The sequence below is a fragment of the Erythranthe guttata genome, chromosome 8 (assembly GCF_056151865.1).
Source record: "Erythranthe guttata isolate IM_541 chromosome 8, IM_541, whole genome shotgun sequence".
Classification (NCBI taxonomy): domain Eukaryota; kingdom Viridiplantae; phylum Streptophyta; class Magnoliopsida; order Lamiales; family Phrymaceae; genus Erythranthe; species Erythranthe guttata.
Window position 1 is genome coordinate 2,462,826 of NC_142540.1, and position 68,604 is coordinate 2,531,429.

Genomic DNA, 68,604 nt, shown 5'->3' on the forward strand with positions numbered 1-68,604 from the left:
TTCGATTCAACCGAGTTAAACATCGAACCAGCGAACTCTTAAAAGAACCCAGTTTTCGGCCAAAACAGTTCGAACCAACGATGGAGTTGGTTATTTGTGGGTGAAGTGGATAAAAATGAAAATAATTGAAAGAAAATTTAAAAAAGAAATTAAAAAAAAAATATTATTAGAATTTTAAATTAATAAAATAAAATAAAAACTCCTGACAATATTTGAATTGATATAATATATATATTTTATGTTATTTTTATTATATTTGCCCGGCTAAGGAAATAGCGAGAGAAAGTAGTAGGGTTTTAGGATCTCTGCTCTGCATTAATGGTTTCCTCTTTACTCCGTCGGTTTCCATGGAAACGGAACCTCGGATCTTCAAATTGGACCTCTCAGTTCACTCGGATCCGTTTCATTTCTGATAAAGTTGATGCCGCATCTTCCAATTGTCGTTCTCCGGGAGCGGCGGCAGCTAATGAATCGGGTGGTTTTGTGGCTGTTTCCGATGAGTCAGTATCGATTTTGCCTTCAACAACTTCTTCTTCTCCGCCGCCGTGGCTTATGCTGCCACCGACATTCGGAGAAAATCGAAAAATTGTCTACAATTTCTACAGCATTTCAGAGGACAAAGTGGTGAATCTGAAAAATACAGGCGGCGGAGAAGAAGATGAAGAAATTGAATTGTTCGACAAACACGAAATCGTCGGTTCTTCACATGGATGGTTAGCTTTATGCAATCACAGAGAAGAGCAGCAATTTCTCTACAATCCCCTCTCAAACCGGCGCGTGGATCTCCCCCCAATCGACGCGTTACCCGTGCACGAAGACTACGAAGACTACTGTACGCCTCTGAACAAGCTCATAATATCCTGTTCCCCTGAAGAACAAGAACACTGCGTCGCGATGATGAGTTACAGTATGGACGAGAGGCTCGCCTTCTGTAGTTGCCCCTCACGCGCCGCCGCAGAGTGGACCCCAATCGGCGAGTGGTCCCACGCGTTCGAGGACAAGACTCTCCCCAGGGCTTACCAGGACTTCGTCTACTCCGGCAAACACAAACTCTTCTTCTGCGTCACCGAATTCGGTGATTTCGAGGCCTGGGATTTCAAAGACCCGAATTCTCCGGAGATGACTCCGGTGGATTTGAAATCGGACAAAGACAACTACCCTTACGGCTCATCCTGCAAGATGGAAGAGTACATGCTTAAAAGGGAGAGCAAATCCGTGAAGTATTTGGTCGTTGCAGAGCAGACCGGCGAACTTTTTCTCGTCAGGCGGTTCATCTTGAACCCGGAGTATGATTCCGGACCGGTCTCCGATGGAAAAAGTGTTCCGTACATGACTGTTTCTTTTGATGTTCACAAAATTGATTTAGAGAAAGGGGAACTGATTTACATGGAGAGCTCGTTGGATGGGCTGGCGATATTCATCGGAATCAACCATGGTTTCGCCATCTTCGCTGCAGAGGAACTGAAACTGAGTCCGAATTCAATTTATTTTACGGACTCGAAGGAATACTGCCCACGTTATTGGGATAAGGATAGAGAATACGGTGGGCATGATAATGGAGTTTTTAATTACGAAACAAGGACTTTCTCCTCTTGTTATTTTCCGGCCGCCGCCAACTCTGAAACACAGAGCATAAAGAGGATTGTGCCGCCGCCTATATGGTTTGCTCCTTAACTACAAAGTGGTGCAGGACACATGATTTAAGACATTTTGAAGGTAATACCATTGTACTGCATTCTTATGGTTGGGGTTGTGTCGACCGCAATCCCAGCCACGTATTGCGACCAGATCAGCTTAAAAAAAATCATTGATATATAAAAAGAAGAGTATCACGTCACACGAAACCGTAGAATTGAACAAACCGAAGTCCTGTTGTTACAAAGAATAGTATCTTAACATTGTTTCTTATTCAGCAACCATAAAAGAATATGAACACCCCCGTTTCCCTGTCTACACAGTATCATCTTCTCTATCCACAATACAAAGAGAGACTATTTTTTCTATCCAGCTAGTTGTACAAATACACAACATACGGTATGCAAGAACATAAATATTAATCCAATTAAAAAGGACTAGATTTTGCAATGGATGTACAACTTTTAAGCTTAAGCAAATATCTGCTGAATCACGGTTTCTGCATTTCCGTTATACTGGGCAAGAAGATGAATTGCTTCCGCTCTGGGTAGAGCAAGAAATTCCTGAAACAAAAACAGTACATGCCAGTAATGAATAATTGTCGTTAAACTACAAAAAGAAGAAAAAAATCATACTACCACAAAATGATCTTGGTATGGTAAGACAGACGTCAAATCAAATCTAAATTGAAACCCAAACGTCTCTTAATAATCTACATTATGGCCAAAGGGAAAAATAGTGAGAACTTACCATAACCTTGATTATAGAGTTTTCATCACATCCAATATCGGTGGACGAGATTTGATGAGGACTGCTACCATCTTCGTGCATCCTTGCATTGCTGGAGGATACTGTAACTGGTGAAGAGCCTTGAGTACAAGTATCAATAGTGGACTTTGAAGCAGCATCTCCAAGCAAAGGACTACCAACTTCTTTTAGGGAATTGATCCATAAAAGACCTTCAAACTGGTCTTTACACATTTGGAGCTTGAACCATTCACTGTGTGTGTTGAGGGCCGCTCTTATAATCTTCATTAGCTGGGGTTCCTCAATACCTAACCTCCTGCCAAGAGCAACCTTCAAACAAGAAATCATTTATTAGTATCTCCGATAATAAAAAAAAAAAAAAAAAAAAAAAAAAAAAAAAAAAAGATGCGACACAACTAAAAAGCAACTCAGACAGGTAGTTATGTAATGGCTCGGTTATTATATCTTATTAACCCTACGCCCTGGCTATTTATAATTATTTAACAATCTTCTTAAGGAACCTCTCAGTGTAAGGGGGAACATGCGGTAAAAGAACAATTACTATCAGTTCACAAAGTTCATGGTAATTGTAGGATAAATATGGCGGTAAATGAAAAATAGATTCAACCGGGCCAAGTACTATATTAAAAAATAAAAAGTAGTTGGTTCAGTTATGAGCATGCGAACCTGGAGTGAAGTTGCAAGTGTATCCAAGGGCAGTTGTTTGCCAATCGGTTCTTCAGTTGATTTGAGCAAAGTCAACAGTGTCTCTTTCAAGGGTTTAAGCAAAGCTTGATCTTTAGCTGCCAAAGGACCCAAATGAGATGAGGCAACTTTCAGTGCACAAGAATGGTCACCCGCCCGAACCAGCTTAAAAAATTCAACCTTCACCACATTTAAAAATCAGACGGATTAATTTTCCCCATTTTATTGAACTTATTATCTTTAATTTGAATAACAGCAAACAGAGGCATGAACCTGCTTCAGTTGAAAGAGCAGTACTGGATTGTGAGTGAAAAAGTCTGGATCCAGAGCATTAATCTCTTCAACAACCTCCGTTGTCATTCCCTCGCTGGCTAATTCCTTCATTCCTAAGATGATTTCGTACTTATCCAACCTATTGCTAACATTGTACGTCATGGATGACTTTTTCATATCCTGCAAAATAATTACCAAGCATTGATGTAAAGTTTGATATAGCAAATAAATTAAAATCAGCAACTATATAATGCAAGTCTCTTACCATTTTCGTGCAATCGTTTAAGTCAGTGTCACTAGAAGGTTCAGAAACAATTTCCAGATTCTCATTTCTTCCCCTCCATCGTTTGCGCTTGCCCCTCTCCATAGGACTCCTGTTTCTTTGCACAGCTTTGTTGCCTTGAGGATGACGAGTTTTACTGGTGCTACAGTCTTCATTACTACTGGTGGACTCGTGGGGGTACCGGACCTCCATGTCAGCAATTTGTGTGCTCGTCAGATCTAGTTTACTTTGAGAACCTCCGATGTGAACACTGCTTAATGACATATCACTGTCGGAACCAATTGAGCAATTTTCGGATAAATTACTGCCTGGGTTCAATTGATCAACAACTGCCTTTCCAGATGTAACATGCAACCCTTCCAATGGTAAATTACATAAGAGAAATATGATGATGATGATGGTCAACTGAATTTAAATTATAAGCAAAAGAGAAAAACAAGAAACAAATGATGATGGTCAACTGAAAAGAGCAGACCTTCGCTATGATTTGTTGGATCAGATTCTATGATACCCCTGTAAATGCAATACTCGCGAACAAGTTCATCGAGGAGAGTTATATCTAATCTCATCCGGCATAATTCATTCTGCAACAATAAAGAAACGAGGAAGATTTATAAGCCTAAAAAATAAAGTTCCACAGAAAATATGAGATTAATCAGTCCATCACTGCACAAAGCAAGAGCTCCCAATTTGCTGAAAATGTATATGGAGTAGAGTGCCAAATAGTATCATTCAGAAGCCTAACTCAATAATACTGTGATTTCTATTAGGGCTAGATTGCTAACTCATCTTATATACACATGGAAAGGTGTTAAATATCCCCTGTAAGCTCTTCTCTGACATCATACTCCCACCAGAACATACTCTGACAGGAAACAGACATTCCATACTAGGTTTACAATTGATTACAGGGAAAGCTTTAAATAGAGCAAGTAATTCCATCAGGGGCGATCATCCATAATGTGCAAAAGAGAATTCAAGTATTGCACATGTTTTTCTTTATAAAACTAAAACTCATCAGCACCACGGATATGAGGATGAAATTGGTGGAGGGGTGGGTGTGTGCGCGTGTGTGTGTGTGTGTGTGTTAAAGATTATGTATTTAGTGTGAAGAATTTGGGCACTTAATTAATGTTAAGGGTTTAAAGATGTCGAGGGTAAAATAGTCCATAAGAAACTTTAAATGAAGATATTCGCATTCATTTTTTATGACAATACAACACTAATCAGAATTTGAAAATATATATATTTTTGAAGTCGCATGCTATAAATATATGCATAATTTTTTTTCTTTCGAAACTCAATCTGAACCAGTTTATACTAATCAAAATCACCTCCACACGGGCGATTTCGGGTTTTACCGGAACCATTGTCATCCCTAGGTATTACAACTCCCAACAATTAATAGATAAATAAACAGCAGAAGTACATTTCTGACTCCTGAAATGCTGGCACATGTTGCTTCTTATCTTTGATAAGTATCTTGAGTGATGAACTTCCATATTTACACATCAGTTACAGTTAACTTTAATGTTTAGAATCGTAATCAACCACATCAATGAACTTTTGGGCAAAAATTGTAATCTAGGATTTTCTCGAGGTCCCAAAGGTCTGCCAACCAAGAGAGCAATGTTTAAAGAGTTGGTTACTGCATACCCAATTAGACCAACAAATTCCAGCAGATGTAATCGTAACATAGTTACACCTGCCGGCTCCATGCATTAAATTTTATGAACAAATTCTGCAATCACTATGTAAAGCAACTAAAAAACCAATAACTCTTAACAATTTCACACCCGATATGCAGGAAAATATTAATAGATCGAGACTTAATTGCACCTCACTATGTAAAGGAAACTTAAAGAACAATTCTTAGGAGTCTCAGACTGCAGAAGCAAGCAAAAATTAACAGACAAAGACTTAACTGCAACTACTTATCCTCTACAGTGGAATCCATGCAGCTGTGGGCATGGTTGAAATTAAAACATGATCACTTCTTCATTTGGACTAATCACTTGCATTCCAATAGACTAAAACAGATTGAAGATTTCAAAAGAGAAATAGAAAGAAATCTACCTTTTGATTATTTAACATATTCAACATTAACAATAGGCATAAAAGGATCCAAACGTAATATTTACATTGTTAACAATCCTGATCAAGAATCATCATTTAATATTATGACACTCCTTTCACTACCATCCATCTAATGTGAAAGAACTACAAAAGGCCGACATGTTCTCATGCACTGCATGCTCACTAGAAACGACTTTTTCATTTAACTTGAGGGTAACTGTGGTTAATATTCAAAAAAGGGGATGAAATCGTGTATGTCAATAATAGCTTTAAAAACTAAGTTAAATCAACCTGAAAAGCTTGGTGTAAATCACCCTTTGCGAACTTCAAGCTATCTACTGCACCCTGTCTTGTAAGTTCCACCGCATGAGCAAGAGCTTGGATGTCCACCTGGTGTACAAGCCAAATATAAATAAGTTCAATGCTAAAAACTCATTTTAAAATCGAGAAATAAGTTACTATGAAGCTATCTACCTGCCGGCTTGAAAAGGCCAAAGATGTGTAATATGATTTAAAATTTAAAATTTAAACAGCTCTTCAGATATCTCACCTCATCAAATGGAGGCACTTCAAACAAACTTTCTTGTGGTGTTGCAGGGGGGTCACGCTCCTCAAGAAGCAACCTCTCTGTAAGATTAGTTATGGGTGATGAAAATCCTTGATGAAGGCAAAATCCCTTGTGTATGCTGCATATTGTGTGCAAAATTCAACACCTTAAGAATAAATTAAACAGAAGATGCACATGTGTGCAAATTTACCGCATCAAAGTGTGCCTCGTTCCTAAGCTTTCTAATTTGTACCAATATGAAAGACAATTAAATCTAATCAATGCTCATACAATATTGAGAAATAAGTGAAGATTACCTTATTAAATATCTCAACGTCATTGAAAATATAGGATCATATGCATGTAAATGGGCCCGCAATACAGAAGACAGGAATCCCGCAATCTCAAACCTTCTGCCTTCAGACCACTGAAATAAAGGAAGTGGGTTAACTTTACAAAGAAAACATGCCTATTCTGCTTTTGTTCGCCAAGATAAATTCAAGTGAACAATATCTATCACTTCATATGGTCAAATTAGGTTTACACTCTTAATTAGAAACATCATTTCCTCAATTATTCCTACTGCACCACATTCACAATACTGAAAAATGCTTGTAGCTGGTTCCTTCTTAAGAGGAAAACAGGCATCATGAGAAACTACATACGTATCTTCATATATATATATATATATATATATATATATATATATATATATATATATATATATATATATATATATATATATATCAGTAAAAAATGCAAAACCTCTTCATTATGCTATGGCCTACACATGACTGGTAATCAAGCATAATTATTCATTACAGCATAATAATCCAGGAGAATCTTTACTCGTCCAAACCTAAAAAGTAAAAATTTGTTTAAGCTTTCTCACATTCTAACTTGGGGCCATGTGCGAATGTTTTATCATGATTGTGGCAGGAAATCTCTAAACAGGCATTATAACTACAAATAATAACTGTGTAATTTCATATATTCAAGTCACACCAAATAAACGCAGTCCGCGTGACGAGAATAACTGATTAATCAAATTACAAATATATACTTCTTCAACATCACACATTTCCACATTTTAGAGTGCATGTGATTCCTGCACGCCATCATTTCCACCTCAGATACCTTCATGTCCTAAACATTTCTATATTGCTTCACAAACTTTAGTTAATACTTCTCCAGCCAATAAGGAAGATTTGAACAGGTTTATTTTTTAATTTTTAAGCAGTACTCAGGTTATCAGAAATCTTATTGGCTATTGCCAACATGTCGTACATGAAGAATTATATTTTTGGTAATTTGATATTTTCCTTCTATGCCATGTACCACTTGGGTCACTAGTTCCCAATAGATAATGTTCTTCCAGCTAGATAGCTACTTCAAATATAACATCAATAAAAGCACATGAATCGAATGATGCGGCCAAAATGCATAGATATTTATTGCAAACCGCATCTTAAATACCAGGAAATAAACAAATTTGTGCCATTATGCCTTAGAGCGCTGAGCTCTCAAAATTACTTGCACAAATATCCTTGAATATAATTCGCAGTCCATAACACCCGACATAAAAAAAATCGAAAAAGAAAAAAGGACGAGAACGAGAAGTGCATGCAGGACATCATAGAGCTCTTTGCTAACAGATATCAAAATGACGATGTTTTCCACTTACCTCATTTACCACCGGAGACGTCTCATCATCTTTGTCATAAATTAAAGCAAGAAGAACATGTTTAAATTCCTCATATGCTTCCTTAAAATGAGATACAAACATGTATCAGTTCCAAAGCAAGCAAAATGAACAGATTATATAATATATAAATATAAACCACTTAACAAAGTCCTCAATTGGACTAAATCTCCTACCCCAAAACACACACATATATACATGTGAAATAAACACTCACAAACAGTATGTAGATAATAATCTGAATACTGCGCACTCAATAATGAGAACGTACTGGGTAGGCATCCAAAGCACACGGCGCGAGAGATGCACGCACACACTTGATAGCAGAATCACGATCCTCGTCAGTTCCTTTCCTTAATAGCTCAATGAATTTCTGTGTAACAACAACCGCTTGATTTAATTTAATTCCAAAGGAACGAGATATTACAAAACGCAAAAACAAACACGCCACGAAAAAAAACAAATTTGTGAAATTGCATGCCTGCTTCTGTAGACGAAAGAGGAGCCGATGATCGTCGAGCACCGCCGGTGCGTGCGTCCGGAGGAGGTCGATGGCGGAGTCAATGTCGCCGGACTCGAGAAAGCGCCTGATCTGAGAAATCAGGAGGCGCCACCTGTACGAGGAGGAGGACGGCGAAGGAGAAGACGGAGGAGACGAGCCGTCGATTAACCGCTCGGACTTGGCAAAGTCGATGACTAGGGCGTCGAGTGCTTCCCAATTCACCGGCGTGGAATCCATTGCTTCTAGAATCTCGCACATCTAGATATTTCCCTACTTATCATCTCTTATGGAGTTGGCATCTTTTTCCCTTTTAATTTTTCTCAATTTTTATTTATTGGGATATTTATATATATATATCGGATTGTGTTGAACTATGGAAGGCGGGCCAGTGGACAAAATAAATGGCAGAAGAAGGCGGCGACCGATGGTTGAAGGTGCAACGGAAGGTTGTACGTGGTGCCACGTATGCCTGCCTGTAATTCAATTCAACCCATTTTCTACTTTTTTTTTTCCGGTCAAAAGGTCAAGTTATATTATAATTTATAACATGTATGAATCTTAGCTATAATTTTTTTTTTATTAAGTTATAATATAACAAGCAAAGTTGGAATTAAAAAAAAAAAAAAAGAAAATCACAGAAAAATAACTAAAACATGATGTTACGAATTACAGGTTACATGTATTCCTCTACACAAAACACCCTGTAACGAAATCAATGTGCGACGAATTCTTTTTCGTAGCGCGACGATCAACACTGGGTTAGTATTTCAGCGCCGTCTTTGGTTATTAGGATGGTATGTTCGAATTGAGCAGAAAGGCTCCCATCCTCTGTGACGACAGTCCAATTATCATCCCACATTATCGGTTTAATGCTGCCGATTGTCAACATTGGTTCTGCACAAAGCATGTCAAAATAAGCACGAGAAGATAACAATACACCTAGAATTGATGTTAGTTCGTTTGATGCACAAGCTGTGGGAGTATAAATTACCGATAGTAAAAGTTTGGTTCAACAACATTCGTCCACGCTCATTGTTTCCTACCAAAACGAAAAAACATTTAGAAAAGAAAAAAAAGCGAGATATTGATTGATATGCAATACACCTAGTAGAAATTAAAATGAACACATCGACGAGGATGGAGAAAGGAAAAGTACACCAATCCAGGAAATAGGAATATTACGAGATGGAAATTGAAGAACTGATTGGGTAACTAATCAAGTAGTAGAGATTACTGAACTACGGATAATTTAAATAAAAGCTAGAAGAATTACTGTAGTGAAGAACCACTGGTTCACTGTGGAAAGTCCGTCCAACTCCATGGCCAACGAACTGCTGGACAACTCCATAACGGTGTTCATCTGCATGGTCACTTTACAGAGAATTTAATGAAAGCATAAATCATTAAATCCTGAACAAAAATTCTTTTAATCTTAGAATATAATAAATCTAAAAATTTAAAATAGTATGTCATCAGAACTTAGATGTGTACGAATACACGAGTGTGCATGTGTCAGCTGTACGGCGTTTGTGAAATAATATTGGTGACTGGCGTAAAAGTAGTAATATTGTATTATAGCAAGGTCCAAGAGATTGCAAAAGATTTAGCAGATATCTTACTGAATTTTCTTGCCGATTCTCTTAAGTTCAACTCCTGGTGCACATATTGATATTGCCTTATCAAGACATTCTTTCGTTACCTAAATGGAAAACACAATTAATCTTGAATTGACGAAATACGGATACTCTTTAAATGATAAGTACTGGTAGCATGAACTTTTGAATCATCAACCATCAAAACAATGAACTGATTACATTAATAGTAAACTGCATTGTTTTATGATACTGGAGACAATAAATTCAATAAATCATTGGAATCGGACAAAATCGAGATAAAAATGCACCTGCCCGAAAAACCATACCTTAACTAAGTTTCTAGCCTTCTCGTCAACTTCTCCAACAAAATATGTTACAGATGTATCACCATGATAACCCTGCATGTGTCAATCGAATAAGTAAATGCAGTAAAACTCCATCTAGAAATTTGAGAAATTATCAAACATTATTGGTTATTTTGCTACAACAATCAAGAGGGTCAAAAAATGAAGCTAAGTAAAATGACTTCGATTAATTATACTAAGCAAATTACTAAAATTGTCGAGCTTTGTACTGATATTTTGGAGAGAGTCGAGTAACTTGAGACTACGTAAGCTCCTATAGTCCTCTGTTTTCAAGCATCTCGATGTTGCACTCTGTTATGTTACGTGGCTACAGAAAATGGCGGTGATGCATCAACCATATTAAATTTTCACAAACAAATCACCAGTTGTTTGTATTCACTGCAAAAGTAAAATACTAGGTATAACAGATATCTCCATAGTGAAAATGAATCCGGCATTTGTTTATTTCTTCCAAGACAAATAATACATTAATTTCAACCTGGGAGCAAAAGATGAATTTCAACAGTAAAATTTAACTCAAACTCCAAAATAAAATCAGTACTACCACGTTAACAAAGACTATATAACATGGGGAAGAAACTGCATCAGAAAACAAGATGTTAAGGAAAAATTGCTTACATTAAGATAAACTGTAACATCAATGTTGATTATGTCACCATCCTGCAAAGCCAACATAACCGGTGATTTTAAATTTGCGAAAAAAATACCAAAATATAAAAAGGGATTGATCCTGTGATACCGATGTTATAATATGACGAACCTCAAGGACGCGTGAATCCGGGATTCCATGGCAAATGCACTCATTCACTGATGTACATACACTCTTTGGAAAACCACCATAACCAAGAGGAGATGGATATGCTCCATTATCGATAATCATTTGATGAACTGCTTCGTCAATTTCATCTGTTGTGATGCCTGGCTGCCAAAGAGAAGCAAATTTAATTGCAACTTAAGTTTGGTGCAAAATTTAAGTCAGTGAATCAACGCACAATCTGGGATTAGTATAATAGTAATTAAAACTAGTAACAATTAAGATCAATGTATTGGCAAAAGGACTTGGGACTACATCCTCCAAGACCATTTAATGCCTTAAGGGACGAACAGGTGAAAGTAAATCCAGCAACTATACGGACAAGAAATTAGCAGAAGGATCAGAAATTCACCTTCACTAAAGTGCCGGCATACTGAAGAACCTGGGCAGCAAGCTTTCCTGAAGCTCTCATGCACTCTATCCCCTTCTCATCGTGTATTTCAGGCTTGCTTCCAATTCCAGGTGGTTTCCTAGATTTGATATAAGGAGGCAATGGTATCTGACTGGGAACCGGCCTTCTGGGAGATACTTTCCCGGGCATTAAGCGTTTCCTTTTGTTTTCTGAGGATTCTTCTTCATTTCTGCCCAAGGAGGCAAAAACATAGAAAGACAACAAGTCAATAACAGCACTAAAAGAACATGTGCAACAGAGATTATCTCAATATCTTGATTCAACCATTGATTGTTATCAGGGGAAAAATCGGCTAAACAAATTGGTTTCCCTCTACAAACAGTAATATATGAGCTATACCTTTAGATGGTAGCCAAACAGAGACTGATGACTGATGAGATACTAATAGTGAAGAAGAAGAACAATGCAAACTTCATTGTATTTTCAAAATCGAGTCCCATTCCCATTTGAATGATTTCATTATATTTTTATGTTTTTCCTGTTAAGTTTTTAAAGCCCAGAAGCTTAGAAACTTAAACGCGTATAAAATTCTCATTTTCAAATCAATATACTCAAATATCAAACACATGTTGCATTGATGTTGGTTCTGAAGTGATTCACGCTATAAACTATGTGCAGGAACAGGATGGCTAGGTGTCAATTATATGTCCTACATGTTTACAACCATAAGATTTAGCGCGAGCATAATTTTTTCTATTCTACTTCTCTTTTTCCTTTCTGAAATAAGCCTTAACTATCAATATCAGCTAAGGAAAATAAACAATATGCATCGAACCAAATGAAAGTTATGAACTCATTAAGAACTTAATCACCTTTTCTTACTACATGTAGCACATATTTACTATCCAATTGAAGGAACCGAATTAAAGCAAGCGGTTAGACGCATAATTTCTCGTTCAACAGTTGCTGCTATTATAGTTAAACCACCTCTATAAATTAATAGAGTCGGGACTAGAGAAATTCTATTAATTTAGCGAATTATTAAATTATCGAGTTAATAATTTAACACGTTCTCACCGAGTCGGGACCAAGAGAAACTATTATTTAAGCGAGGTTATTAATTTATCGAGGTTCCACTGTACTTGTAACAAAACATAGTTGCTGCTATTACAGTTAAACCACCTCTATAAATTAATAGAGTCGGGACTAGAGAAATTCTATTAATTTAGCGAATTATTAAATTATCGAGTTAATAATTTAACACGTTCTCACCGAGTCGGGACCAGAGAAACTATTATTTAAGCGAGGTTATTAATTTATCGAGGTTCCACTGTACTTGTAACAAAACATAGTTCTAACTTCTAACAAGTAGAAAACTCTCTGACCTTTCCAAAAATACGATCAAATCCGATCGAGTCCTTATAATTTTACTCTTCTGTCACAGAATGTAACTTTGGCATACGACGTTCACCGTTAGTTCATCATAAATCACAATGCAGTGTAAAATACTGTCTACTTGGCATTTCATCGTACATATTATACTGCCAATTTCATGAATTTCTATATAAAATCAAATCAAATGAAAAATACGATTCCAGTTACCAATAATAGCTCTAAGAAGAACTCCAAGTTTCATGGTAAAGAAAAATCACACCTTCTGTTAAACAATAAATCTGTTAATCCCGAAAACGTCCTCGACATTTGCATCGAAACACGTCGTCTTTCTGCGAGAAATTAATCAAACCGAACCATTAGCTCCAAAAACATTTATCTGAAAAAAATGAATTTGGGGGAAACTAATAACTGAAACTATCAATCAAGTCGTAGAACTTGAATCAACGGGTATTACGAATAATAGAACCTGAATTATAATTGAAGAGACGCCGAATTGAATGAGTAGAATTCGAGGGAAGAAAGCGGACATCCCCCATAAAGGAGGAGATTAATCGAGGTTGAATTGAACTTCCCGCCACCATTTCCTTGTTAGTTCTTCGTCTCTCTCTCTCTCTCTCTCTCTCTCTCTCTCTCTCTCTCTCTCTCTCTCTCTCTCTCTCTCTCTCTCTCTCTCTCTTTCTCTCTCTCTGCAAGTCTCTTATCCGTGGTTCTATTCACAATCTGAACTATGTGGATTAAGATTTTGAGTAAACAAAGAAAGCATTATAAGCATATAAGCATCATATGGGCAATAATAAAACCCTCGGCGAAATAAAATATAATCAATAAATCAATCATTTTCACATGAATAATTTTTTTTTTTTTATTATTATCATTAGATTTTTTAATTTTTTATGTGCAAATAATATTATAATTTTTTATGTTCTAAAAAAATAGAATATTTTATTTATGGGGTGCTAAATCATACACTAAAAGTTACTAAATCCCGCATATAAATAAAAAAAAAAAATTCTCTCTACAAAAAGACATTATATCTCTACATTAGGGGTGTGAACGAGCCGAGCTCGCCTCTTTTGGCTGACTCGAGCTCGAGCTCGAGTTTATTTTGTCGAGCTCGAGCTCGTCGAGTTCCTCTTTTTTTGGCTCGAGCTCGAGCTTGTGTCAATTTTGTCGAGCTCGAGCCCATTGTCTTTTTTTTTTAATATTTTTAAATTATTATTTTATAATTAAAATTTATTTTAAAAAATAAAAAATAAAAACTAAATTGTAATTATATATATTTTTAATATTTGTATTTATTTCTATAATATTTTATATTATTATACATTATTTAAATAAAAATAACATATAAAAAATAAAAATAAAAAAAAATAATAATAATAAATCCGGCTCGCGAGCTCATGAACAACTGAAAACCGGCTCGAGCTCGGCTCGTCAGAAAGCTCGAGCTCGAAAATCTCGAGTCCGAGTTCGAGCTTTTTACGAGCCGGCTCGTCGAGCTCACGAGTCGGCTCGGCTCGTTTACACCCCTACTCTACACTCTATTTTCTCTAACTTCTCTCTAACTTTTTTCTATGATTTTCCACACTAAAATTTACTAAATCACGCACATAAACAAAAAAATATTTTATCTCTACAAATTTTTTTTTTTTATCCTGGACTTCCAAATCATGAAAAGTTCGATGAAAGTGGAACACGCGGGCGTACAACTGAGCAGGATCTTAAGCGCAACTTGCGTGGTGATAATGATGGGCAACCACTCGAGGAATTGCTGATGGAGGCTGTTTTGATTGAAGGACGCCATATGTTCAAAAAAATGACCAAACCGAAACTGGAATACAATATGTTCGATGAAACGACAAAATCAAAATTGGAATCCTTTATCGGAGAAGAAATCAAAGCTTGTTCGGGTGACAAATTTCAAGTGATTTGTTTGAACATGGGTGACCTTGGCGGCAAAATTTGGAATGGGTCGCTAACTAATATTAAGTCAGATGAAGTTATATGTTTGAAGAATTTTTTTCCAGCAAATAGATTGAAGTGTGCGAAGCCATGGCGAATGCCACCGGAGCCTCCACCTCTGCATTATGAAGAGGAATTCAATTACTCAACATCAACCTCTATTCAATTTACAAAAGTTATGAAGGAGATCAACCAACAAGCGTATTGGATAAGGGATTTCGTGAAGAAAAAATGTTGTTACAAGTGGGTCGTGAACGTCGGAGACTGGTTTTCTAGTCGGAGTAGGTTTTGGGACACTCCACTTTCCACGGGGAAAGAATGGTGTTGGCCGTGTAATAATTTTTTTTTTTTTTGTTGAGAATGGAGTTGGAAATATGGAGAGTGGAACGGATATGAGGATTGAAGCTGTGGCAAGCGAGATTTGGACAGGAGATGTCATTTATTGGGAGTTTGGTGATAATTTTGTGTTGGCTGAATTGGAGGATATGTTCTTCAATTTGTCTCCTGCTGAGTTACTTCTTGGAAAACCCTTGTCTAAACCGGCTGAGAAGTTGCTCTTGGCATATGCTAGACCAGCCCCAAATGTTCGAATTAAACATACCTCAAAAGGTGGTGACAATTTTCAAGCTAAAATAATCTCGTTCGTGGAACTTGCAGCTACTTTAAGTGGAATTTCCCATAACTTGCATGAATGTGGTGTTTTATGGAGCGCCCTTGAACGATCTGTTTGTACTCTGAAGCTTACCATTGTTCTTGCAAAAGGCATGTTTCGTATATTCCAAATTTTAGATGAGAAAACTGTTGCCTCCTTTAAAAAGCTTGCAGCAATTCCTCGAATGCTCAAGGTACAAGAGTCTAAAAGATTTTGCTCTACAAGTGCTTTAGCCGAAAGCACTTCCTGTGAAGCGGCATTTCTTGATGTCCATGAAATTTCTTTATCACTTGAGATGACTTGGAGTGGGGCGAAGTGCATGAAAACATTGATGGAATTGTTTGCAAAGTACTTCTCATTATCAGATGATGCAAAACTTTCCATTTCGTGCACTTCCATGTGTATCACTTTTATGTTTGACTTGTTTTGGGAAGAGGGCCTAAGAAGTGTTATGCTCAAGTATGTTCTCGAGTTTAAGAAGATCGTCCCATTGTCTGAATAGGATCAAAAAGCAAAAGTGTTCATGTGCTCCAAGTACCTGGAGACATTCACACAATTGGATGAACAAGTTAATAATTTCGCAGAATTGTCAATTGAGCTACTAGCTGAAAATGAGGAGAAGTTGATTCTGAATGTTATCCAAATGGCCACTTGCTTGCTGTTGCAAAATGAAACTTCAAAAGTTGTTTTTAATGTTCTTAAATTTTCTGCATCTCACAGTGAAAAAGAATTAGTTGTTTGCTTGAGTGATGATGGTTGTAAGTTTTGGGACATATTGGTGTCTAATCTTGAAAATGACATGGATAGTCTTGATAGCAATAGCTCATTTATACCAAGACGCCGCCTTCCGCCGGAGCCACCGCCGCTTACTAGTTGGAGTTATCTCACTGTAATTAACTCGTTGCTCATGATCCATGCCATTAATTTAAAAAATGAAGTGGGGCCCTTTGACAAAGAAGCTAAGGAGGGATCTAATGCTCGGATCCTCGATGCTGTTATAGCCTTGAGGACAAGGCTGTCATTAAGGGGGAAGGAATGTAACGATGCCGAATTAGAGAAGAATAGCCCCCTTTTGAAAAGAGAAGAAACGACGCCGTTTGAAGAAGAGTTGCTCTCCAACTTAAAGAAGCGTGGTTTTTAATTGACGCTTTAATCAATTCTCTGCTCAACGGAACGACGTCGTATTGCCTTGGTCATTTCAGTATAAATAGCAGATTAGGGGATTGGGAAAGGCAAGCAATTTCAGAATCTAGTTCATAGTTAGGTTAGTGTAGCTCGTCTTTTAGCTTAATTTTCTCATTTTTCTTATCTTTAATCTTGTAATCGAACACAATTTCTGAGCAATGGATTACTGTTATTATGAATCTAATTGGATTCATAACAAAATTTGAAATAAAATGATAACCTTGATAGTGGAATAAATTAGAAAAGATTTTCTTCAAGTTCGATTCTCGGATTATTGTACTAGTTTTATGATGTTTTTTTTGCAAGTGCGAGGGGAAAAGAAGAACTTGTTTGGGGAGAGAAAAAGAACGTTTGGAATTTTAGAGAGAGAAGGAAATTTTATTATGTGCATGATTTACCTATTTCCGTGTGTGATTTAGCATTTCAGTTTATTTAATTATTATTGGGCTGGATTCGTTATTGAATTGTTACACCAAATTGGGTTTACGTAGCATTAGGTATCAAGCCAATTAAGCCCATCAAGCTCGTTATTACATTTTTATTAGTTACTCGTTACTTTTATTCCGCAAATGAACGAGTGGCGCGTGGAAAGGGAGGAGTCAGCTGAAAGCCACAATTCATTTAATTAATTCTTAGTTTACCAAGGAAAGGTCAATTCATTTAATTAATTCTTGCACAAAAAAGTTGAAATCCCTCGCCCCCAGGTAGCGGACTAAAAGTCGGACCTGGTGCCCACAAGGAACCAATCTCATTGGAGTTGAAATTCCCACACTGCGGCTGTCAGGATTCGATCATAGGACCTTGCACCAACTTACCACCTCCGGAACCAGTTGAGCTACACCCATGTGGGCTCATTTAATTAATTCTTAGTTTACCAAGTAAAGGTCTAGCGTTCGAGTTCCCCTCCCCTACTTTCCGTTGTAATGGACTTGAATTTATTCCAAAAGAAAAAAAATCTTAGTTAAAAGCGCTCACACGTTTATTACTTATTTCAACACATTCTTCTTTTAGATGCTTATATAAATACTAGGTTTAGTCGTCTCCTCAACGAAGAAGACGACAATTAATTACGTGGTTATTTAAATTTGTTTGAATTTTTATCGAGTTTCAAAATACTGAGTTTGAGCATAATTTGATTTGTAGTTTCCACCTTTTTAAAATACTATAATGACTAAGTTCCATTAATGGCGATGACTTTTCTCCATTTAATTTTTTTGTTGAAGGGCCGAAATTGTCAATTTAGAAAGCGAAAAAGATTAGATTTATGAAAGCAAAAAAGAAATAAATACTTTAAAAAGATGGAATGGCCCATTAAAGCTTTGTAAATGGAAAACATATCCCGGACATGAAAATCAAGCCCATGTTTCTATAAAGCATTTTATTTGGCTTTTCACCTTTTTCTTCTGGTTTACATTCGTGCATGTACCCTCCTTAGACCATTTTTTATTTATTTTTTTAAAATGAAGAATCGACAGCCAATCACATAGATGCATTGAGTGAATCTACAACTCTCCAATTTTGATCACGTATAATGAGGAATCCACACTTTTATAAAGGGTGTTCAAATTTTTAGCAGTGAATACGATGTTAAACTCATACGCTTATGGCATTCGATTGTGGTCCGCCTACATTCGAACGACTGTGATACCATTTATAGGACCTCATGCGCTACCAGTTGACATAAAATCAATTAGTGTCAGGAAGGCGCAAACTCTAGTTTTGTAATGAATTCAACACACACACACACACACAAACATCCATGACATTCGATTATAAACACATTATATCCTGATTTCCCCAAAATTAACAATTGCTACCAAACTCAAAACTGACAATATACATTAAAGATTCTTCACTTAAAAACACTTTATTTAAATTCGTCATAATATATTTGATAGGTTCATTTTCATACTAATCACACAATTCATTATAGTTTTCCGCGCCAATCCCATTTCTTTTTATATTATAAGGTCAAATTGTTCTTGTCAATTATTGTGTCTATGTTAAGGTTTATTTTGCCTTCGTTTTCCCTTAATGTAAACATCATGATTAAATCAACGTCTTTTCTTTATTAGTTTGGACTTTGAATAAAATAGTTTTTTTTTCTTAAAACAATCAAATTATTACTCCCTTCGTTACGTGTTATATGTCAATTTTTTGTAATTGTAAGAAACAAATTAAATATGGATAGATTATAGAAGGGAAAATATAGTTTTTGTCCCTCAAGTTTGCAATGATTATACATTTGGCCCCCCATATTCAATAAAAACATATTTAGTTCCTCATGTTTCAAAAATTCAACACTTTTAGTTTTTTTCGTCAAGTTTTCGTCAAAACTAACGGAATCAAGTGTGTACCCATCACTGTCTTAACCGACGGATTACTGGTAAATTGACGAAAATGAGCAAAAGTATTACGTTATTAAAACGCGAGGGGCCAAATGTATTTTTTGAAAATATAGGTGGCCAAATGTGAAATTGAATGGGTAAAAACTGTATTTTTCCCAATTATAGTACAAAACAATATAGTAAATTATATATACTAATTTCATATTTGCAGAAAAAGTAAAAAAAAAAAATCTCTATGTGTGTACATATCATCACTCACAAGAGTACTTTAATATATAAGGTGGGAGTTCAAGAGTAATTTTATCAATTTTTATTTAATATTCGTATTTTTATTTATTTATTTATTTTATTCCTGCTCTGAAATTCAGAACTGAGTCATTTAATTTGACAAAATTTTCCCTCTTTTTGAATATTTAAGAAAGCGTTGGAAGCAGAAAGAATCTCCCAACTTCTTTTTACTCAATCAGCATAATGATTAACCGATCTAAGAGTAATTTTAGGTGGCCCTCTCTACTGTCATCTGCAGCCCCCATAAATAGCTTTTATTTTGCTGCTCTGGTCCATATTCTTTTCTTTTATTGCTTTTTCTACCCCAAAATATTTATTATATATCTTAAAAGAAGGGATATATATATATAGACACACACACAAACGTCCATGACATTCGATTACGAACCCCCTATACGCTAACAGTTATGTTTTCAGATAAATTGCGACCACTCATGAGGTAAGATCAAATTACGAAAAACTCCTCAGTTTGCGTAATTACAACTACCACCCTCAACTATGAGACTTTTTACATGTCCACCACTGTGGTGTCAAATTAAATTTAGTGGAATCTTCTAAATTGTGCGGAATATTTTCCAGTTTGTACTCGTTTTACGTCATTCGAGCTCCACATTTTGAATCAACATGATCATAAATGTGTCTATAAGCTTGTAAATATCAAATTGTGCATGGTGCATCAGAAACTGCATTTTTTGCACAAAACAAGTACAAGTTAAAGGATATTCCACAGAATCTAGAAGATTATGTTGAAATTTGACATCATAAGGGTAAACGTGTATTAGAAGATTCATATGGTTGAGGGAGTGATTGTAATTACCCAAACATAAATGATTTTTTTCATAATTTAACCTTACGTCGAAAGGTGGCCGTAACTTACCATATTTTTTGTGCATTTGTAACTTTAATCCAACGTTTATAAATTCAATGATAGTTTCAACTTTTAATATATACTACTATCCAGTTTCAGCTTAAGGATTTGATCGACACCAATAATGATTTTTTTCTTTTCTTTTTTTTATAAAAAAATCCAGTAATGCATATGGAGGACTAAATAACAAATACTCCATTCTTAGGTGTCTAACAGTTCCTATTGACTTCGTATAAGAATAATATAGATGCATTAAATATAATTATATTAAATAAAATAAAATAAAATAAAATAAACCCAAGTTTACAACTGAACGACAAAATTAGAATAATCAACACTTGATCCAACAAGACAATCCCATTTAATTCATCGATTACGCCAATTAGCATCACACAAAGCCTTCTTAAATGTCAAGTATTCTCCAAAAGTCAATTTGCCCCTATAATATCTTCTAAGCACGCATACACATCGATATATGTATGCATATATTATTATGTGCAGATTACTGTAGCATGATCACTCGATATATTTCATGGGATGTTACTTCGCCTCTACAAAACCTAATATGGACAGCGCACATAGCCATAAAAAAAAAATGGTAGCCCCATGTGTAATTGAATATAAATATACCCAAATGACATAAATATAAATTCAGTAAGTCACCACCTAGAAAGCTGTGCCGTTATGGACCTAAATTAAATGGCCGTGCATTATTCCATGTCTCCCAAAAATCAATCTCAAAAAATCAATTTAATTAATTTTCACATGCATGTTTTTGGTACTTGAAAGTATAAATTCCAAACGGATCTTGTTCACCTCAATTAGGTGTTAACAGTTGCTTATTATTTATTGAGAATCTTTCACTTCCCATATTTTTAGACTCTAGCAACTTATGGGGTGACTCAAATTAAATGATAACTCTTCAATTAAATTAAAAAAAAAAAAAAAAAAAAATTGGACTTTCCATATCATGTTTGGATAGGATGGATGCCTATAATAATTTTGGGTTCTATTGAAAGAGTCTAATTTGAGGAGTGATTGGGATCATCCCATCCCTCAAATTTTGTAACTAAAAGGTGTGTTTAAATATACATATGTATATTGTAATTACTTGATTAAAGTCGAGCTTATATTATAATATACATGTTTGGCATTGATACATCCCATTGGGCCATTATCAAACTCAAAATACAACTCATCTCCAAATAAATAAGTCAACGGGTTCTATTGGAGATATTAATATTAAATGATACATTTCACTAACAGCTTAAGTTTTTGGTTGAGATGGTCATTAATTCAACATGGTATCAGAGCCAGACCAAATGAAAAAAAGGTCATAAGTTTGAATTCCACAACCACTCATTTAAAATATTTCAAGTGCAATGCTTTAAATGTAATTCACCTGCACTTGAGATGGCGTATTAGGCTCGTCCCATTAACTTAAGGCCATAAGTCATCTCATTAGATGACTAATTGTAATATACATGATCATGTATATATATCATCGATCATAGTCCATAGACACAATCATCTCGCTCTTTTTTTCTTTTTTGTACGTTAAGAGTAAATTACGGATTATGTTGAATTTGATACCATAAGAGCGTACGTGTAAGGAGATACATAGTTAAAGGAGATGATTGTAATTACCCAAACAAGAGGGGAATCTAATTTAACCTTCCATCGGGGATAGCCCGTAATTTACCTTTTCTTTAAATAGAATGTGTAATAAATTGGAGGAAGTTAAATAACACTAGCACGCAACTTTATTTGACGTAGACAAGCGGTCCATGTTTGTTTAACTCAAAAGAAAATGACTTTATCGAACGGAAAAGGAAGGAAAAAAAAAAACAAACCGTCCCTACGGGGTAGTAAAAAGAAAAATGCAGTCAACTTAATATTATTCCACACAACTATCTGCCGTTTAGATAAATCCAGTTTAAGAATTAGGTCTGTTTAGTTTAATTTGTTTTACGGATAAAAATAACGGAGGGCGGGAAAATCAAACGCAGGAAAAATTAGCTTTAATTACCTCTCTTATTAATAATGTTTTAGTGGGGGGTAACTTTGTCATTTCATCTAGTAAAATAGCCACAACTTTAACGCTTAATACCAGCTTTACACCAAACTAAGCCCAGATTAACACACTGCATCCGTGTGATCTCAACAATAAATAGAAGTTTACTTTGTGCTAATTGCTATATTACAAGAAAGAGAGAGAAATGATATAATCAAGTACCACGTCATTAGTTTCAACTTGAATTCTATTTTTTTAAATTATACTTTGTTTATTTAAATTTATTAATAAATATTAAGTATATAAAAAAATATTGAAATTATATTTAGAATAAATTACAATCACCCCTAAAGTATGATCAAATTATAAAAAAACTCGCTGTGTTCGTGTATTTTCGTGTCTTGTTAAGGAAATAATGTTTGATAAACTTTTGAAATTTAGATTTAGTTCATTAACGAACCATGAAAATACACGTGTCAGATGTTTAGCGGGTAGCTATACCGTCCCACTCTAATAGCTTCAGCCGCTGCTAGATCTGTCTAACGGAGGCCTCGAAGATTACCGTCACCGTTAACGGAGCTAATCATAACAAAAATCTGAACCATTCAACGGAATTCTCTGAGCTTAAGCATCTCCGTCATCGTCATTATCACCATCACTCACTGTCACGTTCTCTCTCTCTCTCTAAAAAAGTTCTCTCTCTCTATAAAAACCTCTGTCACAGAAAAAGCGCAGCAAAAAGCAGACAGTTCACCATAGTCTCCACCAGAACACGGTACTCTACGTGCACACAGAGGAATAAAAGAATTGCAGAGATTAATGATCGACTTCTTTTCTAGGAGCTACAATATTCCACATTTATGATGCGCAGAACCTTTTATAATTTGATAATCGGATCACTAATTTAAATTCAGGAAAAAAAAATTCCGCATGGGAAGGTATGCGAGCAAGTGCAAGGAATCAGGAGAGGCGGCGGTGATGGAGAAGCCAGTTGATACGGCGGCGGCGGGAGTTAGGAAGAGAAAAACTGCCTTGGGGGAATCGGAGCTGTCAAAATCGTCAATTCAGCTGAAAACACGCCGTTTGAGTTTGACCTTGTCAACGCCGGATAATTCGGCTTCACCGGCGCGTTCCTGGAACTCGACGTGCGAGAGCGTTAATTCCGGTCGGTGCTCAAGTAGCAGACCGATCAGTGAGTTGGCCAAGGAGATTTCCGGCTTCCTAGATCTGGAGGTAATATATTAATTAATTAATTAATTCAGGAATTATTTTAAAATATTATTTTCATGGAAGTTACAGCCAGACAGCGGAATGAATATCGTGTCCAGAGCTTTAACTATATATATATATTCTATAATTAACGAGAGTGCTATTTTGAATTTTGATTTATTTTAATTTATTTTTCTCAGGTACAGCAAGAGAACGAGGTGAGCGTGGAGTTTTTCCCGATATCGGCGGCTGACAATTCGGTGGATATCATCAGAGACCGGTAAAATTATAATTCATTTTTTTTTTCTGAATTAAATCAAAATATAGTGATTTTTCTTTACACGTTTCTTCAAATTCAAAAATTCAAATCTCCAAAAAATTTGAACTAAATTTTTAATCCGCTGCGCTTTTTAGGCGCTGTGTGTTTCTTCGCTGAGAAACCGTTTGTAATTTTTTTTTGCAGTAGAGAAACGACGCCTTCGAGTGGCGACGGCGACGACGTACAATCTGAGTCAGGCGAGCTGGAGTCGACGGCGCGACCACGTGAGACGAATTCCGGCCGGCGTTCCGCCACCGCGAAAATGCCGACCGAGGCTGAACTGGAAGATTTCTTCACGGCGGCAGAAAATAATCTGCAGAAACAATTCATCGACAAGTACTACTACTCTCTCTTTTACGTGCACCGGATTTTTTTATTTTTTTCACCCAATTTATTAACCATAATTCAGTAGTACTGAGTTCGTGTATGTATATATGTATGTATATGTATGTATGCAGGTATAACTACGATATAGTGAAGGACGAGCCAATGGAAGGGCGATACGAGTGGGTTCAGATTCAACTAAAACCATGATGAAGAATAAAGTGGATCATTTCATTCAAGCAAGCAAGTAAATCAAAGTGGGTATTAATAAATTAATTAATCTCATATATTACAGTAATTTCACTCTCTTTCCACTAATTTAAAGTTTAAGTTCTTAATTAGGGATTGATCTACTAGGTTTAATTTATGTTTTTAGATCATGAGATGTATAGCTAGTCTCAATAATTATTCCAAGTTTCTGCATATATATTCTGCAAGTTAGTAAGCAACTCTAGTGAAGAAGATCAAGAATCTGAAGGGAAATAATTCTTTAGAAATTAAATCTTTGTTTCTGCAACACGGAAAAAGATTGAAGAACCAAACCCCTTTATAAAAATCTCTTTTGTTTCAGTTATCAATTTTCTTGACTGGTTTGTTATATGCTACACCGGTTTATTTACACCCGATATTTATTAATCATAGATGAAGTTGATTAGTAACCATCCACTAAACACGCATACACATGGATGTGCGTTTGATTATACGTAGATCTATAGTTAAGAATTACTCACTAGTTAATAATCGGGTGCAGCATATTAATTTTCCGTGTACCAACTTGTCCCAAATTTTCCATTTTTCTCAACACTCGGTGCCCTTTTTAGTAAGTTGCTATATTTTGAAATTATGTAACTACTATTCCAACAAACTATGTATTTTTTTTTTATTAATTTCTGTCTCAATTATGAAAATTAATCCACAAAAAAAAAAAAAAAATGCATGTGAGAGTCGTTTGGTTTGGGGGTGACAGTTCGAAAGAGGGGGGGCGAGAGTATACAGTGCAACACTATAGAAGAGCAGAGAGCTTGCCGTGTAAGCTACGGACACGTGCCGAAGATTGAGAAAGCTCATTATCCGACCCCATGTGCCCATCTAGTGTGTGTGTGTGTGTGAATTTCTAATTAATTCAATTTGTGGACCTTGAATCTTCAATATTTTCTTTAACCCCAACTTGGAGGTACATCATACATGCACTAGAAACCACTGGAATAATTACTTGCATATATATTATTGTATCTGTAAAAAAAATCATTTGTGTCTATCAGTTAACTAAGAGAGAGAGAGAGAGACTTTTTACACAAAGGTAAGGAAACAAAAATAGGTGCGTGTATATATGTATATATATGTGGAGAATTAAGTAGTGGTCCTTGGTTTTTGGGGTTCACTCATATAAGAGTGAAAAGAGGTGTACATGGGTGGGATGGTAGGCCAAAGTTTTCTTACTCTATATAGCTACACAGTTATAGCCAGCTTTTAGGCCATTCCCCAACTACTTTGATTCCCTATGTTTTTCTTCTTCACTTTAGTAATTTATCCAATTGCAAGATCAGATAATTCAATTGCATGTAATCCTTATGTCAAATTTCTTTCAAATATGGTGGTGCATGCAACTAGGCGATGAAAATCGGATAGAAACGATAATAAAAAAAAAAAAAAAATTAATTTTATCGGAATTCGAGTTCAGAAAGCATGGAATTTTTTTGTAATTATCGGGATTCTTGTCGCAATTTTTTTTAAAATATTCGGAAAAATTCAATTAATGTTTGGAAACTTTTGAGCAAATTAAAGACTCGTAGCACTTAACAGTTTAAATTATTATTTTTTCACTGCAATATTAAATTGCCTAGTTAGTATCAAAACTATAGAATAAGAACACATGATATAATAATTACTAGATGTTTTTACAGTAATAAATAATACTTAGAAAACAAGATATGTTGAGAGAGGTATTTAATTAGTTTAGGAAAGGTGAATGTAAAAATTTCAGTGTAAGATAATATTGGGATTTGAGGAGGGAACGTTTGTCTTGATCACATGGTGTGTGTGTGTGTGTGAGTGTGTGTGTGTGTTGATAATGATTAGGACAAGTAAGAGAAAGAAAACAAGAAAGAAGGGAGAACATGCAAAGAGATTCTAGAGGCATCTTCCTATTTGATTCGGGTGCTAATGTGCGCGGGGAATCTTTCATCAGGATATATAATTATGCCAAGTGGTGATTATGCCATTTTCTTTTTAATTATTCAATTAATTGTGACTACAACTACCCTCATTACTATAACATTATTACTCAGCCATCACTTGTAACTAATTATTGGATATTTTCGGAAAAAGTAATTTGAGTATATAATATTCATTTTTCTATTTTTTATCTACTTCAATGCTTCATAAATCATAATATATATGGATGTGGTGCCCACAAGGAACCAACAATCATTGGAGTTGAAATTCCACACTGCAGCTGTCAGGATTCGATCCTAGAACCTTACACCAACTTACCACCTCCGGAACCAGTTGAGCTACAATATATTTTTAATTATTATATGTTTTTTTTTCTTTAGGGAAAATAAAATATAGATATTTGACAGAGTGACATAGTGTTTCACATTCATTGATAAATCATGTTTCGGATCCCGATGAGGTGTCGAAGTTAATGAAAGCAAAGTAAACTCTTTAATTTAATGCTTTCTTTAATATATTCCATTTCCGTCCAATAAGGGGAAATAGCGGCTAATATTATTATTACAAGCCGGATGTAGACAAGTTTGTTCAATATATAAAACTTCGAGAAATTAATAATTTCGCTTAAACCTTGATTGATTTATGTCCCAAATCAGTAACGACGTAGGTAAACAATTGAGTTGAAGTCGAAATAACATTAAATACCTTGATTTTTCTTAAACATATTTTATTGTTTTTTTCTAATAATTATTAAGCACAATACGAGCTTTGTAGCCCATCGAACAAAAATTATATATTCACATTCGGTTTATGCTAACAAATTGAGCTCAAACGAATTTTTAATAAACAATCTCGAATGGAATACCGGATAATTTGATTTGAATTGGAAAATCCAGTTTATAATAATAAATAAACAACGGAATTCAGCTTTAGTAATCATCACATTTCACAAATACTTCTAATTCAATATTATTTACAATCCAAAAATAAAAAAATAAAAAGAAACTGTGCAAGCTTTTCTAGAGTGAGAATTTCTGCAAACTAAATGTACAAAAAGAACTGAAACCTTTCACTTAAACTATCTCGATCGAAGCAATAGATCTCGAAGAAATCGATCTAGTGAAACTTTCCTTTGTTGCAGAAGAAGAATTAGTTGATCTCGTCGAACCCTCCTTTGCTAACGATTTGATAGTAACACCGTCTTTGCCTATAGAATGAATCAGATCCTTCACTACTTGCCGATATCTCCTTCTATAAGTCGGAAACTTCGATATACTTCTATTCATTCCCATCATTCTGCAAACGAAAAACCAAATCAGTCGGTACCCGTATTTTCTTTTTCTTCGTAGGGACCAAATACACACTAAAAGTTCGACTTTATTTGCATTCAGTACCCTTTTGTTATACTGAATTGCTAAAAAACTCCTGGTGGTATTACATATTAGCAAACAAACCCCTACGGGGCAATTTTTTTAACACACAACCCCCCAAGTTTTTGTGTGTTTTTAGGGAGTGGTTTGCTAATAAAATTGGATCACGGGAGGGTTTATATGCTAATATTGATAAACACTAGGAGTTTTCTAACAATTAGACTAACCAAAGGGGTGCCGAATGCAATAAACCCCCTAAAAAGTTCTCTAAAGGGCTTTTACAACATTCACTACTCGAACGAAGTAATGATAATATGCATTAAAATGATTTCACAAGAATGTATAATATTTTTATTATGATTTTATATTGCGAAACGTACGAAAATTAATAGTAATTACGTAAAAAAAATTGTTACCTTCGACTGATGCCTTCAATTTGAGCACCTCGAAGAGGATCCAACGGAAAACTCCTGTTTTCCCAAGTATTGCCACGCGCCTTATTACCTCCAAAAAGCAGCATCTTCTCGAGATACCTTATCTCACCTTCTTCCAGCCCGAGAACTCGAATCTGGTCTTTGAGTACCATCACGGGGTGGAAAAACCAGTCCAACAGTCTATCCTGCGGTCTGTTCAAATGGTTGACCTCTGTTCCGTCCAATAGCATCAAACCGTTCGATCCAGCTTTAATGGAGTCGAGAAGAGTGTGCAAAAATGAGAAACAGGGCAACCCTACATCAACAATGGTTGCATCGTTCGCATGCTTTGCTTTCAGCCAATCAGAGAGGTCCACTGGTGTTATCACTCCCGATTCGAGTAACTCCGTTCCTCTCACTTCGCACGCCTTCATCATGCTCCCCCATATCTGTTATCAAATATTGTCCAAATCATTTATCTTTTTTTTTTTTTAATATGACTAAATCGTTGTTAATCGGTTATTGCAAATATAAAACACGAGATTTTAAAATTTACTCGAGAATCTTTGATTTTATTGCGTTTTAGTACCTTTATGTTATACCGAATTGCTAGAAGAAACACCCCAATAATGCATTTTTAGCACTACACAACCTCATAAATGATGCGTTTTAGGGGCAATTTGGTAATAAGTTTGAATAATAGGGGGAATTATTTTAAACAACTAGAGTAAACACAGGTGGTGTTAAATGCAAGACTGTATATATATCCGTTCATCGGTTGCGATTAGTTAAAAGGCGTACCTGCACCATTTTGACCTCTTTTATAACTTCCCTAACAGACCTCGATGCTGTTAGGCTAGGAACAAGCATCGCAGGAGATTCGGTGAAAACAGAATTGAATTTGTCGTGTAAAGATTGATTTTTCCCAACCGAGGGCTCAGAATTTGATTGCCGCTTCTTTCTGTATTTTGGTCTGGTTTTCAAGTTAGCTAGTAAGCATAATTGTAGATAATTTAATAAATAAATTAAAAAAAATAAAAAATCTCATCGAATTTATTACTTTGGGAAGATTGTGCCCTCTCGAAGATAAAGCCAATCATTAGTATACTCGTCGAATTCTGCCACCATAGCAATCACATAAGCTATACCTCTCCGGAAGGATCTTTCCTGCATTAGTACGTTAAAATTAAATCGTACGAAAAAATAATGAAGTAAGACCCTTTATTGAATAGGATATATATAATAATAATAATAATAATAATAATAATAATAATAATAATAATAATAATAATAATAATAATAATAATATAAACCTGATATACGACTATCGAACCATATAATCCGATGAAAAAGCTCGTAAATATAGCCATTAAGATGCTTCCCACGACAATAAGGGGCCACATAATTATTGTCAAACCAGCAATCGGAATGCAAGCGGTTTCTAAAAACGGGCCTTCTCTGCTGATTAAATCGTGCAATAGCCTATGCCACCCTTTGAACAACATATACGGACTCTTTACTATTGCAATAGCTGCGTATAGAGGAATTTCGACAATAAGGCCTATAATGCCGACGATTATGCATGCAGGCACATGAATAAACCTGAAAATATTTTTTACGTAAAAAATCATGGTAATCTTGAAATATACGCTAGTTGTCTAACCGGTCGGACATAAAATTCATCAATTTTTCATTTTTCGACAAGATGTATTGGGAAAAAAGTTTATTTACCTAAGAGGTTGAAGCTCGTTAGAAGTGGGATTTTCGCGAAGCTCCTTTAAATAGAGCGGATACGAATGATAACATAAGTCGGCAAAATCACGAACGACGGTACAACTACCCTTGATTGTCCCCCATGTCCCATCCTAAAAATTCGAAAAAATAATTTATTTTTCAAGAAACGAACAGAGATTAATAAATTAAGAAACGGGCGGAGATTAAATCACGCCGCCGTACCACGATGCAATGTAAGAATTTGGATTCGTGTTCGAGTCGGAAGGCTTCGAAAGAAGAAACCCAAGGAGTGAAGAAACCATATCCAATTGCAACAAGACCACTAATAGCTATGCTAAGAGCTAACCAGAGGGCCAAAAGGGCAGGCAATCCTAGCAATATTGCAACTTTTAGAGGTGCATCAAACCTGTTTGTTCTGTTTAACATGAATTTATTCAAGAAATGCAAAACCCAAGTTATATATATTAAAAAAAAAAAAAAACCCAATTGCAATAATTAAACCAGTAAATTAATAAAACTTAAAGGAATTAATAATTACTTGACAAGGGTGAAAACTGTCCAGGCAACATGTGCAGGGAAAAGGCCTAAAATAACCCCTAAATTCCCTAAACTCAATATCAGAGCAGCAATAGGACCAACTAGCAAACCTGCAGCAGTTTAACAAAAAAAAAAAAAAAAAAAAACAATGATCAAATAAGAAACAATTAAAAAAATAAAATAATAAATAAATAGAAGCAATAAATTCAAGAACTGACTTTTAAGGGCGCCAAAACAGAGGACTGAGCAAAATGCAAAAACCACATAGAATGTTTTCACCCAATCTTTCAAGCTATTTGCCATGCTTAGTTGTAAGAGAAAGTTAGAGAGAGAGAGAGAGAGAGAGAGAGAGAGAGAGAGAGAGAGAGAGAGAGAGAGAGAGAGAGAACAAAGAAGAAGAAGAAGAAGAAGAAGAATTTGAAAAGAGATTTAATTTAAGAAGTTTCAAAGAAGAAAGATAGAGAAATTGAGAACCAAGCCAGCATTAGACAGCAATACGTCAACCATATAGAAATATCAGAATGAGGTGTTATTTGTTATATATATGTATATGATTACTTCCAAGAATTATTATTTTTTTTTAGCAATACTTCCAAGATATCAAGAACTACTAATGATCGTGACAATTAAATTAATTAATTATTTTTTGGTGGGAACTGGGAAGGGGATCAATTGAGATTTGAGGAATTGATTTTTATTTCAATAGTAAATAAATACTAAAACAATTAAAAGATAATAAAAATCTTGATTTGTTCTATTCATTAAATTATTTTATGAGAAATACCTTGAGAAAGAGCAACTTTTTTTTTTCTTCAGATTATCGAGTAATTTTGAACCGTATTTAGAAATAGTATATCTTATTTTTCGAAAATACATCCAATTAGAGAAAGACTAAAATATCATTTATTATTTAGCGAGGCAATAAGATAACTAATAATTGAGGTTGGAGCCAATAAGAGTGAGATTTTTACGGGTGGATCTATTCTTATATATTTTTCATGTGAGTGGTGTATATCTAATGAACCCCTAGAAAAAAATGTATTTAATACAATATTATATTATATGAAATAAGTCTACCAATTTGAAATATATGGCGTAATTAGTATATTAATTTCATCATATTTTCCTATGTATATTTAATTAATTTGATTGACTGTTCCCTTCTACTTTTCTTCATTATTAGACGACCGTGTGGCCGCGTGAAGTCAATATAATTCTCAAGTGTCTTTTTGTATCTCTAGAAATGCAAAATTAAACGGTCACGATAAGACAATATCAAGTCATCGGACGGACGTCGTTGCAGGTACACGTAACTCGCATGGCGTGCGGTTCAAGTTGGCAGCTGCACAAGCCTTGCCATGTTGTTTCCCTTTTTAATTCAGACTACTTTTTTTTTTTGGTCAAAATAGCCTTGTCCCACATATTTTTATAATAATAATAATAATAATAATAATAATAATAATAATAATAATAATAATAATATAATATATAATAATAATTAAATAAATAAATACAATAATAATAATAAGTAAATAATGTTATATATTCCGGTGCGCTATGTACCATCGGACAAGAAAAAGCTGACGGGTTTGCTCGGAGACAACGAGAGTAGGAGATATTTCACCGACGTAGCAACTTTATTAAGTTTGTACTCGTCGGATTTACCGACGGAGTCCGAAAAGTAATTTTTTTGCCGGTTTTCAATTCAATCGGAATCATCGCTAGAGAATATTGTCGGATTTTGGGCCCAATGATTATTGAATCCAACTCATCAACCTATTCTCCTTTAAGGCGGCCCAACACCCCAAGCCCAGTAACACAAACGGCCTAAGTGATCTGCTAAACCATGCGAACGTTATAGAACTTCAATCTTAACTGTAGATTAATTCTCACCGCTTTGATCCACACCATCCATTCGAGGTATTTAACCTCCGTATCTTTCGAGACGCTAATTTATGATCTTTGTTCTCTCTTTCTCTCTCTCCACTTTGGTTCTACCACTGCATCGAATGCACCTCGGCATTTTACGGGGATACACCCATTCGACTCGGACGATGGATGTACCATTTTCACCTCTTTTATAACCTCCCTAACATAATTATTTTGAGATTTATTTAGAAGTTTCAATGACACGAGAAATTTATATCACATGTAAATAGCTACATTATTAATTAATAATATAATACGACTAAACCCTCATTATAATACTATTAAAATGTTATTCCATCAAAAAATTTTAAACTAAAATCATTAATTTTACTCATAACAAACTAAGGACTCAAAATCAAGTACCTCTAAATTAAAAAGATCGTTATGGTACGTCTAAAAAAATTGTTTGTCGTTCGTTACCAATAAATTTAATAATTTTATTTCAAGGTGCCACGTACGATAATCGAGCCGAAATCAAAATACACAGTCAAAAAATATTACCAAAATACCCCTATTGTTTTCCCCAATTTATTTCTCCTAAAAAATGAAATTTCCAAATTGAAATGGAAATTACTAAATAGATTCTCAAGTGATAGTCATAGTACTACTATAGTAGTAGCCTCTGCTCCTGATCGCTCTCTCTATTCGCACGCATATTAATTATCCAGGCTCCAGGGTCCAGGTTTCCAACACCCGGCCGCAAATTACAACGCCGACAGGTTTTTTTCTTTTGTTTGCAAGCTAATCCCCGTTTCCGCCGGGGGGCCTGATTTACTGAATTTTACTAATTTTTCCAGTTTTTTTTTTCTTGCTCCAACTTGTTGTCGTTACTGTAAAAAAAGAAAACCCGGAAGAGTTTCTCTCTCTTCTGCCTTTGTTCGACTGAGTGTAAATTGAAGAGGAAATGAAACTGAAGATACTCCACCAGAGTCCAGAGAGTCAGCGACTTATGAAAGGGGAAAACCTGAAGATTGATGAAATGGAGGAGGAACCTCAGATTCGTGTTTCGCCCGAGATGGAGAATTCGCCGCACCAGGAGCTTCCTCTGGTTAATGCTTTCCACCCCATGCTTGTTTCCGTGAGTTTTTTTGTTTTTTCTGTGAATTTTATGTTGCGTTTGTCGGTACGCTGAATTGATGTCAGATCTGGTTTGGTGATTTCTAGGGCAAGAGGAAGAGGAAGCCGAAGGAGTTGATCGACGACTTTGTACCGATTATTCGGGTGAGGAAGAAGAATTCCTCTTCTTCTAAATCAAAAGATGTGAGTTTTCTGTTATTTTTTTATTTTGTTTTAATGTTCTCAGTACTTAATTGGTAGACTGCTTGATTGCATTGCAGTTTGTCATATGGTGCACGAGCCCTTTCGATAACTTAATAAGGTTAACTCGTTTCGATGTTGTTACATCTCGGTGCACGAGCCCTTTCGATATAGCTTCTTTGTTGTAATACAGTTTATCTATAGTAATCTATTCTATGGCTTGTTGGAGTTGAGATAGGCGACATGGGCATGTGAATATGCTTTTGCATGACCTGTAAAAGACGAATCTTATGCGATGAAACCCTGTAACTCTCTTAACCAATCATTATTAACAAATCCAACTTTCTCTCACTGAATTCATTCAGCTTATCTTATTGAAGTTTGATCTTGTCTCGTTCCTTCATTTTACAATGTCCTACTGCTTCTCTTAGTGGAATTCGATCTCTTTCTGGTTCTTTTTCATAAGCTAAGATTGTTAGATGGCAAGAGCGTTATTCTAACAAGTTCAACTAATGAAAGAGCTCTCAGTGGATAAACGAAAGCACATATGTAATTATTTGACAGTAACAAGAAAGAGCAAGAACCAATCAGTTATTCTACATCATATTACTTTCTCTTAAATGGTAGAATGCATATAAGATTCCCCAACATAATGTTGGTTTGGATTAAGAAAATATGAATATTAGTCAGCCGTCCACAAGTAATAACTGAGGGTTCGTTTGGTTGGGGAGATTAACCATGATTAACTAAATAATTGGATTATGTTTGATGTTTGGTATAAACCCAATAACTTCCTGGGTCAACCTGGAAATATTATGTTATCATGTCTTATCTTCTTTTTTAGGGAGTTTTTTTTGGGACCTTTCATGGTCCAGTAATACAATTGCGTTTCATTAGATTATTTAATCTTGGCTAATCCTATATTGGCAACCGAACGAGGCCTGGCATGATTGATCGTTGTCTTCTTTTTATTTGCACTGATTCAATGATTCTTGAAAATTTCCTGAGCAGGTTACGCCGCCAGGTCATGCAGCAGCATTGATGAGGTTAGTTCGACAACATAAACTACACAAACCTTGCCTAGAAAGTACGTTCTGTACATTGTTATGACACAATAACCTGCATGTTTGAAGCAGAAAAGTAGATTGCACATTTGGTCGGTCAAGCAATGCCCAATCAAACTCACCTACGATGGTTCGAGCAGAGGAGGTGCAGTCGAGTCTGAGCAACGACCAGCCTAATTTCTTGAAATTTTTAGTCAGATCACATGTTGGCAGTTGTTTCTGGATGGTACATTTGGAGGGTTTATATTATTTACGCCTTGGAATTTTATCTTGACCAGAGACTTTCCACTTTAAGTACCATTTGTTTTGCAGGGTCTACCTGTGCCCTTCTGCAAGGTATATTTACCTAGTGAGGACACTATGGTCATTCTCGAAAATGAAAATGGTGAAGAGTTTCCGGTTAAATATATCGCGAATAAGACGGGTCTAAGTGCTGGATGGAGGAAGTTTGTTGCTGGAAGCAAATTGCTCGAAGGAGATGTTCTGATCTTCCAACTGATTGGGCCTTGCAGATTTAAGGTATAATTTTTTATCTAACATTCACCTCGTCTTATTTTTCATTGAGGATTCGGTAAATTTATTTTCAGAAAGATGCGTTTCAGTATGTTTTCTACTATCTAAGAAAATTCGTTTAACTTCCGAGTGTAGAATTTTCATTGAATTTCTCAGTCTGCATTTCTTATGAACCATCTAATTCGTTTCAAAACAGGCAATTGTGTCAATTGTCAAATTTTCGGATTTGTTGATCATGAGGAGTAATTTGCATGTTTTCCACTCGTACGTCCTTGATATGTGCCATTGGATGCTGATTGTACAATTTTGTTTTGAGTTGTGAAAAAACTTCTTTCTGCCTTGAGTCTTTCCTAATATTTTATACGCATTCTGTAGGTATACATAATAAGGGCAAACGATTTGACGGAGGTCGATGGTGCTCTTAGCCTTCTAATTTTGGATTCTCAGACAAAGCAAAACGACGCGGGTCAGTTTTGTTGCCCAATTTTGCTTATTTCAAATGCTTGCTCGTTTTTCCTAATATCGAAATAATTTGGTAACTATAAGTTATAACAGAGGCAAGTATGGATGCGCAAATCAAGAAGAGGAGGCACCGAAAATCCCTACCCTTGAAAATTGTGCACAAGAAGAAACGCAACGAATCCTCGTTTGGGTCCCATCCAGAAAAACAGCCCGAAGAACATTCCGGAAACGACAGCGATGAGGTGGCGTCAGAAGTTCTGGAGTGCACCAAATTCAACGAATCTTCATTTAATTTTAAAGATGTCAAAACCTTCGAAGATTTTCACATCGTAGTGAATGGAGTGTGCATAGATTCCGAATTACCGGAACAAATTCGTCGAAAATACTACGAACTCTGTTCCAGCAAGAACGCGTACCTCCACGAACGTCTCCTTCCAGGCCTCTACACCAAGCTAGCATGTGGAATAATCGATCAAACAATCAACATTGCCAATTGTATAAAAAGCTGCAAACTCACCACTCCAAGGAAGGATTTCGAAGTGTGGGAAAAGTCGCTGAGGTCATTCGAACTGTTGGGCCTGAACGTGGGCTTTTTGCGGGCCCGTCTAAATCACTTGCTAACTCTGGCCTTCGATTCGGAAGATGCATTCGAGATCAGACGGTACTGGGAAGTCCATAACGACAAAAGTCTCACCGAAGATGAAATCAAGAAGCTTGAAACAAAGATAGACGAATTGAAGGAAGCGTGCGAAAAATACGATCGGGAAATCGAGGATTTGAAAAGGAAAGCGGAGAGCTACGAAGTGAAGTTTCTAGAAGAGGTTAATGCACCTTGGTAATGTTTCTTTCTCTCTTGGATGTGTACAATTATAGACTGTGTTATTTTAGTAGATATGGGAAAAAGAGAGCATATAGAGCTTTTTAAGTTAATTACCTGTTAGTATTTTGTTACTGTATGCCTTAACTTAATTGAACAATCTTTTTTTTTTTTTTTATAAAATCATTTTAGCACAATTTACTATGTGAAAGAAAAAAGGGAGGTTTTTTTTTTTAATTTTATTTAATTTAAAATAAATGTATAAGAATTAGTGTAGAGAAGAGGAGACAGTGATAGTAGAGAAGTGAGGAGGAAGGTTAGATGCAGTGACATGGAATTTCTGACCAAAAGGGGAAACTGGATTCGGGACAGTACTTTACTGTCACCACTCTACATTTATGTAAGAATACCCATTTGCACTTTGTCAGTTGATTCTTTTTTCTTTTCTTTTCTTTTCTTTTTTTCTCCTTATCTTATTTTTTTGAATCTCTCTATTTTTTTTTTAATTTTTTTTTAATTTTTATTAAATTTTTATTTTTTCCCTTCAACGTGATGCTCTGCCACACGCACCAGCTGTAGTGTTAGCTGTCATCTTGACCATTGACTTCTTTCACCACACGCTCCCACTCCCTCCTCATTTTAATTTATTACTATACAATGTATTGTATTTTACTATACAATGTATTGTATCGAGTATACCAATAGATTTACGATGATTCAAATTCATCATCAATTTAAAAATCACATAATGTAAATAAAATAACTAGGTGTATCATCTAATTTTTAATATCTAGTGATATACTCAATATTTGAATAATACAAATTACAATGATAATTGTGAAGTAAATCTTGTGACAAGATGTTTTTTTTTTCTTTCTCCCTCCTTTGTGTTCTATAGGCTTCAATCAGCTAACAACACAAAAAGTTAAAATAAAAAATAAATAAAAAAGAAGCAATGATAAGTTATCATAGTTATGATTAATGGAAGAATCAAAGTTAGAAAAAAAACACAGGAAAATTATCCATGACAGCTAATTAACAAAAGAAACTACAAAAGATTAGAAGATGAAAAACTGAACCATACTACTACAATAACAAAACTCCAACTTCACTACTAATAATATTACAATAAACATTATATATTATGCCTTCTCCCCCCAAAATTTTTGCCAAACCCCCCTTTACAAATAAAACCCCAAACTAAATTAATTGCCTTCTTCCTCAATCAACAAAACCCTAGAAAAAAAAACAAAAACAAATTAATATAAAGAACAGTGTAGAAAAATTAGAAGAAAAACACGAGAATTTAATAAACCAACCTGGGAGTTGTTGTTGCTGCTGCATTGGACATCATCATGTTGATTATACGACGACGTCGTATTTCTCTTGTCGGCGGCGGCGGACTTGTCGGATTTCTTAGAGCCGATGTGTGATTTTCTGAGGCCGAGGAAACCCCTCCACCGCGTCGGATTTTTCGGCGGCCTCAAAGAGAAACTACCGCCGTCGTTATTGCCGTTACCGCTGCTCCCCCCGCCGCCATCCTCTTCCTCTTCTTCTTCGTTCTGTTCGAGCTCGTCTCTGAGTGTGGTGGTTTTGCCGCCGTTATAAGTGCCGTTACTGCTGCAGCAGCTCTCCTTGAGCGGGAGAAGCCTCCCTTTGAAGAAGAGCTCGTCGGCGCTCATCATCGAGTAATTGGTGACGGAGAACTCGAAGTCCGACGACACCGGCGCGTCCCTGTACGCGGCGGCGGCCGCCCGTATCTGGTGGTGGGAATTGAAATTGAAATTGGAATTGGAATTGGAGTATTGAGATGATTCGACAAAGTCGTTGGAGAAAGAAATTCTAGGGCTGGTCATGGTGGGAGGAGGCAGCCCAGTAGCTTTGTTGTTGTTGTTGTTGTTGTGCTCTGGGTTTTGGTTGTTGTACATTTTTCTAAACATGCCATGGAAAACTAACCAGAGCCAACAACATATGGTGGTGGTGGATAATTTAATTTGTATCCCAATCAATATTCAAAATTATAAAAGAAAATCAATTCCTTCTCTCTCTCTCTTGTTTCTCTCTCTAAAATAAATAAATTTGACAGGGGACCCTCTATTGCTGTTACAGTGCAGCAGTAGATGTTTGTATTTATATCAGATGAGGGGGGACCTTCCTTTTTTCTTCTTTCTTTTTTTCTCATGTACACTTACTTCTCTCTCTTCTTTCTCTCTCCTGACATATTCAATCAATTATTTTAAGTGATATAAAGAAAGTTCATTAAACCTGTGTGTTTACTAGTTAGATTCATTATCCATATGGCAAAATCGTAATTATTACAAGAAATCATTAAATAAATAAATAAAAAAAGGGAATCTTTTGAAATTATTATTATTTATCATTTATTTAATAAAATTAATTGAAAAGAAAAATGGATAAATACCGGGAGATTTAATTTGTTGTGGGCATGGGAAAGAAGCGAAATTAGGTTGTCACTTCGCTCAGTGTTTGTGTTTTTCGGTTTCCCCATGACCAAGATTCCTTACTATAAAACATTCTTCGAAGAGTACTCTTTTGGCTATTTTTTTCTTTTTCTTTTTTTTTGGATTCAAATCATAACATAAAAAGTAAATCAAAACCACTCGTTTGACCAAATCAAATCTTAGTACACAACTTTTTTTTGTTTCCCATTACAAAACATAAATAATAATAATAATAATAATAATTTTATTATTATTGATTCAAACTTCCTTCAACGGTGAATAGGGTTCGAAATTATTCTGCCGTTTTCCTTCAAAATTTGGAGACATGGATTTTAACATCTAGAAGTTAGTTCGATCAAGTGGGAACACCTCGATTACGGATGTAAGTGGGGTAATATCTATTTATTCACGAAACATCTGGTGCATATTATATTGTTTAAATTACAGTTGTCTTCTAAGTTAAGGTTAAATTACGAAAAATCTTCATATTTGGGTGATTAGAACTACTCTTCAATTATGAATTTTCTTACACGTTCATCTTTATGTTGTCAAATTTAACAAAATCTTCTAGATTTTGTGGAATGTTCTCTAGTTTGTACTCGTTTTGTGCAAAAATGCAGTTTAATTATGATTTACCACAGTCTGATATTTACAAAGAGACACATCTTATGATCATTTTCGAAATGTGGAGTTCTAATGAGATAAAACGGGTACAAACTGTAGAAGATTCCACTAAATTTGACACCGTAAGGGTGAACGTGTTAATTACTTAATTAATTATCTCCCACGAAGAAATAATACAAACTATAAAAAGTTCACTTGTTTAATTTCACATAAACATTATAAAAAGAGTGGGGATAAATACAAGCAATATAATACTTACATAATTATGTGGCCAAGGACCAAGGTGAAGAAGGAGGGCTTTTCAAAATTTGAATATTGTTTTGTACTACATTTATTTATTTATTTATTTATTTATAAAGTAGGGTTAGATACAGCAGAAAAAAGAAAGTCTACTATATATATAACATATTTTCATGTATGGTCGAGAGTGGGGGTGGTGGATCAATCCACCAGGTGCAATAAATGGAGGAGACAGATAATTAAATGATGAATGATTTTTAATTTTAATTTGATAAATAAATAGATGATATATATATATGAATGAATTGATGATGAATATTGTGTTTGATGAGAAGAAGAAGAAAAAAAAGATGGCAGATTTATGAATGGTTGGGAGTAACAGTTTCAAGTACTGCTGGCAATGAAAGCTACAATGAGTCCTTTTCAAGTATGGAACAACAGCTTTCTCAATAGCCAAATATTTGTGTTCATTGTTTTTGGAAAAACATGATTTCAATTTTTTTTTTTTAAATTATTATTCTATATTTTTTTTTAGGTGTAATACATTTTTTTTAATTTAATTTTATGGAAGGTAAATATGTATGGGCTGACTCGCCGTCTATGAGATGAGACACCTGATGAAAATCATTGAGTGATTTTACAAAAGTAATAAGTCGCTAAGCTAGCTAGCGCACATACACATAGGTGTGTTTGTTATTGCGTGTAAATCAATGATACAGAATCATTCGATATATTTCGCCGTATGTAGCATCTACAAAACGATTCCGAGCTGGTGAATAATAAGGTTTAATAAAATATAAACCATTTTTATTTGAATGATTGACTCATGCATATATAGACATTTTCATGCCAAATATATAGTTTAATTAGCTATTAGTCCCTATACATATTATTTTATTTATATAATTAATCCCCTTATTGACTTCGAATCATAAACTTGAAACCCTAATTTATATCTCCAATTCTTTTTTATTAATTAATTGTTTTTCACAAAGGTGTGTGTGTGTGTGTAAGTGTCATTTTCCGTTGTACTTTTAGAGAGAGAAAGTGTAAATATTTAGGATAAGAAGTGAGATGTGAGGAGAGTTCCAGGAACATTGGCTGGCATATATCGTGTAGCGGTCACAGTTGACTCAACTTTGACTTGTTGGATCCTTTTTTCAATGAGAATTCCCGGATCCTTCGGGGACCACGTGAATCCCATTTTTATATTAACTTGTACTAAAACAATAACATTTATTTATTTATTTTTTAATCCTAAATATACAGTATTACGCGCTTTTGGTTGAACAATAATTTACGTTATTTTCTTTTACTGGTATATTGCAGGAATATTATTTTAATTGCCTTTGACTGGATAAATAAGTAAATTAACAGAGGCCCAGTGCCCTCTTTTTACTATTGGGCTACATAATACGAAAAAGCCCATATCTCATTTCAAAACTAATTTTATGCAAAATAAAATAAATAAATTCGGTTTGACTTTTTACTACATGAATTGACCGCCAACACTAATTCATTTATGTACATTTACACACGATAATAAATTAGTCAACCTATCTAATTAATCATATTAGCCCTCTCCTTGGTTACTTAGGTGGTGTTTGCAAATACTTTTAAAAGTAGACTATGTGCTTTTCTTTTTACACATTATCTGTTTTTAAGTGTTTCCAAAACAAACTTTTACTTTTACTTCTCTTGAAATAAGCTTTTAAGCTATAATTTTAAAAACACCAATTTACCTGTTTTTTTCTAATTCAGTTGATTTTTCAGCTAATTTGCAAACGCCCTCGACATTTAGAAATAAGCATGTAATTCCAACTTAACTTACAATTACTAACTTCTACTTTTAAATAAACTTTTGCAAACACCACCTTAGTGTTATTAAGCTTACTAACTAAATAATTAATTACTCGGTGGGATATCAACTTATCTAACGAATCAAACATCTTACTAAATAAATAATTAATTAGTCAGTGGGATATCAATCCAATCTCACCTAATTCAATGTTATCCGATAAAGGTAAACAAACGAGGCTTCAGCTGACTTACCTAGTTAACTATATTGAAATAAACTTGAATAAATCATGTGGAACCGCCACATCGAATCATCAAGAATATTGTGTATAAACGTAAATCGAAAGCGTACATTCAGGAAAAAAAAATCAACAAATATTTATAAATACCTACAAAATCACATTTAAAAACAAATAAGAACAACATAGATAACTTACACACACACACACACATACACAAAACTCAATCCGTACGTAACTATCAGTCTATCACACATGCACGAATTATCTAGATTTATTAAACGAGAATTAAAAAGCATATAGTAAGTACAATTATTTATTTATTTATTATGATTTAATTATCAATAATACAGCTTAAAACCCATAGAAGTTTCAGCGAAATCCAAAAGGCAATCGATCTCCTGCTCGTCAATAAACCCACTCCCATCGGCGTCCGCTTCCACCATCCCGCGGCCGCTCTTCCAGCCGCTGAACAACCCGCCGGAGCTCCGAACGGCGCGGCGGAGCTCCTTCCTGCTGATCCGCCCGTCCTTGTCGACGTCGAACTTCATCAGCCAATTTTTGAACTCATCGACCGTCATCTGGTACTTGCCGCCGCTGGGGACGCTCCGAGCGGTGTCGCCGCCTCTTATCGCCATCGATCGGTATGTCAGAATGTTTCCGGTGGATTTAATTTTAATTTTAAATCTGAAAATGGCTGTGCTTGATTTTTAAGAAACTCTGCTGCTTTGGCTATTTAAATACCTGGAAAAGGAACCTAATTAAGGCACTAATTAGTAATTAGGGCACGTTAATTGGCATCAGATATTTCATCTAATTATTTATCACTCAGTCATAAGGAATTGGCCCATGGGAATAGATGCTTTCAACAAAGCAACACTCATTATTGTTAATAATATATGATTCTTTTTTTTTTTGAATAGTGGAGAATTTAGAGATATTTTGTATGCTTTGATCCACTACCAAATTCCATTTTAATTTTCAAATCAATTTATTCTATTCTGAAAACATATTTTCGGTTTTACTGGTATCGAACCGAAAAACCAAATAGTTCGGTGATCGGTAAACGGTATGAATTTTTCAAGTACCGAAATTTCAGTTTACCGAAATACCGATACGGTTCGGTATGGTTTTTATCGAACGAACACCCCTAGTAGCATCTACAAAGAAGTTAAGATTGCTCATGAAACACGTGCAAATCAGAGTTAGACTGTTAACAATAAAAAGCTTTGCAAAAACTTTAGTTCATCATGATATATATTCTACAAGATAATATACATATATACGTAGTGTTACAATTTTAATATTCTTCTTTCTCTTTTATTTATGGGAGGAAATTAAAATCAATTAAATTATCTATACATTGAGATGTAAAATAAAACAAATATATGCAGCAGAGCAGGATTAACTAACTCAAAATAGTTTCGTATGGCCCAAAACTCGATTGTATTTTATTTTCAAGTAGTTTCGTATGCCCAAAACGAAAATATACGAGAGTTACTTTCGATTTTCGTAAATAGTAAGTTTATCTAAAATTTTCACTGAATCGAAAAATTTGCTCTTCTTTACAACGAGAAATATTTCGACCAATTAAATAATAAAAAATACTTTACATGAAATTTCACGAGCTTCATCTAGAATGCAAAAACGACGCCGGACAATAAAAAAAAGTACAAGAAGATCGATTGCAATCGACCGATCTTGTAGAAATCGCAAACAAACGTACAAATTAACAAATTACAAGCACCCACACACGTATTGATCACGGTGCAAAAGTCGAACGTCGTACCAGAAACTCAAAATATATTATTAAAGAGACAAAGCATCAAATTACTTATAGCTTGATCTCTTAGCACAACCAACACCCGAAAAAAAAGAAAAAAAAACTTAAAAAAAAATGATGATCAATAGTCATCGTTATAGTCATAAATCTTCATATGCAACTGCTGCTGCGCATATTGAACGAGCTTCTCCATTTCTACGGCGCTGTCTATGTGGCCGGTTCTATTGGAATCGGAGGCCTTCATACAACGGCGGGCCTTCCACCACCCGAACCATAAGCGGAGGCTGCTTAGTGCTTCGTTCAGCTCTTGGCAGCTTATCCGGCCGTCCTTGTCGGCATCGAAGCGGCTCAGCCACTCCTTGAACTCCTCCACCGTCATCTCCCTGTTTGTACTCAACACCTCTATACAGAACATTATAGCCATTCTTTTTTTTTTTACCCTTTTGTTCTTAATTCTTTGGTTCACTTCTATGGTTGATTGAGAGATTTTTTTTTAATTGATTGTAATTTGTACATGTAGTGGTGGAAAGAATATGCTAATGAAGACCTAAAAATTTGGCATCTTTTGCTTTTTTGAATTCATGGGGCCATTTTTTATTCTTCTTATAAAATTTATTTATTTACAAGGAAGAAAAGAAAAATAAAAAAATAAAAAAAAATGCAAGTTGTTTATAATAAGAAGAAAATAATACGAGTTCAAGAATCAGCACAACATTTTTCTTTGATGTTGTTCATCTTGATGATTAAATTCCAGACCAATCAAGTCCTTAGCCCTGTGTGTTTCCACCACCCAATCAGTTTTGGTCAACGCCCACACCATAAGAATGGCACAGACGATCTGAGCCCCCAATAGGCCCAACCAAAGGCCCAATAACCCCATTTTCATCACAAAGCCCAAAAACACCGCCAGCGGCAAACCCACCCCGTAAAACGACCCCAGGTTAATATGCACCCCCACCGTCGGCCTCGCCGTGCCCCTCAGCACGCCGCACCCGGCGGTCTGCGGGCAGTTCCCCAGCTCGCACATCCCCACCACCGGCATGATCGCCGACGTCAGCCCCACTATCGCCCCGTCCTCCGTGAACGCCCGCCCCCACGCGCCGCCGAGTGTCACCATGAACGTCGCCGCCGCCAGGCCCGTCAGGCCCGCGCAGAGGAACGACACGGCGGATGATGCCCGCGCCCGGCCGGGGCGGCCGGCTCCCAACTCGTTCCCCACGCGCGTCGACGCCGCGAGGCTCAGCGCCGCCGGGAAGATGTAGACGAGGGAGGTGGCCTGGATCAAAACCCCCATGGCGGCCACCGCCTCGGCAGCGTCGTCGTTCGGCAAGACCCCCGACAAGAGTATCATAATCTCGTACCACCACCACTCGAGGCAAACGGAGAAGCAACTCGGCAGAGAGAGCCTTAGAATCGACCTCCATTCCCGGTCGAAAAAACTCCACCCCGCCCACAAACATTTCATCTGAACATTCCGCCGCCAAAACCACAAATAAACAACCAACGTAACAAGAAGAACAAAATCCGCCATTGCCACCCCCAAAGCAACCCCCTTCACACCAAGGCTCAATTTCTCGACAAGAAAATAGTTGATCGGAGCATGCAGAAAGAGAGAGAAACCGGCGCCGGAAATAAGAGGGAGAGTGATGTTTTGCGACCGGAGATAAATCTTGACCGGGTTTATAAGCGACTGGAAAAAAAGATCCGGCACGCAGAAATTGAGATAAGTAGCGGCTATGGCGGAAACGGCGGGATCTTGTTTGCAGAAAACAAGAACCGGTTCGATATTTAGCCACATAATGGACAACGGAATGCATGCGGATAAAAGAATGACGACAGTGCGTTGTAGGGTTTGGTACATGAGTGGCAGTTGCTTGGCCCCGAAGGCTTGAGAAGAAATGGCCTCCATGCCCAAAGCTAACCCCGATATTACGGAATAACCGGTGATGTTGGCTATCCCGATTGCGAGGGAGCCGCCGGCTAATGCTTCCTTGCCTAGCTTCCCCAAGAACAGCATTGATATTAGGGATTTTCCGTAGATTAGTAGGCCGGTGATTATCATCGGGAACGCGATTGAGTATATCATTTTAATCTCTAACATCACCTGAGATATATACATACAGACAAGAACATGAGATATATATAAACTATAGAGACAAATATATGGATAAGGTTGATTGGGCAAGTTTTGTAACCTCTGATAAAGAGAGATGGGAAGGCTCAGAATCTTGTTCGGCGAGAAGTAGAGGAGAAGAAGTTGGTGAAGCTGCCATGGAAACAGATACTCAAGAAATGAATTTTGTGGTCTCTGGAAATTAGAGAAGTAAATAATTGAATTTGAAGCACATGAGAAAAAAGGGGTGGTTGAGGGGGCTATTTTTATAACTCCAAAAACATGAAATGCTTCAACCTTAGGAAACATAAAAATCCAAAGATGCATGTCTATCTATATCTGTGTCCTCTCTCTCTCTCTCTCTCTCTCTCTCTCACACACACACACACACACACACACACACACACACACACACACACACACACACACGCCTGCAGTTGATTGAGTGTGTGTTTTAGGTGAGAAAATGTGTGTTTTTACTTGGGAGAGTTTGAAGGTGGCACTGGGAAGAAGCTTTGTCTTTGTTTGTAGTCTAACCCTTCCTTTTTTTTTTATAAATATTTAAATCTTGCTTACACGTGGCATATCTGAAATATCTTTTTGTTAGCAAGTAGCAACCCCTAATTTTAGTGGAAACTTATTTTGCACCAAAAATTGAGACACAATCGCGCGCACATTCACTGTGGATGTGTACAAAGTGGCTTATGCATGAGTTATACCGCTTATTACAACTATATACAGTTTTACGTACAAGTGGGGCTTGTACTAGCATGCATTACACGTGCCACGGACTCTAAAAAGGATGTGGATCCGACTGGGATCAGTACCTCACGTGCGACTCCACGCTGCAAGTCTGAAATGACGCACGAGTACATGTAAGAGAAAGGCGCGCCTTCTCTTTTGTCACTTTCCACAGTATATATATATATAATACTTGTATGTATATCAATCCATCTGGAGATTCTTTTCAGGCCAAGGAGAATACAATAATCAAAACATTTTTCCAGTTCAATTCATGTTATTCTAAAGAAAATTTCCCCAAATTAGCAAAAAATAAAAAATAAAAAATAAAAAACAATAATAATAATAATAATAATCAGCAAATTTCGATAAATCTGTCGAAATTGCATGATCACGTCAGTAGTTGAGATAAATATCTAAATATCAGTACCCACTGCTTGTATATCGGATTCCTTTCGATACAGCAAACTCGGTCGGAGTGCAGTGTTTAATTATCAGAGAGGTAGGCCACAGAAAGTTACGTATCATTACCTTAATGGAAACCGATGTGCAACAGAAATAATACAAACATTATTGACCAATATATGATCGTAAACAAAATATAGGGGACCATATCTCATTATTCCTATTTTTCTGTCTTCCTTCCGTAAAGCCAGACAGGATCTTGCTTTCTTATATGCCTACCTCTCGAGTTTAATTGCTTGAAACGGGCAAAACAGGGACAAAACTTCACATGTGGTGTCTCTAACATGAAAACTAAGGCTTCTGAATTGTCGATTTCATACCGAATTCGAAAAGATGCTGAAGTTTTCTAATTTGAACATGTAGAATAAGATACAATGAACCATTTAACAAATTAAGACGGTATTGTTTGACTCTGTTCTACTCTAAATAGACAGCCTTGATAGATCCATGGAAAATTTCACCGTCAAAAAAGATTTTTTTTCCCCATTTATTTCGTCAAGAAAGGGCTAACCTACTTTTTGCTAGCAGATATCAAACGAAGGCTACCATGAGAAAAGGCCATGTTCGAGTGCTTGACCCTTCATCACATTTCAAAATAATCCAGCAGTTCTTTGACTATTTTGAGATACTTCCATAATTGCTGCAAGAGAAAATTAAAAAAAGGTATTAAAGTTGTGGATGAAAGAACTATACATAGCAACGTATCATAAGCCGATGTCGTAAATATGAAATTCTAAATTAGAGCTAAACAAGTTCTAACAAATTCATTGTTCTATACTCGGCAAAAACCAAGTTAAAAAACTTCAACTACCCTATAATCATTTTCCCCCACCTGCCAATTTCCAAGTGGATGAGATTTCGACACGAGCCACCAAATTTATTATCAAGTATCAACTCTCAACGAAAGTGCTTAGGAGAGAGGAATTACGATTCTCCATAAATGGATAAAATTCTAGTGATTCCTACAGCTATACGCAACTGGAAAATAGAAAAGATAAGCCCTAGATGAGATTAAGAAAAGCTACACTTCACCAGTCAGTGGGGACCTAAAGCTGAGACTGAAAAACCTGCTCAAGAACATGCAAAAGATCATTCAGCAGGACCAGAAGTGGGCCTAATCGAAACTTTACCAAAAAAAGAAGCATCAGAAAACGAACTTCACTCGTAATGTATATGTGGCGGTCCCCGCTAACCCTAGTATGTTGATGCAGACATGACTCATATGAAGCAAAGGTTATTCAAAGATGGAAATTTTGGAGGAACATGTCTCCTATTTACAGGATATACAGATATTTATTTAAGCCTTGATCATCAAAAGGAGCACAAGGAGAATAATGCTGGCAATCAAAGTATAAAGTAAAATACAAACCGTGGTAACAATTGAAGCCAACTATTGCTAGCTGCAACACATTGACTCCGAGAAATTTAAATTTGATGGGCATGAAATAATAAGAGGTGAAGACAGAAGCCCATATAGAAGAATGAGTCAGTTCTCTAGGATGACGATTTATCTTATTCTTCTTTACGTATTTTTTTGTTAAATGATCAAGTGTTGCCTGCTTATAGCTGCCATCAAGTATGGATTTCCGAAACCGTAGTTTCACATCTATATATTTTACTAACATGATTCGAAATCCAAAGACTATTTTCCTTATGAAAGATGAAACATGATAGAATTCTTCCACCTGAGAAAGGATAATACTTATTGCTGTTTGGTAGTGAGGAAACACGAGGAGAACGAATGACAATCCTTATTGATTTAACCCTTTGACAAACAGAGAATTGACGCATGGTTTATCCAAATTTGGCCTTCTCATTTTTTTTGGCAACAATCCAACTTCGAAGATTCAAAGTAAACGAAACATATAAGATGTGAAGGATATAGCCAATACATGAGCATTTCAACTTCCTTTTTCAAGAATGAGTTCTTATGATGCCTATGCTTCCCCTTATGGCCTTATACACCATTTCTGCCTACCAGCCATTTTTTAAAACCTAGATACGTGAAACTGCATTTTCATCGTAAACGAAACATATAAAATAGTATAGTCAGCAATTGAGATAGGCTAAACATACAAAAAAACTAAATGCACACATTTTGAGAGTAATGATATCAAGCTGAACCAAACGTGATATATTACGAGACGGAAAATTATTGAGAAGGTACACATTACAAACCTTACATATTTTCTGGCATCCAAGAGGGTTGATATTTTCAAATCATCTCAAAAATCTGCTCGAAGCAAACATTTTATCAGTTATCAAATAGCATATACGAGAAATTAAATTTATCAAAACTGAAAGGCAATGTTAGTTGTTGTGATTGTAAGCAATGACGGTAATTTTCTTAACACCACCTTAAAAATCAATGCGATACGAGAAGGGCGTAAATGAAACATGAACAAGAACTTACGTGTATAGGCATTTCAGCTATGAACAGACCACTGCTTTCTTCAAGACTTTTAAGAATAACCACTTCCCCACCAACAACCATGCTAATCACTATCCCATCTTTATACAGTCAAAAAAAAAAAAAGCAACAAGGTTACCATTTAAATGTAAGAGTAAAAACCATGCTACGATATGAAAGACGGAAAAGTTGAAACTGATTTCTAGTATTTGCATGACTGATTTCGAAGAAGAAAGTAAGGACGCAATCATTTTGTTACTTCAATCTTTTTCACCCTCTTTGGCCAAGTCATAATCCTTCAATTGAAGACGAACCTGCTGAGAGACAAGCAGCCATGCGCCTCATATATGTCTCCTGTTGCAGAACGTATAAATTTTGTTGGAGACTTGATTTCAATTAAATTATCTAACAAGTATGTGTATCAAAATTACACAGAAGTATCACCAGTGTTGTTCCTCTGTTGCAAATTCTATACATAAATAGATGTATTTCGAAGTCAATTCTAGATGAATATTGAATTTGCCTTCTGCTGTACAATGTGGTTTCCGTTGCATAGATCAATAACCGGAGATATTGGTACCATTTAGTAAACACATTCTGTAACAGAGTGCATACAAGAAGCCACTATTCCTTCTTACGGCATAATCGAATGTCTACATGCGTTAGTTCAAGCGAAAAATCAATCCATAAATCAACATTGAAAACAGAAACCACAATTCTCGGGGGGAAAAGGTCACAAAAAACATGGCTACAAACATATACCTTCTTGTTTGGCAGTTCATAATTGATCAAAATACGAGCAGAAACAGGCAACTCCGAGGAGGCAAGAAGAGGAAGGCAGGCATCCGTCACAACAATCAATTGTGATTTGTTCTCCTCTTCCTTTTCCACCTCCATATCAGCTTCTTCCTCTCTCCCCAACCTATTCCATCTCACAGTTGCCTGCCTAAAATTATCCAGTACACGCGCCCTATCTGCTTCAGAAAGGTCACTATACTGCAAGATCAATCTAGAAATTTCAGAAACTGTATAATAGATTCTAATTACAACAGAAAAAAAAAAAAAAAACCGTAATCATAATTTGTTCCAGAAAAAAATACAAAAAAGCATTCCGTACAAGCGACGAAACGGAAATATAAGACGACAGATTAGAGACATAGGAGCAGACGGCATCGAGTTCATCACGAGTGCTGCAACAAACAACCATTGGAAGGCAAGGACGCCGCCCAGCCATGCCTAAGAGATCCACTAGAGTTTCCTGTGAAATTTTTTTCCCCAATTTTTTTTCAGTAATTGGAATTAATATACAGAATTAAGAGCCACAAAAATGTACTGAAAGGTTTGTTCAGAACCATCTTAAATTGGAGTCTGTCAACAGCAAGGTAGAAATGGCGCTGTGGACTGAAAATTAACAGATAAATCACATCAATTTTTGACCGATTCTCCAAGTGATAAAAGAAGCGGAAAGCCAACACATGAAACAACAATGTAATTCAGAGAGAGAGAGAGAGAGAGAGAGAGAGAGAGAGAGGTGAAAATAGTACCTGAAGGAAGACGACGGCGAAGGAGATGTTGACAGAGGAGATTCGGTGGCGTCCATTTCGTATATCTTTTCGTTTGCAGAATCGCCGCCGAAACTTTGCTCTTCGCTTCGTTTACTGTTCAGGTTGCCTTCGGAATTCCCGACGGCCGACGGGCACCACTTCGTTTTCTCTTTATTATAGCGAGGACCAAAAATAAGGTAAATTTGCATTCCACTCCCTAAAGTTTTGTTCCGGCGAGGATATTTGAACCGATGATGTCACGTGACGGGAATATCCTATTCGGATGACGATTTCGGAAAACAAAATTGTATTATATAATAAGAAATACTAATAAGTAGGGACACTTTATTTTTTCTTTATTTTCTTTTTTTGATAAATTACGAAAAACTCCCGAAACTTAGGTTAAATTACAAAAATCACGTTCACCTATTCGTAATTAACAAACCCCTTAGGGGATGTTTGTTTATGTTTTCAATGAGAATTTCTAGTTTTCAAAATTTCTGATGGAAAAAGTAGTTTATTGGTTTTTGTGTAAAAAATGAGAATATGTTTGCATGAAGGGGAATTTTTAGTTTTATGAAGGTATAGAAATGAAAATATGTTTGGTTGCGGTGAATTTTATCTACGAAAGTACGTGCAAAAGTAGAATATAATGATTGAGGATGATGATATTGATTATTATTATTATTATTATTATTATATTTGTAGTAGTAGTAGATACAAAAATTGGGAGGAAATAAAGTATAGATATTAATGAGGAGAGAGAAATGAGAGGAGAGAGTGTGAATATTAATGAGGAGATAGAAATGAGTTGATGGAATAAAATATATATGTTAGTAGTAGGTTTTAATAGGTTTGAAAATTGAAAAAGTATGAATAGTGTATTTTCAATAGAAATTTGATAAGAAAAAATGAGATTTTCTGGAGAAAATTGTAAAACAAACATGATCTCGGTTTTATGAATAGTATAGAACTAAAAATTGGTTTTAGAAATGAAACCAAACATGCCCTTAATATTTATTTCCATCTTACACCAACACATACACTGTAGCTTTTCATGAAATCTTTTCTATTTTAAGGACTCTGACTTTACACAATTTCTAATATTTTCTTTTATGTCTCACCTATAACAGAAGTTATAATAGACTAATTCAATTTTCTGTTAAAAAACTCGTCAACAGTTAGTCAGAGGGGGATTTCGATAATTACAAATAAGTGAGGGTATTTTTTGTTATTTAGCCTAAGTTCAGTTTCTTTTTTTTTTTTTTTTTTTTTTTTTTTTTTTTTATTTACCCTTCTTTTTTTAAGCAAAGTATTGTAAATTCACATTTTACTTGCAAACAAATACTAAGAAAATATTTACTCAAAAAAAAATACTAAGAAAATATGTTAAATTATTTAATATTAAAAAAAATATATTAAAAAATATTCTAACTTACAAACTATACTTCAAAACTGAAGCCAGGATCTTTACAGAACTGTTTCTGTTGCATTACCATCCTTACATTATTAGCCTCCACCCATTTCCCAGCAGCTGCATAAATATTATGCAGAATTACATAAGGCCCACAATCTTTAATATTCTTCACATCAAGAAGATGCCTACCTATTTCTTCTCCAAGAGAATAATTCCCATGGCTCAAACAAGCACCCAACACCGACTCAAGGGCATTTACGTAACTTCCACTCGGCAAATTCTTCACGATTTCGTACGCCTCGTCCAAACGCCCCGTTCGGCCAAGAAGATCTACCATGCAACCGTAGTGCTCGACACCGGGTAATATACCGTCACCCACCATAGCACCGAAAACCATCAAGCCTTGCTCGAACAAACCAGCATGGCTGCACGCAGATAGAATACTCGTGTAGGTGACTTTATCGGGCCTCAGATTCAGTAGCTTCATCCTCGAGTAAAGGGCGAGGGCTTCTTTTCCATCCCCATGCAATCCGTACCCGTTTATTATCGCACTCCAAGAAACGGGGTCCGTTCGTGGGCCCCCCTCCTCGAAGAGCATCCTTGCAGTGGAGAGGCTCCCACATTTCGCGTACATATCAATCAGCGAATTGCTGACCGCCACATCTTTGTCGAACCCTTTTCTTACAACATAGGACAAAACAGAGTTCGAGATTTGCAGGCTCTTGAGATGGACACATGCCAATACGAGGTTGAGAATCGTGACATCATCGGGGTCGATTTCGTTCCTCAATAATTCGATGAAAAAGGAAAATGCCGAAGCACCGTTTTGGGAGAGTAGATGTGATGATATAATAGTGTTCCATAGAGAAATATTTGTCTTGTCTCCAACAGAAAACAGCCTCGTGCAAGATGCTAAATTTTCGAATCGAGCGTACATGATCATGAGAGAAGTGAGAAGAGGGGTCTCGAGCGGGACCCACCTCCTAAACGCGTAAGCATGGATTGATTTACCTTGAAGAAGTGTATAGCATGAAGGCAGCACATTCAGCAAAGTTACATAATTCGGTTTTCGATCCTCTTCTTCTTCTTCTTTCGTCATTTCTTTGAACAATTCAATGGCCTCCGTCTGTAAGTTGTGCAAACGACAGCCAGTTAGAATAGCATTCCAAGAAACCACCGTTCTCCGTGGCATATCGTTGAACACTAGCCTCGCTGAATCGAGATCTCCGCAGTTGACGTACATGCTAACAAGAGCATTACATAAGGAAACATCACTTGTCAAACCAGTTCTTACAGCAAAGCTATGAATATTCAAACCAAGAATCGGATTTTCGTGGCAAGAAGGAAGAATGCTTATCAAGGTAACCAAATCAAAGTTTACAGTTTGCCTCATTCGATCAAATACGAGCATTGCCCTCTCAAATTCTCCGTTATCCACACATCCGGAAATCATCGTATTCCACGAAACGACACTTTTTAGAACCATTCTGTCGAATATCCTGAAAGAATATACCAACTCACAGCAATGGCAATAAAAAGCCAAGAACACGTTCGACACGTTGAGATTTGAATCGATATCATTCTTGATAGTAAATGCATGTGCAGATTTTCCGAGAAGAGTGGCCTTCAATCCAGAGCATGAAGAAAGAACACTGATAATCGAAATTGAATCTGGTTTGAAACCATCCTTCTGCATGAGAGAGAATGAATCTAAACTTCGTCCCCATACACCGTTTCCCGCGTATGCTGAAACCATCGAATTCCACAATAGGCGATTCTTTAAACGTACGTTATGAAAAAAGAACTCGGCCGAATCGATATTACCCAGTTTAGCATATACTGACAGAAGAGCCGTGATGATAGAGATCTCCTTCTCGAACCCGAATTTTATTACATAAGTATGGAAGGACTCGATACACCTAATACCAAGATTCTCCGAAGAGGGAAGCAGTGACACAAATGTCACCATATTCGGTTTCATTTCATCCATTATCATCGTCTGAAACATCGAAAGAGCATTTTCGGGTTTATGGTTCCGCGTGTAAGCTGATATTACGGCGTTCCAAATGGCAACAATTTTTCTTGATGAAGTATCGAAAATATCTCTAGCAACCGATAAATCTCCACAGTTGGCATACATTGAAATTAAAGCAGGTACTAATGACTCATCCTCACTATAACCAAGTTTATAAGCCAATCCATGAAGAGAAATAGCAATGTCATTAACTGCGGCACGAGAGAACACAGGAAATATGCTCGCCAAAGTGCTAGCGTTAGGCTTCACTCCCACGAAGCGCATGTCCTGAAAAACCTGAAGAACCTCGTAATCGAGCCTGTTAAGAGAATATCCAGAAATTAACGCATTCCAAGCAACTGAATCTGGTTGAGGAATTTCGTCAAACAGCTTACGTGCATTCCCCGTTTCACCAACTTTTGAGTAAAAATCTAGAAGCGCAGTTTGCACAACCAGATTCTCCCCAAACCCAGTCCTCAAAACACTGCAATGCACCATATTACCGAACCGGACATCGCTTAAAACCGCACATGCCTTGACCACGAAAGGGTACGTATAGTTATCCGACGAAAGTCCAGAATTTCGACATTTTCGATAAACAAGCACCACATCTTCGAACAACCCATTATCGGATAAACACCTGAGAAGTAAATTCTGCATGTAAAGAGTTGGTGTTTCGATTGTTTTGAACGCGGAAAGAGCTAAACCCGGGGAACCCACGTTACAGCATTGGCTAATGAATTGTTTGATTAAAGGCTGATGGGTAATCAATCCATGTAATATTAAAAGAGATTTTAAGGCCCTCAGATCTTTATTTTTCCGGCAGGATGGTAGTAGAGAGAGAAAATGGTCGGTGAGTTGAGGATTTGTATGAAGTCGGCGGTTGAAGAGAGGGAAACGAGTCAAAAAATTTGGAGAAAACAGTTTTTGCACAGAAAAGCGCGCCATCAAGAGTTGTTGAGCATCGGTTCAATTTCCTATTAGCCTTTTACTTTTCTTTCGTGGATATATATACATTCGGTTGATTTTGGTCCAATTTTTTTCGGTTTTGAAACAATATTATTCATTCCGAAATTCCGATTTCCAATTTCTTTTATTGGAATTGGAATATATGTAGGATATTCTGATTTCGTTCCGATTTTCATTTCCGAAAATAATTATCCATTTTCTCCACAAAATTTACACTTATATCATCACATTTCATATATTTTTTTACATTTTAGGTTACTAAAAGTTGAAATTTTACGAAATCGTCCAATTCCGATCAACAAATTTTGGATTTTGAACAAATCTTTTTCATTCCAAATTACGAATTTTCCATTATCCATAACAGAAAGGGCTAATTCCAATCTGATCCTTTCAATTTCCATTCCTAATCTTACATCCCTGAGAATTCTCGTTTGTATCACGATTTTTCAACCGCCTAATTCATCAATTTCATGCATAATACTCGATAGTCGATACCAATTCCTTTTTAAGCATTTTCACAAGATAGTAGGAACTACACAAACTTATACATTGACCTAATAATCTAAGATGACAAAATATCTATTGCGAACAATGCAAGGATTATTCACCATATATCTCTCTCAAAACACCCAACACTCTATCAGCCACTTGTTGCCCAAACAACCTCGGAAAACTCGAGCCAAGATCCACCTCAATAGTCGTAGTCTTAATTATCCGATCCCTTTCAGCTAAATAACCCCTCTCCGATTCTCCCGTACGCCTCTCCGAACAAGCGCACGTCTCCATCCAAAACCCAAGCACCTCCTTTGCAATGGGGCCCACATGGTCTCGTATCATCTCATCAATACTTATCCTTTCACCGCCATCTATAGAGACTACAATGGCCGTCGGAGAAACGACTGCACGTATATAAAGAGACGGAGAATAATAGGGTCTTACTTCCGGAAGCTTCTGGAGGCTCTGCCTGTGCCTGTCCAGTTGAGTGTCCTCGTAGTAGGTTTTAAGGTAGTCCGGGTAAGAAATGAGATCCTTTCGTGGAGTCAAATCAAGAATTAGAACAAGAGATTTCGGGCTGCTTTGGATGAGTTCGATCAGAAAGTGCGGTGCATCGGTCGAGGGCTTTAGATAGGCTGAGAGGCTTGTGATGTTGAGGGCCCCGCCAGATGGCAGCTTGCAGTTTATCCAAGCTCCCAATACGAATTCAACCTGATCAGACACGCAGTTTTCGAGAATTTTTACTAGGGTAGAGAATTCGATGATGTTTGAGAAGCTATATAAAACGTGACATTTCTTACGATGCTGATATACGAAAGTAACATTTAGAACCTTCGAACGTGCTACCGGCCCTTCTATTGTTATGATCGGTTTCGAAATCGAATCCTCACTTGCCTAATGGTATTATAGAATCATATGAATATATTTATTGAAGTTGTTGGGATAAATTCATATTATAGTGAGTTTCAAATCCAGTTCATCGATTACGGTAACAGATTTCAAGTTCGATTACAGCAGAATTTTCACATTTAATTTCACTATAATGGATTCCAGCAACAGATTTCAAGTTCGATTACAGCAAAATTTTCACATTTAATATCATTATAATCGATTACAGCAACAGATTTCAAGTTCGATTACATACCTAACTTGTATCCAATTTATGATTTTTTTTTAAATTAAAAAAAAAAAAAAAAAACAGAGAGTGGGAGAATCTACCTGAGAAGAAGGAAGGCCGGATCTGAGGTGGATAGAAGCATGGGCAGTACCATCGGGATTCCCAAAGTGTTGTACATCGGACGGTAGGGTACAAGGGTGCAGCGAGGGTCCAAGGTGTGTCTCCACAGAGGATAACAGCTCCACCATCAGATCTCTTTGCGGAGCAGAGGCGTAAGGAAATTCCATGAATTTTGCTCTGAGCTCGTCGCCGGAATCCATGGAAGCCGATGGGCGAGAAAATCGAGTGCGATAAACTGGAGCAGGAGCAGAACGACGGCAAGCTTGTTGGAAACGGAAATAGGAATGTGTGGCGGAGATCGTAGCCATTAGGTAGGAGAATCAACAATCTTCCTTCGCCATTTTTGCTTCAGATATTTTAATTTTTAAGCTTTTGAAGAAAAACAAAATCGGTGATGAATTTACAACGGTGGAAAACCCCAATCTAAGAACACGATATAATAATTAAGGGTAAATTCCACTTTACCCCCTCGTACTCTGCCCGAGAGTCACTTTACCCCCTCGTACTCTCAATTTTATCGATTTACCCCCTTGTACTTGTACAATTTCCCAATACAACCTTCTTCTTCAACTTTTGCCGATTTTGACTCTGACACCGTTTGGTCAACTCTGTAAATTACAAAATTGCCACTGCGTATAACGCGTCGTTTCTTCTCCGTCAATATTGTCGTTTCTTCTTCTCCCACCACTTCCCATTCCAAGATATCCTCAAATTGAAGCCCTAAACTTAGCAAAAATCAAGACCCAAAAATTGATTGATTTCACCCAGTGCAAAGAAAAAAATATTTGAATGTGTGAAACTTTCTTTTTTCTAAACTCGAGAGTCAAAATCGAAAAAAGTCAATATTTACATCAATATTTTGACTCTTGACCAAACGGCGTCAGAGTCAAAATCGAAAAAAGTTGATGGAGAGGGCTATATTGGGAAATTGTACAAGTACAGGGGGTAAATCGATGAAATTGAGAGTACGAGGGGGTAAAGTGATTCTCGGGCAGAGTACGAGGGGGTAAAGTGGAATTTACCCAATAATTAATTATTTTTAATATGTAATTAATAAAATTTTAATTTAGTAACCATAATATTATTAAAATTTTAATTGATAATTAATTATTAATTTGAATTGATAAATTAATTAAATAAATGATTTTTTTATTCTCATCTGTAATTTTTGTTTGGGTATTGTGCGTTTGGAAAAAAAATAAAAAATAAATAAAAGGGAAATCATGCAGAAATAAAAGGAATTATATGACATTTTTTTAAGGGGCTTTAAGATATAGGTCCCTTGTGAGAAACTTTATTAGAGCTAAATGACAAGTCAAACTAAACATTTGCTTGACATCCTTTATAAATTTCATTCCAAAAATACCCATCATACACAAAAAATAAAATTTGCACAAATTAATATTTAAACTGTTTTTATTATTTTCATTCTGCATTTAATATTTTAAATTTTACATCTAGCATTTTTGTTATTATTTTTTTTCGTCGAACATTTTTTTTTTCTCCATTTTCGTATTTTTTCATAATTATAATAATCTATCTTTTCCTTTTTTTTTCCTACATAATATTGAATATTATGAATTTTTAAATTTTTTTCAGCCATAGTCATCTACAGAAAATTGTAGGAAAGTTGTAGTAGACCGTAGTCACGTATAGACACCCGTAGAAAACTGTAGTAGTCCGTAGTCACAATATTCTTAAAACCCTAACTCCTCCTTTGAATCTTAGCCGCTAGACACCATAGACACCCATAGACAACTGTAGACATGAAATCGAACTCCGTAGTCACAATATTCTTAAAACCCTAACTCCTCCTTTGAATCCTAGCCGCTAGACACCATAGACACCCATAGACAACTGTAGACATGAAATCGAACGCCAACGTGAAGCCGCTAAAGCCAACGTGAAGCCGCTAAAGATATCACAAACCCCACCCACATTGCCGTCGCCATCCCCCACCCCCTTCATCGCTGCGTCACCGGCACCATCCCCAACCACAAGGGCCGCAAAACAGCGAACGCTATCCTCATGCCCAACACCGCGTCACCATGTTCAATTATTAATTTTCAAGTTAGTAGCTAATTATTGCAATATTGTGTTCGAGATAACTTAAAGTTCAAATTGAAATGAATGATTAGAAAAAAATAAATTATGAATATAACTCTCAGTTCATCACAAATTTAAAAACAAACAACTAAAAAAAAAGAAGCTCAACACTGCATAATTGAGACACTAGTCAAAATAGAAGTGTTCTATAATCATCATCTTTTTCCAACTTCATATGTTTATATCTACATATATATGTATATATACTATGGCAGTTCAGAATCGGAGGCGTGTCCGGAACTTCTCTGTGTTCGTGGACTTATCGTCATCATCGTAGCTGGCTCTCCGAATTCATCCTCATCGCTCTTCCCGTCGGAGTATGCGACTCAATCTCCCCTTCGGCGTATCTACCGTCAAAATTTTTTATCATTTTATTTTATTAATCTATCTCTATTTTCTCCCTCTCTATTCTCTCACACACAGACACACACACGAGAAAAATAATTACCTGGTTGTTTGGGGGTTTTGACTTCCATCGATTTCTTCGACATAAAGATTTTACTGATCATAATTTCCGGGCAGCGACGATTTCCTCCCCGACGGCGAAGTGAACGGATCCTCCACCGGAACGACGCTCTCGTCGCAAGTGGAAGCTCCATCGCTTCCCGATTCAGAGTTCTCCCTCTGGCTCACGTTAGCCCTCTCCCTCTCAGTAGCCCTATACGCAGACATCTTAAATGGAATCTTCCAAATCGACATTAAATTGAGTTTCCAATCAACGGAACCCCCTCACAATCCCCAATTCAATCTCCCCAAAATCAATCGGCGGCATCGGCGTATCGATCTGGCTGTGCTCACGGTTCATCGCCAAAAACCTCTTCGCGTAGTGAAGATTCCGGCAAATCGAAGAAAAACCCGTCGCCCCTGCTCCTTCTCTCACGACGCTCTTCGCCGCCCCTGCTCCTTCTCCCTCCGTCGCCGGCGGCGGCGGCCTTCATGGTGCTATGGAGAAAAAGAAGAGAGAGAGGAGAGAAAAAGGGAGATGGGAGCAAACGTGAGTTTGAGAGAGAACGGCAAGAGAGAACGTGACGCAACAGTTATATGTTTAGGGTATAAGGGTAAGATAGGAATAAAAAATAAATTAGGGATGTTGTTCATATATTATTTACATCTAAGGATTTAATTAAAAGATTGGATTTGAACTTGTCATTTAGTTCAAATTGGGTTTCGTTTGAGGGACTTATGGCATATTACCCCTTTTTTTAAAACTCAAAAGACCAACAACCGAAGAAAAGTCAAACTCAACGAGTCAACCTTATCGAAAAAAAAAAAAACTCAACGAGTCGACTCGGACAGACTCAACAACCAACAGACTCAACAACCGACTCAACAAACAACAGCGAGTCGACTCAACAACAGACTCAACAGACTCAACAAACAACAACGAGTCGACTCAAACACACTCAACAACAGACTCAACAAACAACAGCGAGTCGACTCAGACCGAGTCGAATCGAGTCGACTCAACAACTAAAGAAAATATGAAAAACGCAAAAAGGAAACGGCGTCGTTACTTCTTCCCGCAAGTCCAACGATGCTGCAGCTTAACGCGTCGAGTCGTCTTTGCCTGGCCAAGCTTTCTGTGATTGACGATTTGAAGGCGTAGTTTCTTTTTCCACGTGAAATTGAGGCGGACGCGAGTTTTAATCTCGCGTCCGATCCTCTTTGACTCCCTCTTCTCTTTTTTCTTCTGTTTCTTCATGGCCTGTTTCAGGGCTTTCTCCTGCATCTTCTGCTTCTTCTTATTTTCTTCTGTTTCAGGGCTTTCTCCTGCTTCTCCTGCTTCTTCTGCTTCTTCTGCTTTTCTTCTGTCGTCCTGTTGATTCGGCTTCTCCGGACAATGGAAGTAAACGACGTGAAGGTGTCGTCGTGGGAGGTTGAAGGAGAGGGAAGGAGGGTGGCGGCGTGGGAGGTTGAAGGAGAGGGAAAAAGGAGGGTGCGGCGTGGGAGGTTGAAGGAGAGGGAAAAAGGATGGTGGCGGCGTGGGAGGTTGAAGGAGAGGGAATATTGGAATGACGCCATTGTTAAATCAGAAGAAAAATAAATTGTTGGAGATGTTGGGTTTTGAATATGTATAATGCTGGGATAGCATGAGAATTGTATGGAATTGTAGGGAAGAGGCAGTTACCTCAACTCCTTTCTCTAACAGTGTGTCAGGTCAGTTCATTTTTATTCCTCAATTGTTTTATAAATTTATTATTATTATTATTATTATTATTATTATTATTATTATTATTATTATTATTATTATTATTATTATTATTATTATTATTATTATTATTATTATTATTATTATTATTATTATTATTATTATTATTATTATTATTATTATTATTATTATTATTATTATTATTATTATTATTATTATTATTATTATTATTATTATTATTATTATTATTATATTATTATTATTATTATTATTATTATTATTATTATTATTATTATTATTATTATTATTATTATTATTATTATTATTATTATTATTATTATTATTATTATTATTATTATTATTATTATTATTATTATTATTATTATTATTATTATTATTATTATTATTATTATTATTATTATTATTATTATTATTATTATTATTATTATTATTATTATTATTATTATTATTATTATTATTATTATTATTATTATTATTATTATTATTATTATTATTATTATTATTATTATTATTATTATTATTATTATTATTGTTTACATATAAATATATATATATATATCATATTCTATACAAATCAAAAACTGAAAACTGTTATACATAATTGAAGTATTTTTGAGACCAGACAAAATTTATTGAGAAATCGGGACGAGGAGAAAGTGTTAATATATTTTTTATATTAAAATTTCAATACGTGTGATTTTTTGATATCCAATCCACCATTGAATTGTGTTGTGGCAATTCTTGGGAAAACAGGAGTTTTGTTTCCGTTTGATGCTCTTCAAGCTACTTGTCAAATCGAAGGTAACAATTTTTTTACTTGATTACGCAATGAAAATATTGACGTATTTTACTCGATATATCAGGTCCACGATTGAATGGGAGAATCCAAATGCACGTAGCGCTCGCAAAACAGAACGCCATTCCAACCTATCATATATATGCTTTCAACATATATAACTTGAGCACCAAGTTTCCCCGGCCACGTGACGAGGAATATTCCCCGTAAGTTCCTAGGCTAGCACAGCGGGGGTAGCTATACTACGACCTTGCACAAAATCCACTTGCTCTTCATCCGATATAATTGCAGAAATTAGCGTGTTTATGTACATATTTTATTATTATCTTTTTAATCAAGCTGGGGCTCGAGCCAAGCTTTATATACTGTTGAACAAATATATATATATATATATATATATATATATATATATATATATATATATATATATATATATATATATATATATATATATATATATGTTGGATCATCATTGGTTCAAACCGTGAACCGACTCTTGAATCATTTTTGTGAACCTTATATCTAAAAATATTATGCATCCCTTATAGATCAACTCATGGCACGTATGGGACATACCCAATTAACATTCATTATAACTCAAACCGTGAACCAACAGTTGAATCATCATCGGTTCTAACCATCGGTATAAGCGAGAAAATCTCAAGTTGTAAAAAAAAGTACATGTAAGGAAGAGGTGTCGTACTAGATGATGAAAAATATTACATGAACCTTATATCTAAAAATTTTACGTATCACTTATAAATCAACTCATGGCACGTATGAGACATACTCAATTAACATTCATTATAATTTATAACACAAATCGTGAACCAACGGTTGAATCATCATCGATTTAATATGCTTCATAGTCGAATAACATCCCTGATAGAGACAAAAAGTTAAAAAACGAAAAAAATTCAAAACAATTAAAAAAAATATTATAATAATAATAATAATAAATTAATAATAATAATAATAATAATAAAATAATAATAATATATATATAAAAAAAAAGACACGGTTATGGGGATAGTGGACTAATGGGTCATGGGGATGTATAAGGTGGAGGGATATAAATGGAAAAATGGGTGCCTGAAATTCGGAGTGGGTATTTCTCATATGGTGCAAAATAGTTTGGGTCTTTCTCTATTAAAAGAAGTATTGATTGTGTTATATCAAAGAGCCCATTTTTTAAAACTAAAAAGACCGACTCGATTTAGATTTAACAACCGAAGAAGTCAAACAAACCGACTCGACTCAACACCCGACTCAACAACCAACACACCGACTCGACTCGACTCGACTCAACTATGAAAGAATAGAAAGCATATAAAAAACAAAAAACGAAACGTCGGCGTTTACTTCTTCTCCTAGTGACGATGTTGTAACTTGAAGCGTCAAACATTCTTCGTCTTCCCCTGTCCAATCTTCATCTGATTCACAATTTCACGGCGAATTTTCTTTTTCCTCATCAAATTCAGGCAGACACGAGTTTTAATCTCGCGTCCGATCCAGTTCGTCTCTTTCTTGTCTTTTTTCTCTTTCTTCTTGGCCTGCTTCATGGCTTGTTTCTTCTTCTTTTCTTCAACAGCTGTCTCGTCCGGTTGTTGGATCGGCTTTTCTGCAAAATGGGAGTAAACAACATGAAGGCGGCGGCGTATAAGAATAAAGAAAGGAGGGGTAATGGAATGAAAGTTAATGAGGGAAGAAGGATAATGGATGACGGATGGATGTAATGAGTTATTAGTCAAGGCCCTGACCCTGGGCATTATTGATGTATGATTGCCCTATTTCTCCGATCGGCGAAAAAATACCAACGATTTGTATAGAATATGATATATATATTTATAGTTAAACAATAATAATAATAATAATAATAATAATAATAATAATAATAATAATAATAATAATAATAATAATAATAATAATAATAATAATAATAATAATAATAATAATAATAATAATAATAATAATAATGATAATAATAATAATAATAATAATAATAATAATAATAATAATAATAATAATAATAAAAAATTTATAAAACAATCAGAGGAATAAAAATGTACTGACCTGACACTGTGCAACGGCGCACGCACCGTGTAGAGAGAGGAGTTGAGGTAATTGTCTCTTCCCTACAATTCCCATGCTATCCCACGCATTATACATACATAAATAGTCGCAAGTATGGGATTTGCTTTTTACCGTTTGAAAAAGGCTATTTACCGTTCAAAAAAACTCTCTCTCTCTCTCTCTCTAAAAAAAATTGCTCTCAAGACGATTTCTTCACAAATCATTCTTATTGGTGTGATATACGAACATAAATGAGTTCATCGGATGAAGATCGAGATAGCGAACACAGCGAGGTAAAAATTCCGTGTTTTCGATCGAAAAAAATGGGCTAAACATTCAAAAGCCCAACATGGGCGCCCGACAGTGCAGTGCACGCCCATGTTGGGCGTGCAGTTGGCTGTTACACGCCCATTATGGGCGTTTGTAGGCCAACTGCACGCCCAACATGGGCGTGCACTGCACTGCCGGGCGCCCATGTTGGGCTTTTGAATTTTAAACCTTTTTTTTTTTTTTTTTTTTAAATCAATTTTTTTACGTTTTTTTCAGGACGATACGACTACATTTGAAGTTGATCATACCGATTATTTTACCACTACTCAGTTGTTTGACTCGAAGGATGAGGTAGTGGTTTGGGTGAGGTTCGTTGCAAGAGGTCTTTTTGTGAAAATAGTAAAAAGCAGCAGTCCTAAAAAAAAGATTTTTTTGACTTGTGACCTATTCGGGGAAAAACGAGAATGTCCATCAACTAATCCAGACGCGCGTCCGAGAAGGACCGGTAGCAAAAAAATAGGTTGTGGTTTTCATATTGTCGGAGAACTACGATGGGATAATAGATGGGGGGTCAGAGTAATATACGGGAAGCATAATCATGTTCCGATATACAAGTCCGGGCATGGGATGAGTGCATTGTCTCAGGAGGAGGCGAAGATCATTAGTGATCTGTCACAAAGTCATGTGCCGCCCAAGAAGATTTTGGCTAACTTGAGACAAAATGGTTTGGGTCTCGATGCTTATTCGAAACAAATATACAATGAGGAGGCGAAATTGAAAAGACTATCTAGGGGTGACCGTACAGTGATGCAACATTTGATTGGGTTGCTTGAGGAGCATAACTATTACAAGTGGTTCCGTACTGATGAAACAACACATGCAGTTACTGATTTGATGTGGGCTCACCCTCAATCTGTCGAATTGTTAAGTAAGTTTCCGTACGTATTACTACTTGACAGTACTTACAAAACCAATCAGTACAAATTGCCTTTGTTGGAGATTGTTGGTGTTACTCCTGTCGGGAAAAATTTTACTGTAGCAGTCGCATTTTTGCGCCATGAAAATGAAGACCATTACACATGGGTGTTGCAAAAGCTGAAGAGACTTTTCCCCCCTCAGACTCTACCTAGTGCCATTGTGACGGATCGAGAGTTAGGGCTCATAAAGGCGCTAGAGAATATATTTCCGACCGTACCTCATCTCTTATGTCTTTGGCACATTAACATGAATGTGGGGCGTCGTGCTTCAAGATGTCTCGGCAATAGTAGGCGTCGCGGCACGGCTTTTGTAGTTGGTACGTGGCAAACCTTGGTAAAATCAGTGTCTGAAGAAGATTTCGCCATGAATTACACAGCTTTGTTGGACGAGTACGCGAATTATCCAGATTTTGATTGAGTATCTCCAATACACTTGGCTCGTATACAAAGAGAAATTTGTAAAAGCATGGACGGATCTAATTTTCCATTTGGGTAATACATCGACAAGCAGGTATTTATTTATAAGTTGTTAAATATATATATTTAACTTACTGTCATGTAGTTTATTGAAACATAGCATATTCTTAACATATTCTTAACTGGACCGGGCGCCGGTTCGCCCGGGAAACGCCCAAACCGGGCGTTCAAACAACGATTCCACGCCCAAGTTGGGCGCCGGCAGCATGAACAGACGCCCACTTTGGGCGTCCGTTCATGCAGCCGGCGCCCGACTTGGGCGTTTGGCTATAAGTTCCGAAAATTTCAAAAGCCCTACAAATCGATTTGTAGGGCTTTTAAACATGAAATTGGTTGCAAAATCGAGTTACCCATTGCATATAACACATGTAGGTGTTGAAATTACCTGAAAATATCGAAGCCCAAGCTCGAAATTTGGTTGATTTCGAAATTTTTCGAAAAAAAAAAAATTCTGAATTTTTTGGAATGGGGGTAATTGGAGAGAATTTAGAATTTTAGGGGTTTTAGAGAGATAAACTGTTTTTTACTTTGAACGGTAAATAGCAGTTATTAACCCGTAAAGAGCATTTTCTCGCAAGTATTCACATTCTATATATATATATATATATATATATATATATATATATATATATATATATATATATATATATATATATATATATATATATATATATATATATATATATATATATATATATATATATATATATATATATTTACAGTTTTGCCATTATATTTTTGTGTGAATTAATTTCTTGGCTTTGTTATTATTATTATATTAGCATAGAAATGCAGGAAAATGCGAAGGTGTAATATTGATAGAGTGGTCGCTTAGATAAAATTTAATTAATCAATCAAAGCAGCTTTTGTTAAACATGATTATTTATTGGGTTTTTTGCAAAAACCACCCTTGTGTAATTTCAAATTGCTGAAAAACCCCTCATGTTAAAAAAATTAGCAATTACCCCCCTATGAAAATTAGTCTAAGGCAACAAGGACCCTGTCAGCTTATCGTGTGCTCCACACGCGGATTGTGCGACTGTGGGTGTATTTTTGACTCGAAAGGACCAAAATGCCCTTTAAATTATAAATTTCAAATATTACAGATTCACCCCGAAATTCAATACAGCCCAAAATGAAGTTTTCAAAAAAATTCAATTCAATCCTTACCATTTTCAAAAAAGCCATCTTCTCCAAAATAAACAAAACATTTCACTCAACCAGCTTCACACCATCTCTAACGTCTTCGTCATCAGAAAAAATCAATCTCGATTTCTACTCCGAAACGGTATCGTCGACCACCTCTGACCCGCACTCAAACTCCGAAACGACGTCGTTCGGAAGTCAGCAACACAAAATAGATCTAAACCGGCTCCAATTCGTTATCGGGTTTGAGGGTCGGCAGCGTACCTCCCAAACCTCGATTCTAAATTCTATAAACCTTGATTCGTACATGAGTGAGGTAGATTCCAAAACAACTCCACCAAAACCACCGCCATAACCACCTCCACCACAGCCGCCGCCATAACCATCGTACCTCTCTCACGATGTTAAGATCCACCGCACGCCGCCGCAATTGCAGCTAGACGATAGTTCCCGGACGTGTATGACGGTTGATGCACCATTAGAGAGCTTTCATGATAGTAGTTATCTGGGTTTGGTTTTGGGTTGGGGTGGGGTGGGGTGGTTTTGCAGGGAAGAGCAATTATATTGTACAGTAATTTGATTTTTTTTTTTTTAATTATTTTTTTCTTTTGATACATTTTTTATTTTCTTTTCAATTTTTTATTTTTGGGTTAGATATTTTTATTTTGGTTTAATTTTTTATTTAGGGTAATTTTGTCATTTCCTTTAAGTCAACAACAAAAAACGAAATAAGGGGCAGTGTGCTATATAGAAGATAATATAAGGGGGTTTTTGCTAATTTTTTTAACACGAGGACTTTTTCGGCTATTTGAGATAACACAGGGGGTTATATGCAATTAGCTCATTATTTATTATTAATTGTTTGGGTTATGTATAATTTTGGGAACATTAATAAATAGATTACAAATCCAATAAAACCTCTTCTGTGTTAATTTATAACAAGACTTTGATTTTGTTTTGTTTACATTACCAGAAACAGGAATATGTCGATTGTACCTGAGAATGTAATGTTTTAATTTTATATTCATGCTTGAAAACAATAATAATTGTTTTTGTTTTTTTTAACTCGCGTGCTATTTCGCACGTGAGAATGAGTAATCCAAATATAGAGAGGATTGATTAGTGCTAATCTATAAATATTGGGGTGGGGGATAAAAGTCGTGGGGCACGCTTTTCAAAGTAGTGTGTAATTAAGGGATTTAAGTACATTAAACCATTTTAAAGTCCTTTTTGGAAGTGAAATCCAATTCCATTCTGAAATTTTCAGAAAATATTTAAAATTGTTGTAAATGCTTTAAATATGATTTTATTCTCAATTTCTCTCTTTTGTATTGTTGTTTACATGCACCAAACTAATTGAAATTCGGAATTTTAAAATTTTAATCACCTATAATATAAAATACTTGATAAGATTAATATTGTAAATGTAATCTAAAATATATATATATATATATATATATATATATATATATATATATATATATATATATATATATATATATATATATATTATTCTTATTCTTATTATTATTATTAATAGTAAATAGTCTATAATAATAAATATTTCTAGTATTTAAATAGAAACAAATCTATATTACTTAAATAATT

At 35.9% G+C, this 68,604-nt stretch overlaps 12 protein-coding genes across 14 annotated transcripts; 4 read left to right on the forward strand and 8 right to left on the reverse strand.

Annotated features, from left to right (window-relative positions):
- The first annotated feature begins 318 nt into the window (after window positions 1-318).
- LOC105972849 (uncharacterized) lies at window positions 319-1,674 on the forward strand. Its single transcript, XM_088822624.1, has one exon. It carries the CDS (start codon window positions 319-321, stop codon window positions 1,672-1,674), a length of 1,356 nt encoding a protein of 451 aa, XP_088678750.1.
- Window positions 1,675-1,834: 160 nt separating this feature from the next.
- On the reverse strand, window positions 1,835-8,980 carry LOC105972838 (Ran-binding protein in the microtubule-organising centre protein). The gene is made up of 12 exons (XM_012997823.2): window positions 8,450-8,980; window positions 8,240-8,341; window positions 7,951-8,031; window positions 6,584-6,693; window positions 6,270-6,405; window positions 6,011-6,109; window positions 4,119-4,227; window positions 3,626-3,999; window positions 3,361-3,540; window positions 3,070-3,267; window positions 2,386-2,712; window positions 1,835-2,198 (listed from the first exon to the last, which is right to left on the reverse strand). Exons 1-12 carry the CDS (start codon window positions 8,726-8,728, stop codon window positions 2,106-2,108), a joined length of 2,088 nt encoding a protein of 695 aa, XP_012853277.2. The 5' UTR covers window positions 8,729-8,980; the 3' UTR covers window positions 1,835-2,105.
- Window positions 8,981-9,028: 48 nt separating this feature from the next.
- MAP1D (methionine aminopeptidase 1D) lies at window positions 9,029-13,890 on the reverse strand. The gene is made up of 10 exons (XM_012997844.2): window positions 13,458-13,890; window positions 13,251-13,320; window positions 11,597-11,825; window positions 11,191-11,352; window positions 11,049-11,090; window positions 10,392-10,463; window positions 10,090-10,169; window positions 9,744-9,841; window positions 9,462-9,509; window positions 9,029-9,364 (listed from the first exon to the last, which is right to left on the reverse strand). Exons 1-10 carry the CDS (start codon window positions 13,570-13,572, stop codon window positions 9,219-9,221), a joined length of 1,062 nt encoding a protein of 353 aa, XP_012853298.1. The 5' UTR covers window positions 13,573-13,890; the 3' UTR covers window positions 9,029-9,218.
- An 8,965-nt stretch (window positions 13,891-22,855) lies between these two features.
- On the forward strand, window positions 22,856-24,730 carry LOC105972870 (cyclin-dependent kinase inhibitor 3). Its single transcript, XM_012997854.2, has 4 exons — window positions 22,856-23,541; window positions 23,718-23,797; window positions 23,981-24,172; window positions 24,295-24,730. The coding sequence occupies exons 1-4, from the start codon at window positions 23,239-23,241 to the stop codon at window positions 24,368-24,370; spliced, it is 651 nt and encodes a 216-aa protein (XP_012853308.2). The 5' UTR covers window positions 22,856-23,238; the 3' UTR covers window positions 24,371-24,730.
- Window positions 24,731-27,257: 2,527 nt separating this feature from the next.
- LOC105974828 (putative membrane protein At3g27390) lies at window positions 27,258-31,347 on the reverse strand. Its single transcript, XM_012999993.2, has 9 exons — window positions 30,608-31,347; window positions 30,391-30,499; window positions 30,075-30,267; window positions 29,850-29,983; window positions 29,432-29,720; window positions 29,179-29,285; window positions 28,920-29,091; window positions 28,122-28,567; window positions 27,258-27,631 (listed from the first exon to the last, which is right to left on the reverse strand). Exons 1-9 carry the CDS (start codon window positions 30,690-30,692, stop codon window positions 27,409-27,411), a joined length of 1,758 nt encoding a protein of 585 aa, XP_012855447.2. The 5' UTR covers window positions 30,693-31,347; the 3' UTR covers window positions 27,258-27,408.
- A 1,526-nt stretch (window positions 31,348-32,873) lies between these two features.
- LOC105972881 (B3 domain-containing protein Os01g0234100) lies at window positions 32,874-36,628 on the forward strand. 2 transcript variants are annotated; one of them, XM_012997862.2, is made up of 8 exons: window positions 32,874-33,037; window positions 33,161-33,396; window positions 33,483-33,578; window positions 34,587-34,621; window positions 34,712-34,865; window positions 34,952-35,158; window positions 35,528-35,618; window positions 35,708-36,628. In XM_012997862.2, exons 2-8 carry the CDS (start codon window positions 33,223-33,225, stop codon window positions 36,451-36,453), a joined length of 1,503 nt encoding a protein of 500 aa, XP_012853316.2. In that variant the 5' UTR covers window positions 32,874-33,037; window positions 33,161-33,222; the 3' UTR covers window positions 36,454-36,628. The 2 variants fall into 2 exon arrangements, with proteins under 2 accessions (XP_012853316.2, XP_088677745.1); XM_088821619.1 differs by lacking the exon at window positions 32,874-33,037 and having other exon boundaries at window positions 33,483-33,826; window positions 33,941-34,621.
- Window positions 36,629-37,370: 742 nt separating this feature from the next.
- LOC105975575 (membrane-associated kinase regulator-like protein) lies at window positions 37,371-38,536 on the reverse strand. The gene is made up of 2 exons (XM_013000779.2): window positions 37,751-38,536; window positions 37,371-37,667 (listed from the first exon to the last, which is right to left on the reverse strand). Exons 1-2 carry the CDS (start codon window positions 38,369-38,371, stop codon window positions 37,653-37,655), a joined length of 636 nt encoding a protein of 211 aa, XP_012856233.2. The 5' UTR covers window positions 38,372-38,536; the 3' UTR covers window positions 37,371-37,652.
- Window positions 38,537-44,029: 5,493 nt separating this feature from the next.
- Window positions 44,030-45,988, reverse strand: LOC105975597 (protein DETOXIFICATION 48). Its single transcript, XM_013000798.2, has 2 exons — window positions 45,772-45,988; window positions 44,030-45,680 (listed from the first exon to the last, which is right to left on the reverse strand). Exons 1-2 carry the CDS (start codon window positions 45,847-45,849, stop codon window positions 44,280-44,282), a joined length of 1,479 nt encoding a protein of 492 aa, XP_012856252.2. The 5' UTR covers window positions 45,850-45,988; the 3' UTR covers window positions 44,030-44,279.
- A 1,219-nt stretch (window positions 45,989-47,207) lies between these two features.
- On the reverse strand, window positions 47,208-51,145 carry LOC105972888 (initiation factor 4A-like protein). 2 transcript variants are annotated; one of them, XM_012997869.2, is made up of 8 exons: window positions 50,850-51,145; window positions 50,658-50,706; window positions 50,423-50,563; window positions 50,068-50,301; window positions 49,620-49,659; window positions 49,309-49,406; window positions 49,074-49,128; window positions 47,208-47,535 (listed from the first exon to the last, which is right to left on the reverse strand). In XM_012997869.2, the coding sequence occupies exons 1-7, from the start codon at window positions 51,056-51,058 to the stop codon at window positions 49,111-49,113; spliced, it is 789 nt and encodes a 262-aa protein (XP_012853323.1). In that variant the 5' UTR covers window positions 51,059-51,145; the 3' UTR covers window positions 47,208-47,535; window positions 49,074-49,110. The 2 variants fall into 2 exon arrangements, with proteins under 2 accessions (XP_012853323.1, XP_012853331.1); XM_012997877.2 differs by having other exon boundaries at window positions 49,079-49,128; window positions 50,850-51,135.
- Window positions 51,146-52,225: 1,080 nt separating this feature from the next.
- Window positions 52,226-55,279, reverse strand: LOC105972903 (pentatricopeptide repeat-containing protein At5g39350). The gene has a single exon (XM_088821620.1). The coding sequence runs from the start codon at window positions 55,226-55,228 to the stop codon at window positions 52,292-52,294; it is 2,937 nt and encodes a 978-aa protein (XP_088677746.1). The 5' UTR covers window positions 55,229-55,279; the 3' UTR covers window positions 52,226-52,291.
- Window positions 55,280-55,691: 412 nt separating this feature from the next.
- Window positions 55,692-57,428, reverse strand: ACD2 (accelerated cell death 2 (ACD2)). Its single transcript, XM_012997895.2, has 2 exons — window positions 56,963-57,428; window positions 55,692-56,455 (listed from the first exon to the last, which is right to left on the reverse strand). The coding sequence occupies exons 1-2, from the start codon at window positions 57,287-57,289 to the stop codon at window positions 55,850-55,852; spliced, it is 933 nt and encodes a 310-aa protein (XP_012853349.2). The 5' UTR covers window positions 57,290-57,428; the 3' UTR covers window positions 55,692-55,849.
- A 6,949-nt stretch (window positions 57,429-64,377) lies between these two features.
- On the forward strand, window positions 64,378-65,791 carry LOC148768305 (protein FAR-RED ELONGATED HYPOCOTYL 3-like). Its single transcript, XM_088822627.1, has 3 exons — window positions 64,378-64,419; window positions 64,673-64,764; window positions 64,960-65,791. Exons 1-3 carry the CDS (start codon window positions 64,378-64,380, stop codon window positions 65,789-65,791), a joined length of 966 nt encoding a protein of 321 aa, XP_088678753.1.
- Window positions 65,792-68,604: the final 2,813 nt, after the last annotated feature.

Coding starts and splice junctions, on each gene's coding strand:
- LOC105974828 (XM_012999993.2), bottom strand. CDS start 30,692: ATGGCAAATAGCTTGAAAGATTGGGTGAAAACATTCTATGTGGTTTTT. Junction 29,984..30,074: donor AATTCTTACATTGCATCGTG/GTACGGCGGCGT, acceptor TCGAATTTTTAG/GATGGGACATGGGGGACAAT. Junction 27,632..28,121: donor ATTGAAGGCATCAGTCGAAG/GTAACAATTTTT, acceptor TTTCGTTTGCAG/AATGATGGGAATGAATAGAA.
- LOC105972881 (XM_012997862.2), top strand. CDS start 33,223: ATGAAACTGAAGATACTCCACCAGAGTCCAGAGAGTCAGCGACTTATG. Junction 33,397..33,482: donor TCCACCCCATGCTTGTTTCC/GTGAGTTTTTTT, acceptor GGTGATTTCTAG/GGCAAGAGGAAGAGGAAGCC. Junction 33,579..34,586: donor CTTCTTCTAAATCAAAAGAT/GTGAGTTTTCTG, acceptor TTTCCTGAGCAG/GTTACGCCGCCAGGTCATGC.
- LOC105972849 (XM_088822624.1), top strand. CDS start 319: ATGGTTTCCTCTTTACTCCGTCGGTTTCCATGGAAACGGAACCTCGGA.
- LOC105972838 (XM_012997823.2), bottom strand. CDS start 8,728: ATGTGCGAGATTCTAGAAGCAATGGATTCCACGCCGGTGAATTGGGAA. Junction 8,342..8,449: donor TCTTTCGTCTACAGAAGCAG/GCATGCAATTTC, acceptor GTTGTTACACAG/AAATTCATTGAGCTATTAAG. Junction 3,268..3,360: donor TGCTCTTTCAACTGAAGCAG/GTTCATGCCTCT, acceptor AATGTGGTGAAG/GTTGAATTTTTTAAGCTGGT.
- LOC105975597 (XM_013000798.2), bottom strand. CDS start 45,849: ATGGCAGCTTCACCAACTTCTTCTCCTCTACTTCTCGCCGAACAAGAT. Junction 45,681..45,771: donor CCCATCTCTCTTTATCAGAG/GTTACAAAACTT, acceptor TATATATCTCAG/GTGATGTTAGAGATTAAAAT.
- LOC105972903 (XM_088821620.1), bottom strand. CDS start 55,228: ATGGCGCGCTTTTCTGTGCAAAAACTGTTTTCTCCAAATTTTTTGACT.
- LOC105972888 (XM_012997869.2), bottom strand. CDS start 51,058: ATGCAAATTTACCTTATTTTTGGTCCTCGCTATAATAAAGAGAAAACG. Junction 50,707..50,849: donor TCGCCGTCGTCTTCCTTCAG/GTACTATTTTCA, acceptor GTTAATTTTCAG/TCCACAGCGCCATTTCTACC. Junction 49,660..50,067: donor ATGAACTGCCAAACAAGAAG/GTATATGTTTGT, acceptor GTTCTGCAACAG/GAGACATATATGAGGCGCAT.
- LOC148768305 (XM_088822627.1), top strand. CDS start 64,378: ATGAGTTCATCGGATGAAGATCGAGATAGCGAACACAGCGAG. Junction 64,420..64,672: donor GAGATAGCGAACACAGCGAG/GTAAAAATTCCG, acceptor CGTTTTTTTCAG/GACGATACGACTACATTTGA. Junction 64,765..64,959: donor GAGGTAGTGGTTTGGGTGAG/GTTCGTTGCAAG, acceptor ATGGGATAATAG/ATGGGGGGTCAGAGTAATAT.
- LOC105975575 (XM_013000779.2), bottom strand. CDS start 38,371: ATGTTTAGAAAAATGTACAACAACCAAAACCCAGAGCACAACAACAAC.
- LOC105972870 (XM_012997854.2), top strand. CDS start 23,239: ATGGGAAGGTATGCGAGCAAGTGCAAGGAATCAGGAGAGGCGGCGGTG. Junction 23,542..23,717: donor CCGGCTTCCTAGATCTGGAG/GTAATATATTAA, acceptor TATTTTTCTCAG/GTACAGCAAGAGAACGAGGT. Junction 23,798..23,980: donor GTGGATATCATCAGAGACCG/GTAAAATTATAA, acceptor TTTTTTTTGCAG/TAGAGAAACGACGCCTTCGA.
- ACD2 (XM_012997895.2), bottom strand. CDS start 57,289: ATGGCTACGATCTCCGCCACACATTCCTATTTCCGTTTCCAACAAGCT. Junction 56,456..56,962: donor CCGGCCTTCCTTCTTCTCAG/GTAGATTCTCCC, acceptor GTGTCTGATCAG/GTTGAATTCGTATTGGGAGC.
- MAP1D (XM_012997844.2), bottom strand. CDS start 13,572: ATGGTGGCGGGAAGTTCAATTCAACCTCGATTAATCTCCTCCTTTATG. Junction 13,321..13,457: donor TCTCTTCAATTATAATTCAG/GTTCTATTATTC, acceptor AATTTCTCGCAG/AAAGACGACGTGTTTCGATG. Junction 11,353..11,596: donor ATGCCGGCACTTTAGTGAAG/GTGAATTTCTGA, acceptor TCTCTTTGGCAG/CCAGGCATCACAACAGATGA.